The 66,152-nt window shown below is 34.3% G+C and overlaps 1 protein-coding gene and 1 non-coding gene across 2 annotated transcripts; both read right to left on the bottom strand.

The window, feature by feature from the left end:
- Nucleotides 1–13,876: 13,876 nt before the first annotated feature.
- On the bottom strand, nucleotides 13,877–14,422 carry LOC149231399 (uncharacterized). Its single transcript, XM_089381618.1, has one exon. The coding sequence runs from the start codon at nucleotides 14,420–14,422 to the stop codon at nucleotides 13,877–13,879; it is 546 nt and encodes a 181-aa protein (XP_089237744.1).
- Nucleotides 14,423–26,805: 12,383 nt separating this feature from the next.
- On the bottom strand, nucleotides 26,806–26,877 carry TRNAC-GCA (transfer RNA cysteine (anticodon GCA)). Its single transcript has one exon. It is a non-coding gene; the product is annotated as a tRNA-Cys (tRNA).
- Between the last annotated feature and the right edge of the window lie 39,275 nt (nucleotides 26,878–66,152).

Below are 66,152 nucleotides of genomic sequence, written 5' to 3'. Positions count from 1 at the left end.
GATTAGCTACCATTCTGTGACGATGCTTACCTCATAACGAAGATAGGTTACAAGTCGTTTCATTCCATTCCACCTCTAATGAGTGTCTCCTATACATATTAAAACCTGAAGGTTGTACAATCCTCTTTTCGGGATTAATATCTCTAAGAATATTGATGATAGTATATAACTATCATATTTCTTATTTATTGTTGGATTTTTTTTATAAAATGGGCCTTATTTTAATTATAGATTTGATGATTGTTTGAAAATGTATGTGATATGTAATTATTTCTTTAAAGTTCATCTTAAATTTTTGTTTTGTCATAAATATTTATTTAAGTAATATGAATAGTTATCTATGGGTGAAAGCATGAAGATGGATAACACTTTTAGGTCAAATGTGGCGATCAAATTTAAGTTTTTCTTCTTTTATTGAATTACACTCCTCAAAATTCATATAAGAATTACGGATTTTGATTCAGAGTAAAAAGACAATATGTGGAGAAATATGTTGTGCTCTTAATGTTATTTTTGAAAAAAAACATAGTTCGTATAATCTCTCAATTTTCCATTAAATGCAATATATGTCCTTGCAAATTTTCGCAAAACTTAAGAGATTTGTGTGTGGTCACATAGCATAACTTAATCTAAATAGTGTAATATATATATATATATATATATATATATATATATATATATATATATATATATAGATAGAGAGAGAGAGAGAGAGAGAGAGAGAGAGAGAGAGAGATACGAGCATGATTTATATGGAGAGAACTACGTTTTTCATATTAGAAATCTATTTTTTTATGCAAAATTGTGTTTTTAATTATTTTTCGAAGTTGGCGAAGTAATATTTCAATTTCATTTTGGAGACAAGCGTAACATTTTTTTCAAGTCTTTAAATAAATTGAAAAACCATGATACCCTTTTGAAGATGACTCATAAACAAAGATAGCGGTATTTTTTGAAATTTTTTCGTTATGTATATTTATGTTATAGATTTTTTATTCAGCCCCTTTCAAACTGTCCAAAAAAATTTCAAGTCTTATGTTTAAAAAAATTAAATGAAAAATATCATATGAATTTGAAAGTGTCAAATTCATATTCCATTGGATAGAGGATTTTTTCACGAATCCAATGTGATCATCTCCACCACTTAAAGACAATTTCTTCCCTAAATCTGATAGGGTGCAAAATGGGGTTGCAGAGAAATCCGCAGAAGAGGTGCTAAAACTATAATTTTTAGGACTTCAAGAGCTCAATCGAGCATTTTAAATACTCGATCAAGTGCTTAAATTCAAAATTCAAATTGCTCAATCGAGCGTTAAAGAAGCCCTCAATTGAGTGGCATACATGGTAATCCAGCAGCTCAATCGAGCCATTAAAAAACTAACCCACTTGCAGTCTTACGAATTTTTTGTTAATGGTATTAATGGTGTATCATACAGTTCAAGGGCTTGATCGTGCTATTGACTTGGGTTAGAAAACAACTCGATTGAGGGTTTGTTTAAGCGCTAGATCAAGCTATTTTTAAGTGCCTCAATAGCTTGATTGAGCGCTTAAAAATTGTTCGATCGAGTGCTTAACATTACTCGATTAATCATTTGTTTTTCAGCAAAGCGCGCCCTCATTTTTCCAAAATGTGTAACCCATCTTCATGCTTTCACCCCATTTATTTTATGCAATGCGGAGTGCGAAGGTTTACATAGGTAAGACATGTTTTTTATGCAATGTAAAGGTATTTCTAATCATACTTCTACGCAGGTACGCACCCTGAATAATTGCAATTTACTGCGAAAAGAAAGTATTATCTATGACCATTGATCATGAAGTTGATTAAAATGGTTAAAAATATTTACATGAGTGTGCAATTAGCAAATCAATAATTAAATAGTAAATATTAAAACCCATAAAGAAATGAATCAAACTTGCAAATCAATAAATTCTACTATCTAATGCAATTGAGCTTGCATAACAATGAATTGGTAACACAATTATATTGTGTAATGCATTCAAACGTGTGTATTGGTGCAATTATACCATATAAAGTAAGCACCCAAGCTTGCAAAGAAGCATTCAACAAGTAATTGGTTGTGTAATGCAAGGGAAAGAACAACCCACAGTAAATTGGCCAACTTTATTTAGTTATTCTCTCTTCTAATAGTAGAAGTTGCTTGCAAATTGTCATTAGGCAACAAAATTATGAAGAATATTTGTCATGATGATCACGTGCTTTGTTGGCCATATCAGAAGGTAACTTTTCAATCAAACTTATTCAGTTATTTGCAATTTTTATGATATTCCTTGAAGGCATAATTATTTGCATTGTTTTCCAAATTCAAAATGTATTTTTTTTCTTTTTTCATTTTATGGATCACGGATCACAAAGTTAGACTGTGAAATTGCAACTCCAAAACAAAGTTTTGCCGAACATATGGAACAAAATTGACTGAAGAAGCAAAATCGTGCTTAGTAGTATGCGGGTGAAACACCCGAATCAAATTGATTTGAACAAGTATTTTCCAATCCCCTAAGCATTTATTTCACAAGAATTTATAAACATCAATGAATAAGAATAATATTTTTTATTTACAATTTGTGTGGAGCGGAGAATGTGTGCATGATGGAGAAGGGAAATCACATTTCGACACCTTCTGCATGATGTATAAATTAAGATATTTGTTATAGTTTCGTAGGTAAAAGATTTAAAAATATATACCTTGTGGATGACATGCACAACCCTCATGTGATCCTTTCATCGAACCCATGCAAATTCGCAACACTTCTTGGAAAATGAGAAAATGGCGGAACGACACAGGGAAATGACACTAAGGTGGAAACATAAGCATATGCTAGAATAACTTGACTAGGAACATATGCTAATGTAGGAACACCTATAGGCACCGGAATTAACTTTGTTTGTGTTGTCTTTGCATCATCCCTAGGAGAAATAGGCCATGTTGAAACATCATTCATAGTGACATCATTAAACCGAAAGAAGAGCTTTTATAAAAAAACTGCAAAACTAAAACTAGCTATGCTACAATTGGAACATGCTATAGCCCTAGGACTATAATAAGATCCAGATCTAGAGGCTTTGCAGCAAACTTTCAACTTGGAAGGGATGCCAGGTGAAATGTTGGTGGAAGAGTGGGAGATGGTGCCTCTGCGTCTAACTATGATGCCTTTTCCTATTCCTTTGTGGGTTCTCGATTTAGGTCATAAGGTAAGTGAATCTATGATATTAAAGTAAAGGTTGTCTCATGTTTTGATTCATTGATTGGGCTATTGAGACCCAAAGGTATTTGTTTACTCAAAAGCCATTGTAGTAGTTGTATATTTGGAGACATCGTAGTATGTGTTAGGGTCCCACCCTAACCCCCTTGTTTATGTAGTGGGATCAAGTCATAGTAAAGAGTCAATAAAGCCCATATTAATAATTGTAAGTGGTTAACCCGCAATTAATGATGAGACCACAGTTAGTTACAAATGGGTCATGGTATTAGATAGATGGTATTAATAAAACCCATGGTATTGCATGTATGAGTCATATATAAAGGATAGAGACTCCCTGCGAGGAGCATCGTGTCTTATTTCTGTATCGAGCTCTGCTCTATTGGAGGTTGCCCCCTCAAAGAGGCCAGTGAACATTTCTTTCCGAATAATAAAATATTTGTTGTTGTCTCTCACTATTCTATGTTCTGGGTATCTTTATTCGCATATTTTGTATCTGGATATCTTTTGCAGGTTAAGAGCATAACAAGTGGTATCAGAGCACTTTCCAGGGCCGATGGGATCTCCATTTCTTAGTAATTTTTATTTTTTTTTGCTAGAGACGTGTTTCAACGTCTTTAAACCACGGGATCTGTCATTGAGCGCATAAACCTGCGGATTTGGGGAGGCATGCACGCAGGAAATACAAAAGGTGGTCATGCTTGTTGGACTCCCTTGTAACCCCTGTGGGTACCCCTTCGAGTAGTAGCGCATTAGACAGAACTGCGTACGGATTGTCTTCCAAGTACCTTCTGGGTATATATGGAAGCCCCTTAGCTCCTCTGCAACCTCCCCATAGATAAACCGTCAGTCGTCTTGCTGCTACAGTACATCGAGAACAATACTCGGAGAGATTACTCGCCCGTACGATAAGGTAGTCGGGTTATACGGTTAAGGGTACAGTTGATCCTCCTTAGTTAGAGCCCTGAAACATTGGGCTGAGTACTACTGTCAGATCCTTATGTATATTGTGATCTGTAGCACCTGACACTCCTCGAGACCATAGTTCCCTTTTCTATCTGGGGATGACGCATCATCTCTGCCAGATCAGCGTGCAAAGGGGTGCAGCAGCAACAGACATCAATCTCGCAGTTCCGAGTTAGCATACCAGTCATTCCGATCTATTAGATCCATCAGATCCACAACAACAATCTGTTCCACCGCTCAGAGCTATCCGATCCGCCATTCAGATCTCCCAGATCCACCTGATCTGAGTAGCTGTGTGGGGTTCCTATACCGGGGCATGATTTTCGTAGGACTTTTGGTAGCATTGACATTTTGAGGATTCAGCTACTGTAGTATTCCTAAGGAAGGAGTAAAACTCCATTAGGAGTTTTCAGATAAAAAAAAAAAAGTCTAAGATCTCCCGGGGTGCTTATTGGTGATCTAGCTCATCAGAATCAGGACGACGAGCTGAGCATGGTGGTACCATTCAATTCTTAGTGAAAAAAAAAAATTGGGGTGGTCCCAATTTTCAAGAACATTAGGTCGGTGCATGGTAGAAACTAGAGCTCAAGCTATGGCCAATGAAAGGATGGACAAACTTGAAGAATCCTTGCAATCCCTCCAAATTCAGCTTGACCGACTAAATAGCATGATCCCGAGCATAATCCCGACAGGCAAGGAGGAAGCTCATGAGGAGGCGTATATTGGCAATGGACATAGTCAGGGTGAGTCTAGCCACTCTCTTCACCTCGAGGGCCCCCACCAACAACCCTGTCCACGACCTCCCAAGTTGGATATGCATAAATTTGATGGTTCTCGCCCGACAGCATGGATAGCACAAATGGAGCAGTATTTCAATCTGAATAACATCTTAGATAATGATACTGAGCTTATGGTGGGGAGCATGTACTTGGACAATGGAAGGCGGCAATGATGGGAACGACATCAACGTTGCAATGGACCTTTTAGGACTTGGAACTCCTTCAAAAAGGCTCTTACAGAACATTTTGACTAGGAATCTTCTTTTTTGCGTCGTCTTACTAAGCTCTGACATAATGGCACAGTGGATGAATATATTACAACCTTTGAAGCCTTAGCCTTCTGCACTAGGGGTCTCTCAGATGTGTTCTACACGGAATGTTTTATCAATGGTCTTAAAGAAGCCATAAAAGCCCGCGTCTTACTGCACCACCCTCCCACATGGATGGAGGCTTGTAAGGTAGCTCGTAACGTGGAACGTGCATTAGCAGCCCAGTACAGTCACCCAAATTTCACCGCTAAGGGTCGCCCCCCACAGGCTCACAGCACGACTCAAACACTTAAGGTTCAAAAGGTGTCACCTACAGAAATAGACGAAAGAAGAAAGCAAGGATTATGTTACTACTGTGATGAAAAATACTCCCAGGTCATAAATGCAAGGAGCCCAATTTTTTTCAAATTGATGCCACTGATTACAGCTCGTCGGAGGAAGATCCACCACTGGAGGAACATGAGGCGGTAGAAGAGGACAACTAAAAGGACAATGTCCTCGACGAACCAGTTATTTCGCTGCATGCTTTAGCAGGGATTTCCTCACCTCAAACTCTCAAAATCAAAGGTTTTATTAAACATTGCCCAGTAGTAGTCTTGATTGATAGTGGAAGTACACATAATTTCATCCATCAAAAAGTCGCGGAAGCAGTGCATTATTTTGTACGAGCAGTTTCTAACTTCCAAGTCCAAATTGCGGATGGGGGCATAGTGAAATGTGAAGGTCGCTGTGAAAATGTCAAACTTCAAATGGGGTATTATCAGTTGAAGATCCACATGTTTGCCATACACATGGGAGGGTGCGACATTATCCTCGGTGCTGAATGGCTTCGCACTCTTGGGCCAATCACAATGGATTTCCAGGAGTTATATATGAGTTTTAAGCAGAACAACTCAACACATACCCTCCGTGGACTCCAGGCGGGAGCTCCCTCTATCAATAGATCGCATAGGATGGAAAAATTGCTAAAAAAGGGCCATCATGGAGTTATAGCTCAATTCAATGTCATCTAGGCAGTCGAAACCAAGTCTCTGCTGATTCATCCTGAGATGCAACAGATTTTAAATAACCATCTGTTGGTCTTTGACAAGCCTCATGAGATTCCACCCTCGAGAGGGGAACATGATCATAGCATCACCATTGTTCCAGGGGCCCAACCCCCAAATGTGCACCCATACAGATATCCGTTCACCCAAAAGAATGAAATAGAAAAAATAATCAAGGAACTTTTGGAAGTAGGTGTCATTCGTCCCAACATTAGTCCTTATTCATCACTGGTGTTCATGGTGCTAAAGAAATATGGGGAGTGGTGGATGTGTCCAGACTTCAGGGCCCTCAATAAGTTGACAGTCAAAGATAAATTTCCCATCCCGGTGGTTTTTGCTAGATGAACTCAATGGGGCTCAATTCTTCACTAAGTTGGATCTTCGCTCGAGCTACCACCAAATTCGCATGAAGGAAGTCGACATTCCAAAGACTGCTTTCAGAACTCATGAAGGCCATTATGAGTTCCTGGTCATGCCATTCGGTCTTTGTAATGCCCCCTCTACTTTTCAGAGCCTTATGAACCACCTTCTCAAACCATATCTCAGGAAATTTGTCCTTGTCTTCTTCAATGACATCCTCATCTATAGTTGCACTTGGGCTGCACATCTTCAACATGTAGATCTACTCTTGCAACTGCTCTGCAAGCATAAATTATTTGTCAAGATGTCCAAGTGTTCGTTTGGCATGGAAGAAGTTGAGTATTTGAGCCACATTCCTCAACCTAAGACCTTGAAGAGATTGAGAGGATTTTTTGGTTTCGCAGGCTATTATCATAAATTTGTCCACAATTATGGTCACATAGCGAAGCCCCTCACTAAACTGCTGAAGAAAAAATCATTCTTCTGGAATGAGGACGCACAACAGGCATTTACAGCTCTCAAAAATGCCATGTGTTCCACTCCAGTCTTAGCACTACCTGACTTCACCAAATATTTTGTCATTGAACGTGATGCTTTGTGTATGAGTATTGGGGCAGTCTTAATGCAGGAAGGGTGACCTTTGGCCTTCACAAGCCAACAACTAAGTGGGACGAATCTGGGCCAATCTACCTATGAGAAGGAAATGATGGCCATTTTACATGCAATAGAGACTTGGTGACCTTACTTATTGGGGCGACATTTCCAAATCTGCACAGACCATCACAGTCTTAAATATTTTTTGGAGCAACGCCTATCCTCCCCACAACAAAATAAATGGCTCACCAAAATGCTAGGATATGATTATGAGATCATTTACAAGAAAGGGCAAGAAAATAATGTAGCAGATGCATTATCTCACCAATTTGAGGAGGGAAGTACCCTGCTAGCAATTTCCCTTCCCATTCCAGAATGGATTGAAGAAGCTTGTAGGGAATGGTTCTCACATCCAAGGCTCTCCCAACTCATTTCTCAATTGCAAGCGGATCCAAATTCCACCAAGGGCTACTCGTGGCAGGATGAGATTCTTCGCTACAGGGACAGAGTCATAATATCACCAACATCCACCCTCAAAAGTTGCATTTTGGCAGAATTGCACTCATCCCCCATTGCAGGACATTCAAGCTTGTAGAAGACGTATGCTCGCACCAGAAGATCATTTTTTGGACAGGCATGAAAAAGGACGTCCTCACCTTTGTAGCAGAATGCGATGTCTGTCAACACCATAAAGGGGAGACTGTCAAAGCACCAGGCACATTACAACCGTTGCCCATCCCGACAACAATATGGACGGAGGTTTCTATGGATTTCATTATAGGTCTTCCAAAGTCAGGAAACAAGTCAGTCATCATGGTGGTTGTGGACAAAATTTCGAAGTATGCTCATTTCTTCGCCCTACCCCACACGTTTACACCGAACTTTGGTTGCTCAATCTTTCATGGATCAGATCTTCAAATTGCATGGCATGCCCACTTCTATTGTGTCTGATCATGACCCAATCTTCACCAGTAATTTTTGGCAGGAACTCTTCAGGCTACAAGGCACCCAGCTAAAACTCAGTACTTCTTATCATCCACAAATGGATGGTCAAACGGAAGCTATCAACAAATGTCTGGAAACCTGCCTTAGGTGTTTCACTTTAGAAAAGCAACATCTTTGGGTACAATGGTTACCTCTGGCTGAATGGTGGTATAACACCAACTATCATGCCACCACCAAAATGACTCCCTATGAAGCAGTATATGGTCAACTCCCTCCTTCCCCTACTTCTTATATCAAAGGGGGCTCAAAGGTACAAGCAGTGGATAACCTCCTACAAAACCGCAACCATGCTCGCCCATCTTAGAGAGAATCTTCATCAAGCTCAAAACCACATGAAGCAACAGGTAGACCAGCATCACTCAGAGCGCCAACTTCAAGAATAGGATCAGGTCTTTTTGAGGCTGCAACCATATAAGCAAACATCACTCAAAGACAAGGGTTGTCAGAAATTATCTCCAAAATTCTACAGACCATATCAAGTACTTCAACACATTGGAGAAGTCGCCTACAAGCTGGCTTTGCCGCCTACTGCAAAAATCCATCCAGTTTTCCATGTCTCATGCCTCAAGAAAGTGATTGGGAACAATTGCAAAATTGAAACCAGTCTACCTGAATTGGATGAGAAAGGATCAATTTGGCTCCAACCTAAACAGGTCTTAGACACACGAGAAAGGCATCTGCGTGGCCGCATGATTTGGGAAGTTCTCGTCAAGTGGAAAGACACCTCGCCGGAAGATGCAACTTGGGAACCAGCCACTATTCTTCAGCAGTTTCCGCAGCTTCAGCCTTGAGGACAAGGCTATTCTTAAGGGGGAGGGCATGTTAGGGTCCCACCCTAACCCCCTTATTTATGTAGTGGGATCGAGTCATAGTAAAGAGTCAATAAAGCCCATATTAATAATTGTAAGTGGTTAACCCACAATTAATGAGAGGACCACAGTTAGTTGCAAATGGGCCATGGTATTAGATAGATAGTATTAATAAAACCCATGGTATTGATCCACGGTATTGCATGTATGAGTCATATATAAAGGATAGAGACTCCCTGCGAGGAGCATTGTGTCTTATTTCTGTATCGAGCTCTGCTCTATTGGAGGTTGCCCCCTCGAAGAGGCCAGTGAACATTGCTTTCTGAATAATAAAATATTTGTTGTTGTCTCTCACTATTCTATGTTCTGGGTATCTTTCTTCGCATATTCTGTATTTGGGTATCTTTTGCAGGTTAAGAGCATAACAGTATGTATAGGTAGAGTAAAGTGCCTTTGCAACAGAGTATGGCTCTAGATCTATATCAATTGGAACATATTCTTTGATTAGACCCTCTACTAGTGGATATACAAGTTCTGCGCATAGTTCCCAACTACCTTGGATCAAGGTCAATTCGTTCAAGTTTGTAACATTATCTAATATACTAGAAATTTTGCAAAAACATAGAAATAAGTAAACTTTTATCACAAATTACATATAAATACCCTTTGTATCCCTCACAAGTAGTGGTATTTCACATACTTGATTTAATGGTTATATTTTTTTTAAATAATTATTAAGTGTGTAGGTGCAAAGGTATCACAGTGAAAGCTTCCTCTGCACCTCCGGACTCCACACAATGGTTATAGTTTAATGGCATACATAGTTGAATGTTGATTTTATATTTTATATCTCAAACATAACCGTAATCATTGAGCTAAAGACTGAATTAAGTGGTTCAATCACCCAATTAAATTGGAACTTGTAGGACCATAAATAATAGGTGGTTTTTTGAAACACCAAAATTGACAGTGCCATCCACGTTTGAGACATGTGTGGAGTGCGGAGGTGCTGAGGAAGAAAGCTTCCTCTGCACCTCTGCATTTTCCATAATGTATCAATGTTATGGCAAGTAAGAAAAACACCATTCACGTGTGTTCTTACCCCTTTTCTTCTTGGCACTTGCAAAGTGAAAGGTTACAATTGGAAATTAAAGTGTAGGCATAGATTTGGAAATTGCCAATCATTGCAACTATGATCTAAACTTGCAATAATACATGCATTAACTAGATATACTAATATATGTGATTCTAGTATCAATGAATATACCTTTTCTTCCATTTTCTTAGCTATGATGTTATGCAACTACAACCCTGTTTTAAAATATACCTAAGTAGAAAATAAATCAATTATACCTCTTATACAATGAATCAAATCTAAAACATTCCTTTCATATTATTTAATACATTTACCAATTAAATGTATTTACTTATGATATTGCAACAATGGACAATAGTATATATTATATGCTTTTTTCTTGTGGTGCTTAATGAGATCAATAGAATCATCATAGATTTTGTCATTTGAATAAAAGGATAAGACTTTATCTATGCATGGTGTATGAATAACTATATCATTCTAGAATATTAATTATGATTATAAATTATAAATTATGGTATCATCAAGATTACTCATGAAGTGCAATTTATGGAGAAAGGAAGGGGAACTAGAGATCAAGCTCAGGGTGCTCTTGTTTAGGATCACACCGAGGAGAAAAGGAAAGGCAAGATGACCAAGCCAAAGATGTCAAACCTCAATGTAGAACCTATTTATGTTTGAAGATCAAAGAAGAGCCAAGTGGAGACCATAATTTAGATTTCCTCTCTCATGGAACTAGATATCTTTCTTAGTCCACAATTATAGCTTTGTATTCCATAGAAACACAAGATACATTTGTTTCATAACCCTTTTTCAAGTCATCAACTCCAATTTTTTCCACCCCAATAGCACAAAAATAGTTGAAAAATTATATGTCGATCCACTCTAGATTAGGTGTCATGTAACGAAACATGTGTTAATCCCAATAAACTAAAGCATAATGAATTTCACATAAAATAGGAAGGAGAAAAAAAGGCTTGCATAGATCTCTATTATAGTACCTAGAACTTTTAACCATAGGTTTGCATGTGGAGTTTTTATCTTTCAATGTTGTCTGATAAATCATCAAAGGTTGAGATAGATATATGCGAGAATACTTTACAAGAATATTTAAAATTTCAATGACCTCATTATCCTCCTCATGTGGTCTTGTGTGACAAACATTAATCATCGTGTAGGGTCCTAACCATGAAACAAATGAAACTTTGGATGAGAAGGATGGAACCATGATGTTATGATTCCATAAATGGAATTGCATAGAAGCACAATAGGCAAGTTGTGAGGTTGAGTTTCCCTACTAGAAATGGTTTATATGATGAATAAATATGGTACAAAGTTGTGGTTGGTGAAAAAGGTTATGCTTGTTATCTTTCTTACTGGTATTTTCTTTGATGAAAAGTGAAGTGTTCACTTGAAACACGTCGCTTAAAAATCTTCTATGCATGTCAAACCAAAACCATGAGAAAAGTTTTGAATTCTTACTTGGTAATGGAGAAAACTATGAATAGTTCATGGTTTCACCCATTCTTAAGTATAGAATCACAAGCTTGTGCCTTGGTGATAAATGGTTTTGCTCATACTTGACTCACATGTTTAGGTTTTCACACATTTTTGTGTAGGATATCATAACCTTGTAACTAGCCCATTCATCATTTCAACATTTTTAAGCACAATCATGATTGAATGTATTTCTAGGGAAAAAAGCCTTAAGAGTTTGTAAGGTGGATAATGGTTGCAACCTTGAACAAGGTGAGAATGGGGTTGCACTTGTTTAATATTGTACATAAAATCTAGGATAACATAATTATTTTCATTATATACTTCTAAATATACCTTGATGAATATGATTATTTATTAATAATAACTATGACAAAGGTTTAAATTTTATTACACAGAAATGTGTGGAACCATGGACATGAATAAGAAAATTACAAAGTCATGATTTCTCGTTCATAAATAAGAAAAACCATAAATAAGTAAGTTAAATGAGAAAAGTATTGAAAAAAATTATTATTACCTACTGAAAAATAATAAAATAATATAAATAACAATGTTATGATCAGCTGCTTATAAATGAAAAAACCACTATATTAACAGTAACAAAACAACCCTAGGAATATAATTGTGATAACTTATCTCAAAATAAATAAAATCTTAAAAAAATTATATTTCGTCCCATTTTCAAATAAATGATCATAACCTTTTATCCTTAAGATTTCACTTATTTCTTATCAAAGAATCATAAACTTTGAAAAGAACACCCATTTATATATTCATGATTTTGCGATTTTAGAACTTTACCCCTGCCCACAACCATACTTGAGAGTCGAGTAGTGAGTAGGGTCGAGCAGGTTATTGAACATGGAATCCAATACAACATAATTATTTTCATTATATAATTTAATCAATATCCGGAGGACAATAACTGTTAGTAACGGTAACGAAACAAAATTCGACCGTTATGCGAACAGAGGGCTCTAATAGAGAGTGAAAACGACAGACAACAGCCCAAAAGCGTCTCTACAAAGACCTGGAAACTTGCAAATTGGATAGATGTGAAATCCTCATGCCCTCATGTATTTCTGCAAACAATAATCCGGAGCGGCTTCGACGGTCAACTATCACTGCCCATTTGCGGCATGGCTTTTGAGTCTTTCGAAGGCGCTGCAGAAGACTTCCGCAGGGTTTCTCTATTGAGGAAACTATGCTTAGTTACATAATTTGATGTTCAGAAGAGGTTTCTCCTGATTTTTAAATTTCAAAATATTCTCAAATTCTAAACTAGCATTTGCACCAGATGTTGCAAAGAAAACGCCGTAAGGCAATAGGAAAGGAACTAGTACCTTGAAGTGTCTTGTAAAATCGATGCAATCTCTACACATCATTATAATGTTTCAAAATTATATATTTACAATGTCCAAGATCATTCAATCAACTTTTATTACCATGACAAAGAACAATATAAAGCCCTGGAAAATAGGCTAATGATCACCCTATGAGGACACAAACGAGAATGTTGAAGGTACTTTCCTTGGAAACAACTTTTGAAAGGTGCTAGATAATATCTACAATAAACATATGATAGATATTGTATAAAAATAAATATTGGAAACAAGTTACAATTCTAATCAAAATCAATGTATCTATCCATGTTTTTTTTTATATAACGACTAAAGTCACGATAAGTCAAGTTGACTGTTAGGCATGGATCTCTTGATCTTGCACAAAAGTTTGTATAAAATACCATAGATGTTGTAAGCCATTGTTGAGGGAGGGGACAGATGGCAAGAGGCACAAAAAATCTGATGGCTTCTTCAATGTCCCAAGCATTCTTGTAGGAAGCTGCATTGTGATGATCTCCATTATCCAATGATGTCCATGTGCTTCGACTACAAGAAAGTTAGAAGTGACCATCTTGACTATTGTGATAGCAGTAAGAATCCTCCAAATAAATATCCCACCAAAACTAATTACAAGGTCATCCCATCATAAAGAAATATATACATAATAACATATATTAAACAAGAGGGCATGGGTCCCAGCATCACACCATACATAAATAGGAAGCAAAGTACCAGAGTACATTCAAGCAGCCTGAAAATTTTCACCACATATCTTGGTCCTTTGCCTTCTCTAGAAGGTATGATCTTGAAAGGTCTTATTCATCTCTAATACATAACCAAAATCCACGCACTGGAGTTAGAAATAAGAACATGGTCACAATTCCCCCTCACCACCAACATTGATCTGTTTCCCAATTCCTTCCTCTCCAATGCTCAAATGAGGATGGGGATGCTGCAACCCTGACAGTGTCAAAGTTGGGTATGAGGTGCAGATCATCATATGCTTTTCTCTTTTGTGGATCAGACACAGTGTCATAAACCTGATTTATCTCAGAATAAAGGTCAGTGGTTGTCTCAAGCTGTTGTAGAGGCATGACATCAGGGTGGTATTTCAGTGCCAGTCTTTTGTATGCAACCCTGATATCATTGCAGGAGGCATGACAAGAGACACCCAAAAGAGCATAGTGATCATTTTTCCTCCTGAAAGTAATATCCCTCTTTTCTTTTGTTGCAAAACTGGCGCTGATGGTTCTGCCATTGAAGCTGTGAGAAGCCCTTAATACCACATTGCCAAGACTCAATTGATTACTTGAAAATGGGCTGCTTGTTGTACTTGTTGGGAATATCAATTCCCCGGTAATCAAAGGGGATTTGCCTTTGGGAGATGAGAGTGGGGAATTGATTGTGAGAGACCCAAGTATGGAAATCTTCATGATTAATTTCTGGTTTGGAAAATATGGAGACAAGGCTAATTGTATGTATGTTCTGATATCCAAACTTTTCTGCTTCCAGAATGAAAGGATTGGCTACCGTTTTTATGTAAAATCCATAATTCAACATTTTCCTACATCTAAAAGTTTTTCAAACTGAAGCTCATGCACGTGCCTCATATGGGCATCTTTGCATTCATGCACCTATAATTCAATTCCATACCAGAAGAACTGATACAGAAAAGCTCATGGATATACTTGTTTGTATGCATACGACCATTGTTTGCATTCATACGCCTATAGTTCATTCCCAAACTTGAAGAACTGAAAAAGAAAACGTGCAACAACAAGTACTGAAACTTAGAATCAGTGTTGCGAACATCTCGATAACATCCTATTTTATCTCGAATTATGTATATGAGAAAAGTTTCAAGGTCTTGTGAATAAGGTAAGAAATTGTAATGGACAGAAATGCAAAAGCAATATTTATGGCCAAGCAAGTAAAATATGTGAAGCTATGCTTTTTTGGTCTCCCTGGAGAGTTGCTTTTGACATGTTACTATCAGTGCAGAGATTGCTATGACATTCTTGATAAATTTTTAAGGTCTCTTAGCTTGAAGTAGATCGATGTTTGCTAAATAGCTCATTCAATGATATAATAGAAGTGTATATGATTCACTCCAAGTTATCTAGCAATCCTTGATCTATTCTTCAAGCAAAGAGACCTCAAAGAAATACCAAGAATGTCCTAGCAATCTCTGCACTGTTAGTAACTCGACAAAGGAAAAAGTACAAAGGTAGATCTCTGGATAGACCAAAGATGCATAGATTCAATTCTTTTAAATGCTTGTGCAAGAATGTATTGCTCATGGAGTAGATCAATTCACTATCTAGCTTGCCGATTGACATCTCGACATCTCTATGTCTAATTTACAAAACTTCCATTTATTTTAAAAATTGCAAGAATGAAGAGCAGAGTTGTCTAGCAATATCTGCACTGCAGTATCACATCCAAGAAGGAAAAACAAGGGAACTCTCTATACTAAAGAAGCATGGATTCAATTCTTTTGCATGCATGTGGAAGAAAATATTGCTTATTGTGTAGATTAATTCAATTTATCTAGCAAATCAAGATCTCAATCTCAACCTCTCTTTGCCAAATTCAGCAAAGTTGTGCTGCTATACATTTTATTGGTTGTCATCGGTTAAACTCCTCTTCTAAAACACTTATTATTTCAGGGATTCTTTTCCTCCAACAATCAGCACACAAAAATGTGTTGAATTATTATACTCGAGATAATTACAAAGACAAAATGAGGCATCTTGCAAATTTAATTTCATCTCGAGGGCATAGATAATAAACAATATTAAAAATCCTTGAAATATGGAAGCTTTTTTAACTCGCCAAATAGTTTTACTTAAATCTTTAAGTGGTGGCAGCTTTTCCATGATGGAGACCACATGTTTGAATTGAATACACATTGCATGCGTGGAATGCGAACATGTTGCTTCTTCTCATCTTTAGGCATGGACTTAACTAAATCCTTCAATGCATCATTGTCGCCACTTTTACAATGGCCAAATGGAAGAATAAAACTGGTCTGTTTCCACCACAAATCCAAAAATCGCATGCTCCACTCAGAATTACGGAAAAAGAACATCCCTGTGCACATATTCAAGAAGAAAGTTACTAAGCATTTAGCAAAACAAAAAATCATATCACTACCAAAAAAAAAAAGTAAAACTGTAATAACCAAGAAGATATCAGATGTTGACGCTTACGTCTATATGTTCAAAAATATGTCTTTTTACATGAAAGAAAACAATAACTCAATAAATCTGGCATCAATTTATATAATGTTAATTTTCTCAACTATAAATTAGATCTCATGGAACTCTTAAGAGTTCTCAGAAAGAAAGAAAGCAGACAATAAGAAAACGCCTACCTGCATTGACACTTGTAACTTCCTCCGTCACAATGAAATCAGGCATGTCCTCGTAGTCCATGAAACCAGTAATTCAGTAATTTAATATAAAACATCTTCCTAAAGATCAAATAATCCATGGTGAGATTCTGCATGATTTCAGAAAGTGCTGGGAAAGAACTGACTAAACATTAACTTGAGATGCATCCGGACTTATCAATCTTTAATTAACCAAAATACAAATGCATAAGAAATATAAGAATATAAATGGAAGTTTGAAAACTTACCAAGTCAATGTTTGGATTCGTCACCAGCGAACCCTGCATCCAAACATGTATATTTATTATTATTATTACCAATTTTGAAAGGACCTTATAAAAGCAAGAGATGAACAAAATTTGATGAATGTTAAGGCAATTGTTCATATTATAATACCAACCGTTTACCCGTTCCCAACTGATTTTCACAAGGAGGGTTTCTAGATGATTTTGGAAAAATCTTGCTCCTCATCTTCAAAAATAAATTTACCAACCTAAATGCCAAAACATTTATGCTGTGCGTTTCTATTTTGGAAATATTATGCATAATGCTTGGGCCCAAGAATAGGGTTCTAATGGCACATCTGAATGTCCCAACAATGATCAACCCTCTTACCACAATCCTTATTGCGAAAAAACTCAGGGTTGTGAGTCTGTTAAGCCAGTCAACTCCAGTGATTGGGGTGGGAATTCAAGTTTGACCCCTACATTGAAGGTATCTAAGGAAGCGAAGACAAGATTTAACATGAATCAAGCTGCAGAACCTGAAGATGCGCATGGAGATTCTGTTTCTGTTCTGGATGAGGAACGGAAAATGGCTGAAATGGGCATGGGAAATGGTTCACTTGCTCAAGTAGAATCACAAAGGGATTCAACAAATTCAAGTGATAATAATCAGACAATGGGTCTGCCTAAAATTTATCATGAAAATCATTCTAAAGCTACATTGTTAGAGGAAGCAACCAATAATAATGAATTCGGCACGCCCACTCAAAATGAGGTGGAAGTTGTACCTTTTGATTGTTCACATCCTGTAGTTCCTATCAGCATGTGAAAAGGGGATGATACAGGGGTTGGAACTTTGAGAAACTCTCATGCAAAGCCTAATGTCAACTCTGAAAACTGAGCTGTGAACCAATCAAGGAAGTCCTAGTTGGTGAACCACAAATTGGTGGGTCAAGGAAGAGAGTTTTAAGCAGACATGGTGTACATGATTGTGATAGGAATGTGCCTAATGGTGTTCAGCTGTCCTCACCAGATTTAACTGGTTCTTTGGAGAATAATTACGAGTATTGTGTTAAGTTCATTCGTTGGTTGGAACGGGACTGTCATATTCAGAAAGATTTCCATAAAAAATTCCTGACATGGTTCAGCTTGCGAGCAACATCTCAAGAGTGGAGAATTGTCAGGGTTTTTGTTGACACCCTGTCAGATGATCTAGCTACCTTGGTTGGTTCTCAAAACGTATCTACATAACTACAGCAAAGAGGGCACCAAATTAAAAAAGAAACATAAAATTACACATTCCATCATAAATAATTCTTGAAAAAAAATTCTTGAAATTGAAAAAAGAAAAAAAAAACAGACAGGCAAACTATACCTAAACATGCCTCATTTTTCAATGTTATTAGAAACCTATTCGCACATTCCATTGCTACTAGACATTCAAGATTTCCTTGTAAGACTAAGCAAACTATTTCCTTATCATAAAATGTGTCCAATTGACGCAAAAAATGAAACATACACAGTCGTTAAGCAAATAGTAAATGTAATATTCAACCACTGATCTATGCACAGTAATGAACCAGAGTTCATGAGACAAAAATTAACAGGTATTGCACATAGCAACAGTTTCAAACACCCATTCTGTCCACGAGCAAGATATCCAGAGGTATCTCTCACATGAGACAATGAAGTAACAGGTATTTGAGATAACAGTAGTTTCAAAAATCGATTATGCACATGAGCAAAATATCCAGAAGAACCTCTCACATGAGATAAGAATAATGCATACCCGAAAAATCAATTCAAAACACCCATTTATCGATACCAAAATAGTACTTTAGAAAATACTAAATCTAAAACCTTTATAACAAAAAAAAAAACCTTTATAGGTATCTTGTCATGAAACAAGATTTTCCAGTTATTTAACAAGTGAAATGACTTACAACTTCTTTTGGTTGTAAATATAAATAATAAATATCTTATAATAATATAATAAGCTAAAGGCTACAGAGTGAGTGGCCTCGACATCCACTAAATCTATCAGAAACCATAAATCACACAAGTTTACTTCTCTTATTTTCAGTTTATAAGATTAATAGTTTCTATGTATGTTTATCTTTCAAAATTAATCTTTGTTGTTTTAATCCGATGTATAGTGTGAGAGCAAGTATACTATGTTATTTATCATCTCTTGATAAGGTCTTTGTGTTCATTTGAGTATCTTTCATTATTCAGAATCATAAATGCTACATTATACATGTTTTGAAATTACTTGCACTTTATTTTGGAAATGTTGATATCAATCTAAAAGAAAAAAAGAATTATTGCTAAGATTTCACTGGTGAATGGCAGCAAATAAGCTTTTGGGAACATCTTGAGACCGGAAGCATGGATAAACCCAACAATTTATTCCTATGACTACATAAATAAACATTTGGGAGCACGTTCAGACCAGAAATATGGAAAGCCAACTAGTTATTCATATGACTACACATGTTAGGGACGTGAAGCTCGCATTCCTCGGGCAGATGCTAAGCAGAAGGTTTCAGGTTGCTACATATGGATATAGCAAGACATAAAGAAAAACCCTAAGATGACAATATATTTATAAATTGTTTGATAACTAACCAGTTGCAGAGGAACATAGCACCAATTCCTCTAAGAAAAGTTTATATCCATTCAACATCATACCATATAAAAAGGAGGAGGCGGTGGTTGCATTATGCTCAGAAGAACAGAACACTGCAGCAATTCCTCCAAGTAAAATCGCATACCCATTCAACAATAAAAATATAAAGGAGCCTCGAAATGCCAAAAAGAAGGGTTATTATAACCACTAGTTCATCCCGAGTCGTACTATGTAGTTTGATGTTGATATTTCTTTACACCATGAACAAAGATAATTTATGAGAAATTTTGATAACTTCTTTGTGGACTAAATAAATAAAGTAAAATCTCTAGTTTAAGAGATAGTAAGTCAAATTTCTTTCCAAGGAAACCTTTGTGGGATCCTTCCCCGTCAACTTTGAATATCCGTATGAGGATGGCTCAACTGCCACAGTAGTGGCTGACAAACCCGAGGGGATTGGCTGGATTTGAACCTGTAGCTTATAAATTCCCTGTCAACAACATGTCTTATCGGTTGCAAGATGATTCAACCAGTTGAGCTAATGCTCAGGGCTGACATAGTAGATCAAATTTATTGGTGACACCCCAATCTTCATTGGAAATTAATTATGATGCATCTGTGCCATATATCTAGCATTGAAGTCAGCTGAATTTTGCTTATTCATCTCTTTGGTCTGGATTTGACTATGCACAGTTGTGTATGAGCTCACTGATTGGCTTGATCTATCAATTTCAAATGTATTGCAATTTTTCTTTTTTCCAAAGAATACCATGAGAGATTCCCCTATTCCTTGGAATATTTGGATGGAGGGCAGCTGATCTGCTAGCCACAATAGAGGCTGGTAACCCAGAGCGATTTCAGAAAGTGATGGGAAAGAACTGACTAAACATTAACTTGAGATGCATCCGGACTTATCAATCTTTAATTAACCAAAATACAAATGCATAAGAAATATAAGAATATAAATGGAAGTTTGAAAACTTACCAAGTCAATGTTTGGATTCGTCACCAGTGAACCCTGCATCCAAACATGTATATTTATTATTATTATTACCAATTTTGAAAGGACCTCATAAAAGCAAGAGATGAACAAAATTAGATGAATGTTAAGGCAATTGTTCATATTATAATATGAACCGTTTACCCGTTCCCAACTGATTTGCACAAGGAGGGGTTCTAGATGATTTTGGAATAATGTTGCTCCTCATCTTCAAAAATAAATTGACCAACCTGAATGCCAAAACATTTATGCTCTGTGTTTCTATTTTGGAAATATTATGCATAATGCTTGGGCCCAAGAATAGGGTTCTAATGGCACATCTTAATGTCCCAACAATGATCAACCCTCTTACCACAATCCTTATTGCGAAAAAACTCAGGGTTGTGAGTCTGCTAAGCCAGTCAACTCCAGTGATTGGGGTGTAAATTCAAGTTTGACCCCTAAATTGAAGGCATCTAAGGAAGCGAAGACAAGATTTAACATGAATCAAGCTACAGAACCTGAAGATGTGCATGGAGATTCTGTTTCTGTTCTGGATGAGGAACGGAAAATGGCTGAAATGGGCATGGGAAATGGTTTACTTGCTCAAGTAGAATCACAAAGGGATTCAACAAATTCAAGTGAGAATAATCAGACAATGGGTCTGCCTAAAATTTATCATGAAAATCATTCTAAAGCTACATTGTTAGAGGAAGCAACCAATAATAATGAATTCGGCACGCCCACTCGAAATGAGGTGGAAGTTGTACCTTTTGATTGTTCACATCCTGTAGTTCCTGTCAGCATGTGAAAAGGGGATGATACAGGGGTTGGAACTTTGAGAAACTCTCATGCAAAGCCTAATGTTAACTCTGAAAACTGAGCTGTGAACCAATCAAGGAAGTCCCAGTTGGTGAACCACAAATTGGCGGGTCAAGGAAGAGAGTTTTAAGCAGACATGGTGTACATGATTGTGATAGGAATGTGCCTAATGGTGTTCAGCTGTCCCCACCAGATTTCACTGGTTCTTTGGAGAATAACTACGAGTATTGTGTTAAGATCATTCGTTGGTTGGAACGGGACTGTCATATTCAGAAAGATTTCCATCAAAAATTCCTAACATGGTTCAGCTTGCGAGCAACATTTCAAGAGTGGAGAATTGTCAGGGTTTTTGTTGACACCATGTCAGATGATCTAGCTAGCTTGGTTGGACAATTGGATGATACTTTCTCAGAACGTATCTACATATCTACAGCAAAGAGGGCACCAAATTAAAAAAGAAACATAAAATTACACATTCCATCATAAATAATTCTTGAAAAAAAATTCTTGAAATTGAAAAAAAAAAAAAAAGAGAGGCAAACTATACCTAAACATGCCTCATTTTTCAATGTTACTAGAAACCTATTCGCACATTCCATTGATACTAGACATTCAAGATTTCCTTGTAAGACTAAGCAAACTATTTCCTTATCATAAAATGTGTCCAATTGACGCAAAAAATGAAACATACACAGTCGTTAAGCAAATAGTAAATGTAATATTCAACCACTGATCTATGCACAGTAATGAACCAGAGTTCATGAGACAAAAATTAACAGGTATTGCACATAGCAACAGTTTCAAACACCCATTCTGTCCACGAGCAAGATATCCAGAGGTATCTCTCACATGAGACAATGAAGTAACAGGTATTTGAGATAACAGTAGTTTCAAAAATCGATTATGCACATGAGCAAAATATCCAGAGGAACCTCTCACATGAGATAAGAATAATGCATACCCGAAAAATCAATTCAAAACACCCATTGATCGATACCAAAATAGTACTTTAGAAAATACTAAATCTAAAACCTGAGAAGAAGAAGAAAAAAAAAAAAAAAACCAACCAAAACAAAACCTTTATAGGTATCTTGTCACGAAACAAGATTTTCCAGTTATTTAACAAGTGAAATGACTTACAACTTCTTTTGGTTGTAAATATAAATAATAAATATATTATAATATAATAAGCTAAAGGCTATGTGGTTCAATAAGCTAAAGGCCACAGAGTGAGTGGCCTCGACATCCACTAAATCTATCAGAAACCAGAAACCACACAAGTTTACTTCTCTTATTTTCAGTTTATAAGATTAATAGTTTCTGTGTATGTTTATCTTTCAAAATTCATCTTTGTTGTTTTAATCCGAAGTATTGTGTGAGAGCATGTATACTATGTTCTTTATCATCTCTTGATAAGGTCTCTGTGTTCATTTGAGTATCTTTCATTATTCAGAATCATAAATGCTACATTATACGTGTTTTGAAATTACTTGCACTTTATTTTGGAAATGTTGATATCAATCTAAAAGAAAAAAAGAATTATTGCTAAGATTTCACTGGTGAATGGCAGCAAATAAGCTTTTGGGAACATCTTGAGACCGGAAGCATGGATAAACCCAACAAGTTATTCCTATGACTACATAAATAAACATTTGGGAGCACGTTCAGACCAGAAATATGGAAAGCCAACTAGTTATTCATATGACTACACATGTTAGGGACGTGAAGCTCACATTCCTCGGGCAGATGCTAAGCAGAAGGTTTCAGGTTGCTACATATGGATATAGCAAGACATAATGAAAAACCCTAAGATGACAATATATTTATAACTTGTTTGATAACTAACTAGTTGCAGAGGAACATAGCACCAATTCCTCTAAGAAAAGTTTATATCCATTCAACATCATACCATATAAAAAGGAGAAGGCGGTGGTTGCATTATGCTCAGAAGAACAGAACACTGCAGCAATTCCTCCAAGTAAAATCGCATACCCATTCAACAATATAAAATATAAAGGAGCCTCGAAATGCCAAAAAGAAGGGTTATTATAACCACTAGTTCATCCCGAGTCGTACTATGTAGTTTGATGTTGATATTTCTTTACACCATGAACAAAGATACTGTAGCATATAAATTCCCTGTCAACAACATGTCTTATCGGTTGCAAGATGATTCAACCAGTTGAGCTAATGCTCAGGGCTGACATAGTAGATCAAATTTATTGGTGACACCCCAATCTTCATTGGAAATTAATTACGATGCCTCTGTGCCATATATCTAGCATTGAAGTCAGCTGAATTTTGCTTATTCATCTCTTTGGTCTGGATTTAACTATGCACAGTTGTGTATGAGCTCACTGATTGGCTTGATCTATCAATTTCAAATGTATTGCAATTTTTCTTTTTTCCAAAGAATACCATGAGAGATTCCCCCATTCCTTGGAATATTTGGATGGAGGGCAGCTGATCTGCTAGCCACAATAGAGGCTGGTAACCCAGAGGAACTTGACTGGAATTGAACTTGTGACCCATAAATCTGGTATTTTTAAGCACAGTTGTGCAACTTAAATATCCACTATTTTTTGGGTTTTTCGTGCTAAAATTGGCATATACAATACATATAGTTGCATATTGGGGATTTCAGCAGCATTGATAAAAAATTGGCAAGAGTCCAGAAAACATGTTTTTGGAATTATTCTTGAAAAAATCCACAAGCATTAAAAAATAAAAAATATTGTTTTGGCATTTCCGGATTTACGTTGGATTTCAATGCTCTTGCTTTGAAACCTCCCTTAAGGTTAGGAAAGAGCTCATGATAGATTTGAATTCAACAATAATTCCCTCAATTTATTGCAACCAAATTCATTATTGAAGTACAATAAGGTAACCATGCAGTCAACAATTTATTCACATGAAACCAATTCCACAATACATAGAGAGCTTAGGACCAGTCCTCTCAATGTTTCGTTACAATCCAAAAACACAGTGATTTCTATCACAAATCCTACTGGGCTACTTAATTTGACCTTACCTCTATCTTTGGTACTTTGTACCTCCTACTGCTCCAGACTGCGTGAGATTATCTCAAAGTTGTTGTTGATACCAATCTGGGCTTCCATTGCTTCCAAACGCTCTCCACCATACCTCGCTACCAAGAGGAATTTAGCACACCTTCTTTGTTGTCACAGGATTAGGCCGCTATCGAACAGGGCCTTTGGAAATAGGTTGCAGCCTACCTCAATGCCCTAAAATCTGTCTGCTGCTACAGTTGGACTCCTGAAATCCTTGTTGCCACAAAGGGATGATATGTTGCGGGTGATATGCTGCCCAAATTTATCTTCAAATCCCTGCGCTGTCCCACGTCAATGCCTGGAAAAGTGTTGTTGTCTCAGATGGTGGACATAAGATTCTTTCTTTGCCCCCAATCCCCAAATTTTGTCTTGTTTCAATGCAGTTGTGTAGCTTCCTTGTACTTCAGTGCTTCTAACTGAATCCAATGCTAAAATCAATGGGTTCAGACCCAATTTTGAACCAGTGAGGACTCTCAAACCAACAGGTTGTCCAATTTTACATGCCGCTACCAAACAAAGCCAACCACAGGCACCTCTGTGCTTCCCTGAAGAGATTTTGTTCTCTGTCACCAACATGGGTGTCTGTGTATTAATCCATTGATCGTTCTTCCAACAAATTGCCATTTAGGTCAACCTGTCAAGAGCCGAGTCCATTCATAGGTTGCAGAGACCCACCCTCGAGTTATAAACTAGCCATATTCTAAATACTTTTTTCCCACCCACCATATTCAAAGATCACCAGTAGGCTTGCAGATAATCCAAGACTCATTTCAAGGCCAGTCACAGTGGCCAGTAGATTCAAGCACCCAGTAAACAGCTCCAAGTCCTGAGTAAAGAAGGTCTCAGAATGTGTTGCCCGATAGTCTCCACCTCTCACAGAAAAAAACATACCAAACAGATGAAAATGGAAAAGACAACCACATAGATAATGAAGAAATAGATTGAATTCGGCGGGAGGATGAGTACAATGTTGGATTTTTTGATGCCAAGGCCGGTTAACCAGCGGCAAGTGACTTTACGCTCTACCATAGTTGGGGAAATGTGGTGGTTTCCCCAGTGGCAGAGTCGATGAGGGCTATGCGGCCATTGTGGCGAAGCGAGGAGACGTAGGTGGGGAGATCCAGGAATTCGTCTTGGGAAAATCCACTGGTTTTCGATTGCTGTAATAAGTTTGGTTGGAGCTGCAATATCCGCTGCGGACATCGATCTGGACCTTCGCTTCAGCTTCCCGTTATAACCATTCAACTCCCTTCCTTTAATCCAACGATTGACAATACTATAATCGTCTAACACATGATCTAACGGCACAGACGGATGACAGGTAGATTTTAGGGAAGTTCATTTCAGAGGGGAACGCCTTACGGCGTAAATATTCTCAAAATCAAAATCGACATAAGAATGACGGTATCCGTCTACCTAAAGTAAATTTGTATATGACAAAGGTGGTATTTATCTCAGATGATAAAATTTAACTGTGAAGTCAAACCTTATCCAAAAATTGTTCGGCAAAGTAAATTGGGGTTACTCAATTTATTTACCTATAGGTATCATGTCAATACGACCTGCATACAAAAATATATTTTTTATTTTCTTAAACATATCTTTTTACATATATTAATGGATAAGTGTTAAAATAAGATATAAATATTATATTAATTATATAATTAATTAATTAGTTAAAAAAATATCTTAATAAATTAGTTAATTTAGTTGGATTAAATTTCTCAAATCTAATAACTCACATAACAATTAGAGATATCATTCAATATAACCCAGCCAAGTCTCTTTACCATTGTTAAATAGAGTACTTGTCTCTGATGTTCTTCATTAGCAAATTCTTCATGAGTTTTTGTAATCATTCTGAAAATCATGTAGATTAAACTCCATCAAACTATCTCATAACTTTTATAATCTTAAACTCCTAAATCACAAGTCTCCCAACTTCAATTACCAAACCGTCTCCATAATTATCTCCTTCTACTCAGTTATATAAATGTTAACCGAAGTAAATAAATGTATAAAATTATCATCTTTTATCATTCTCAAAATCATGTAGATTAAACTCCATCGGTTTATCTCATATCCTTTATAATCCTGAACTCCTAAATCACAAATCTCCCAACTTCAATTACTAAACAGTCTCCAGACGCTTATATTATCTCCTCCTCCTGCTCCCAGCAGCTATATAAGTGTTAACAGGGGTAAATAAATGCATGAAGCAACTGAAATGTGATAATTTCATCTGACATAGGCTGAAGATCCCATGACCGAATCCCTACTGTGTACCGATCATCTTCACAGATAGAAAACGGGCCTTTGTACCGATCATCTTCACAGATAGAAAACGAGCCTTTGAAGCAAACTTTTTGGTGCTACCACGATACTTTATGAGACCAATAATCAGGCATAATTTGAACTTTATTTCCCTGCAAACAGACGCCCTTCTCCTATTTTTCGGAACAACATAATTGAACAGTCAGTTTGAAATTAAACAGTAATGCATACCGTGAAATTAAACAGTAATGCATATCGTTTATTGACTGCAATTAGCGTCGCTCTGGTCTCTCACATTTATATTGTTTACTTAGTAATATATCCGGGCATTTCTTTGCTTTTAGTCCGAAAACCAGGCGTTGGGTCCGACAGGGCTCGAACGATCTTGCTCTTAAACGAGAAAAAGAGCTACGAGAAAGACACAGGGCCTGACCAGGTTCGAACCGGTGACCTCTTGATCTGCAGTCAAATGCTCTACCACTGAGCTACAGGCCCAATAGATGCTGGCTTTATGCCGTTTTCTTTACTTTTGTCTACACTGTTTTTCTCATTGTATTTGTTTATTTTCCAGATTAGGATGCTTATTGGGTTCATATATTTTTGATATTTTTGGTTTATTTTTTGGATGGCTTTATGGCTGAATGTATTACTCTCTCCATTCTTGTTTTTTGAACAATTGTTATTATTACGTGGACCTGGACTATGTGCAGACACTGGACCAATCTTATTTCCCGCTATACACTGTGCAGACACTCGAGCAACCCTATTTGTCAGTGTACACTCTACTATGTTGGTTTGCGTGGCAATATGCAAATTTAATAACGTATCAAGAATGATCATAATGTACTGATTTTACTATATATAATAAAATCAACATTTTTTTACTTTTTTTGGAAAAAAGTCTTACACTTTCTTATTATTTAGCTTAATTTTTGAAAATAATATAGTTATAAAAATTAATTAGTTAATCCATTTATAATAATCATCAAAACATTTACTTTATAATATCAAATTATTAAAATTTAAAAACCATAAATCTAATTAAATTATTATTATTATAAAAATTAATTAAGTGATAAAAGTTTCGGCAAATTTACTTCACATATCACTCCATCCATGTCTGCACCATTATTTGCAATGAGATTCATTATTAGACAATTGAACAATAATGTATCATGAAATAAATAATTATTAATTATTGGACACAAACCTGAAAAACAATGGTTCATTAATAAAACAATTATAATATTTAACACAACAATGCCCTCATTAAATCTTTGAATTTGAGATCATTCATTTGGGTTTTGTGGTGGCCAGGAGGCCTTGCTGCATCATGTACGACCACATGATTGATATTTCCCTGTGCATACCATAGTTTCAAAGATTATGTGTTGCTGGTGGTTTCTTTGTGTTCTTTCATTTCCATGCTAAACCTCAACTCGACGAGTATGAAATCTCCATTAAAAGGAACTTCCCTTTAGCCATATTTCTGCTTTAAAAACCACTAGTTTAAAGACCTTGTTCATGGAAGATGATCGATAATTTATTAGTAAGATTTCGCGATGCTATGCACTCTAGTCAGAAAATTATGTGAAATGATGGTTACATATGGTTTCTTTTCTTCTGCAAATCAGGAAGTATGAAAAAGGGTATTGTGTGCTTTTCAATATAAACTTCACTTGAAAACTAAAATAAGATCAAACAAGCCCCTTTTAAAAATTACAAATAACATGACCTCATTATATCCCCTTTTTATTAGATGCCTTTATATTAGATACAAAATTATTTAGTAAGTCGTAAATCTGGAGTTCGATCTGCAATTGATTAGGAGTTTAATTATTATGTAAATATGGTTTAATTATTAGATGCTTTTATATTTATATTAAATATAAAATTATTTAGATGGTTGCGTTTGAATTTGTTTCAATCTGCAATTAATTGATAGTTTAATTATTAAATGTGTATGCTTTTCCAAGGTAATTTTTTTCCAGTAAAGTAAAAATTAATATTTTTTAAGATTATAAATTAAAATTATATCACAAATAAAATTTAAAATATAATTAGATTTATATATTCAAAAATTTATTTAAAATTATCTAATAAAAAATATAAATTTTAATAATTTATAGTTAAATCGTATCTTGAATGTGACCATCTGCACAATCCAATTAAATATAACTATTTCACAATACAATATTACATGTTAGATAAAATTGTATATGTAAACTTTAAATGTGATATAAAATTATATATGTTAGTTGAATCGATATTGATCGTCCTGATTGAATTTGAATTAAACATCTTGAATTAAACATCTTTTATTCTTCTATAGTGGGATAATTACGTTGTTAAATCTATTGTTAGATAATTTAACAATGGTCTGCTTTAGATTAAATAATTAATTATTAAATATAAATATTAAAATATTAAAAAAATATCATTTATTATCTAACAATGGTCTGTTTTAGATTAAATAATTAATTATTAAATATAAATATCAAAATATTAAAAAAATATTATTTCTTAATTAAAATAGTAGTTAATTTTAGTGATTCTAATGTGTTAATGAAATGTCAATGAAATTATGTTTTTGTTGTTGTTTAAAATATATTTTAGAAAATGAAAATATAAATGAATTTAGCCCCACAAATTTTTTTTTGAACACTCAAATTCTATAAATTAAACAACTTAAAATAAAATTAAAATTAAACAAACAAAATATACCTTGAAAAATATCATTTAATCTATTAATTAAATTACCAAAACAAATCAATATTAAAGAGTGAATTTATCCACTCATACACTAATTTAATTGATAACACTTTCCAATTTAATATCCCACTTAACTGTTGTCAAATTAAAATTATATTATTATTATTATAAAATTGTGGTTAGCGATTCATGGCCTACAACTGCTGTCAACGTGTTTATGACTCGTGGGTTTTTTCTATGTATGCATGCATTGCCCCAAACATGATGAGGTTGGCAATTGTCGATTGCTTACAGAAAATTGGAATCGTTTCAAGAATTAAAGGTACTTCATGCCGAAGGCTTCTTCATTTCTCGGACTGGAATTTGATCGAAAGGTAAGTGAGTGGTTTGTGAAAGTTGATGTAAGTGAGCCGTTTCGTTTCGTTTTGTTTCTTAGTTAAGAGATTTTCTTTTTTATATGTAATGAAACAGGTTAATGGTTTAAAATTTGGAGATTCAGAGATCTGTCACAATGAGCCAAGGCTTGCTGCTTGCTTCTTTATGGATCAATTTTAAGTGGCATGATTTTCTTTAAATTTGTGGATTGTAACCAATAATAACAATATCCATTCTTAAATTTCACAACTAAATTATGATAAATTTTCTCACTATTTAAAAAAAATATTCTATTAATTTAAAAAACCATTATAAAATTAACTAAAAAATGATCAATTAATTTACAAAATTAGTAGTGATAGCTCAAGTAAAAATGTTTGCTATAATTATTTTTTATATATAATTATAATTATATTTGAAATATAATTAAGAATTGTTAGATTTTTTTTCTCAAGTAGTTTTAAAGGTCTTTGAAGTATTTTAAAAATCTGATAGAATTTCTCATTTAATGCAGAGGTCTTGGAAGGATCTAACAAACCTATTTAAAAACATTTTATATAATAAGATAGTCTTCCAGACTAATACATTTTACATTTAAAATTATATAATATTTGTTTTTTTAATCTGTAATTATATTTTTATTTGAAATATAATTAAGAAAATGTGGGAATTTCTCATTTTAAAAGAGGTCTCTTAATTATTTAAGAAAATGAAAACTTTTTTAACATTTTATATAAGTGGTACATATATAATATATAAAATATATTTTTTAAATTGTAATTATATTTGTATTTGGAATGTAGACATGGCTCATAACCTTCCTATTATCTTATAATTTTCAAGAATATTACTATTTAGTTTAAAGCTATACAGTATATTAAATTTATGAAAATTTTGTTTAATTATATTTTTATTTCAAATATATTTAATGAAAAAATGGAATTTCTTACTCCAAGTTGGGGTATTTGAAGTGCTTAAAAGAATACTTTAAAAATATTTTTAGGTTGCGGGGTGGTTTTGAAGATTAACCTATTTTATATTAAAGATATATAATATATAAAAAAATATTCTCTAAAAGCTTTAATTATATTAAAAATATATTTTTTTATTAAAAATATATTTTTTTATTAATATTTATTTTTATAGAAAGTAAGTAAGAGAAATAAACTAAGTTTTTTAGAATTGATATATAAAATTTAAAATAATATTATTTATATTATAAAATAGGTAAAATAGTTATTTTATATTTAGTTGATATGTAATATTAAAAAAAAATATTAATAACAAAAAAATTATTGTGAGTTACAAATAAAATATTTTAATATCTATATTAAATAACATAAGCTCATATCAATATTATATAGAGAAAGAAAAATTAATTTATAATAAGATTATCATATTTTCACTTTTCATTATGAGAGAAGTGTATAATTTATTCCATTTTTAATATGAAGTTTATATATAATAATTTAAAAATTAATAAAAATAAAATAAAATATTGTAGGTCATAAATCAAAAGAGAGTTCATATTCCATTAAGAGGTTCTTTCTAATTCAAGGTATGCGGGAAATTTGTTCAATGTTTAATATGGAGTTGACATATATCATTTTAAAAAAATATTAATAATATAATAATTCGATGTGTATAGGTAGATAGATAGATAGATAAAATTTTAAAATTCGTCTTAATTTTGGATCTACCAAACGTAGAGAGGGGCCAAATCTCTCAAGATGCAAACTTCAATGTGAGTCAAAGCTTGAGGAAAGGTTTGCACCTCGAGAGATTTGATTCCTTTCAATAGATCTATGTTGATAAAATACTAATAAAATGTCTTAACTCATTTTTTGATATACTTCTTTTATATAATTATATTGTAAGGCGTTCCCCTTTGAGAAGAACTCCCCCAACTATCACTCTACACCGATCTACATCATCAGATCGAATGTAAGATTATTGAAGAATAACGTGACGTCAAATTGTTACATTTTCAATTGAATGAAAAAACATGGCATATAACCCTCATGATATTGAGCTTGGCCTTATCATTTGCATTTTCATTTTGTAGAGGAAAACTCTTCTCCTATGGTTTTTGATACAATTGGATCTCACTAACATGCTCACAAAAGGATCGACAAATTTTCTACCTTATGATAGAGGGGTTTACATGAATTATCGTTGTTGGCCACTTGGCACATGGAAGAATTTGTCATGGAGATCTAGCACAAGCTTGGATAATCCAAATAACTAAGAGAATGTGTTTGACATATGACAACCAAATGTTTTTATAGTTGCACAACTTTTTCTAGAATTTCAAAGTTAAACTCTTAAAAGTTGTTGGAAACATATTTTTCTTTCTTTGCCCTTGTATTTTTTGGAGGCCAAATGTGAATCCCTTGTAGATTGAGTTTTGATCAATTCGTTCACCCTTAGCTAATAAAAAATGCAACTACAACTTAGCATACAAATTATTTTGCTTCTTGATCTTATCAAATGATGTAACTATGGTTTAGCCTGTAGAAAAATTTACTTTTGTACATAGAGGAAACGTTTGTTCCCAACCTATGTTCATTTGTTTTCCTGACTGTCGCTAAATTTTTTTGAATAGGTGCTTGGACAAGCCTCAAAAAATGATTTACTTATTCTTTACAATTTCATCTATATTTTCCTTTGTATTTCTTTATATTCTGAGCTTCTCCCAAGTGAGAGTGTCTCTTATACTTGGCTTTTCAATTTGTTGATAATTTTCAAACTTTGAGTCATGTTACATATTTCAAATAATAGTTTTGGTGATAAGTTTGGGATTGGGTTACTTGGTGAGTGTTGTAGTCTTTCGGCTATTGTGTATCATTGGTCATTAGTGGTTTTATTAATCTTTAAATATGCACCATTAGGAGTTGTTTTTTTGGTTTGGACAAGATTCCTTTTCCAACAGATGGAAATGATTCCACCTTTGATGGAAACAAATCCATTGATAGGAAATAGTGAGTGCAAATCTCTGCTCATTTGACAGGAAATGGTTTTCATCTTGGAATTGCCAAAATTTTGATATTTGGGTGTGGATCCTTGACTGTTGAATATGACCTAAACTGTTTACCTTACACTAATTGTTATGTCCCTCTTATGCATGTGCTTATACTAATTAAGAAAGGGATTTTCTTCATTAGAGATGTATACTATGGACTCATGTGGAAATATTGTACTTGTAGGTCAACTAATTAGTAGGTCAACTTTTTTTATTTAGTTGTCTGAGAGGATTCCTCATAGTTATATTACATGTCTCTCTGATTCATGTGTGTTATAATTATTTTATTACTTATCTAGTTTGTTTTCATTTTCTTTTAACATTCTTACTATTTTTGGTTTGCAGATGTTTACTCTAAAGGGGACTTCATGATTCATTTAGCTAGATTGAAGGACAGAAAAAGGTGGGCCAAAAATGATTCTACATGAACTCGAGGAAGAGAAGGGAACATTTAACGACAAAATTGTCAATGGTTTAAGCATGTTTCATTTTTTAAGGCACATGTTTTTGTTTTCGAAACTAAACTATTTAGCAGCAAAAAATTACCCTATTCTGATTTTTGCATATAAGAGTAAAAACTAAATAATTGTACTACATTATGACAAATGTGAAATATGACAGTTTGAAAACTCATTAAAACAAAATTATATCACCACTTCATGGGAATTTTGAAATTTAACAGTTCAAATCACTGATAAAAGGATGAAATCATTAATTACTTTTTTTTGGAAGACATGGGGTCTAGAAAAACATCGATGGCGTAAGAAGGAAACCAATAACTATTATAACAATTTTTTGACCTCAATTGGCTAAGAATCCCCAAGCTTGTGCTGGAGAGTACCATTTTGAGGTTTATTTTTGAAACTATGATGCATCAAACTCACTTTTAAACAATTATTTTTCAATAGTTGGATAACATACCATTATGAATTAGAAGAATATATCATGAGAAATCTCAAAATTAACAGTTCTAAAAACTATTTAAAATAGAATTTTGTATATTGTATTCTCAAAAATCTGAAATTTTACATTTCAAAAAACCGCAAATAAGTGAAAATGTGGAAGCTTTAAATTTTGATTTGCAGAAAATGGGCCTCAAACAGTGCTAGACAATCTTGTTTTCAGGTTCATTTGAAAATGTAAATTCAGAAATGTAATGCAAGCATGAAGTTAATAAGCCATTGTAGGGGTTAAAATAGAATTGTAGAAACAACATTATGAGAAATTTGGAATTCGACAGTTTAAATTTTTCTTTAAGAAAGAATTATAGATATATACTGTATATGATGAGAGTTATGATATTGGAGTCGAATTAAGACAAGATTTTTTTGTATTTACCTATTTTTTTGAACGTACATGGATGAAATATACAAAGTGCATAAGTAAGGGGAAATTGTTAATTTTCATATTGTAGTTGGCTTCAAACAAAGTTAGAGAGTCCTATTTTATGATCTCTTTTGGAGAATCTAAATCTATGAAAGAAATTTAAGCCATTCATGTATATTTCAATTTGATTTTACATGTTAGGGTACAACTTAATACAATTTAAACTTTCTAAAATTATGATCATTGATATTAAATTTCCTTGCTAGGGATGTTGAACATTCAAGAGTGTAACTTTGTGTTTCTTTGTAGCTAGTCATCTAATGAATTTTGAATCAATAATTTAGTAATCAATTCTTAAGGTGAAATTAAATTAAAACAAAGGGATGTGGACACTGCAGAGGTATTGATGGGCTTAAAGTTTTATATTTTTATTTTTTTAATTTGTATTGTAATCTGTCTTCTTTGCATAAAATGTTGATTATTTTACATTCTCATCTAGGCAGGATATGAGTTTCACTCATTTGTTTGTTAAGATATAAGTTTCAAAAGTAAGGTGCCCTATCTCCCATCTCCCGATAGAGTGTGTTTTACTCGTTTTTTTGTTAAGATATGAGTTTCAAAAGTAAGGTGCCCTATCTCCCATCTTCCTGTAGATTACTATGATCACATCTTCTTTCATCTATGTTACTGGTTCCTATGCTACTGCCTTATGACATTTCTTTTAGAACATTTGGTGCAATTGCTAGTATATAATTATTATGTTGTAAGGAATTCCCTTTAAGAAATACTACTCTAGGTGTCACTTTGCACTACTCTACACCTTTAAATTTAAAATTAGATGATTGAACAATGTTCAGCTGTCAGCTTAATAATCAATTAATAATTAATAATAATTTTAGATGAATAATCAATTAATAATTATTTCAGATTAATAATAAGTTAATAGTTAATTAATAATAATTAACAAAAAATAATTAATAATATTTAATAATAGTCAAAAACACACATCACTCATGCAATGCAATTAATCACTACAAACTCCTAAATAAGGCATAGTAACACTAAATGAATAGATGTAATATTGCAGATATTGTTAGATACCAGCCTAGGTGGTGTCTACAAACTAAGCATAAATGTTACAATTCCTTTATATTTGATGCATTTATTAGATTTCACATCAATCTTAAAAACCCTAGTTCAAATACCTTTTCATCATTCTGTAAAAACCCAAGTTCAAATAATTTTTCATCATCCTCTTAAATTATTTAGTTCAAGTACTTTTGTCCTGCTACTGTATTTTTTTTTAACATGTGAAGTTGTAAGAATCCTTTTGTATGTCAAGTTATAAGAATCTAGGGGCTAATATTTGCAGGTGGGTTAATTTTCTATAATTTTTCTACAATTTAGATTTGCTAATTTCCATTTTTTATAAAAATTATTCACTCAAATTTTACAATATAAAATTATTTACTTTAAAAATTGCTAACATTATATAGAAACTATATATAAAATAATTATAAATTTTAATAATTTTACAAATATATCAATAACTATTTTATAATTTGCATATCAAAGACTAGTGAGATTCGCAATTTTTCTTAAACTTTAATTTTCCCTCCTTAAAGTTTTCTACAAATCTAATGAGATTCAATGTTTGCCTTGGAGAGTTTGGAATTCGTTACCTTGACTACTTAATAACTGAAGTTTGTTTCCTACATAAATTTGGGAAGTTGAAGCAAAAGAATTGGAATTTGCCACTTCCTTCACCCCGCAGAGAAAAGTCCATAATATTTTTTAATGATACAAGGTTAAGGTTTATTTGATTTTGTATTTGTGTTTTTAGAAACAGTATTTCGCTGGCTTATTTCTTTCTTTTTTCCTCCATGTTTTTTTTAATATTAGTATATTTAAGATTTCTATGAATTTTAAATTTCAAATGGAAATCATCTTATTTTTTAGTGTGTTTAATTATGGCAAACGATTTTATTTTATTTTTTTCTTAATTTTATTATATTTCATTTTTCAATTTATTTTTTCTTTAATTTTAATTTTATTACAAATTGCTTTTCAAAAATTTAAACGATGTATCGTATTCCAGTTTATGCAGTATTAGTAATATAACTTTTTTTTTTAATGTATTTACATGGAATTGGAGAATAAAGTTGATTCAAAAATACAACATGAAATTATTATTTTTAGGTGTAAACTATATCATTATTTGTAAACACTCAAATGATCATAAATTTTTGGAAAAAAACATTATTTAATATATTTAAAAAAATATATTGCAAAATTCTCATCATAAATGGAAAGAAACATATGTTTTGGAAATTAACTAGTCAAGTTTATATTTTATGATATAATTTTAAATAATTATATATTTTTTTAAATGTGTTTGTATAGACAATATTATCTGCAACAATTACATTTAAATAAGTTGAATACCGTATTTTAAAATTTTTACATTCAATTTAATAATTTATTATTATTATTATTTTAAACATTATTAATCAACATATATTTTAGAAATGCAATATACATTTTAGAAATACAAATATGGAGCTGAATATTTTTATTTTATTCTAGTTTAATGTTAAATTTAATAAAATTAATGTTTGTAAGCATATATTCATTTTTTAAATGTATAAGTACAATTGATTATTTATATTTTAATTTATCAGAAGATTTTTCGGCGTAATGTTCCCTCATCCTTTAGACCTCTTAACACCCTTCGTAACTCCCTCTGATCAGGGAATGATCCGATCGACCCTAAGGACATGAAATGTGTCTATATTATTCCCTGTTCTTGTGGGACACCCTACGTTGGAGAGATTTGTTGCTCTATTGATCAGAGTACTAATGATCACTCAACAGACTTAAAACATGGGAGAACCCAATCTTCCGCTCTTGCAAACCATGCCAAGAAGACCATGCATCATGTTTGTATTGAGGAGGACCGAGTTATTGTTTTGAGGCTTCTACGATTAGTCTCTTGTGTAGTGTTTTCTTCTTCTTGGATTATCACATCCATGATTATTTAAATCGACGTTTCAAACCATCCACTATGGCTCATCATCAGGATAGATCAAAAAGATGTATAAGCTAAGGTTCCACAGTTTCACCACCGGAAATTTAGAGAAGCCATTGAGATTGAAAAAAGGCCAAGTAATCTCAATACAGATGACAGCTGGAAGATCAACATTTGTTGGATCATTTCCCTCTCTTCCTAGTTGGTTTATTCCACCTTGTCTTCTGACCCGTCTTCTAAATTTATTAAAATGATTATCTACGCATTAGATATCTTTAAGTTTATATTTAATTAATAAGCCCTATTAATAAATTATACGATCCATTAAAATTAATATCAGTAAGAATAATACTACTATAAGAATACTATAATAATTAAATTTATAATATCAATATTAGCGTTATAGGAATAGCAAAAGTAATAAGTCCATAATTTTTTGTTTTTTTGTCTGTTTTAGGAATTTTCCATCATATTATTTCCCTTAAAGCTACTAGATGATCTCTTATATAGCTAATCTAGAATTTATTAGATAGTTTAAATATACATATTTAATTATTGGACTCTACTTATAAGATATACACACCATTAATAACTTAGGATTATTAATTATTAGGTATAATATCATTTTAAAGTAATAATTAAATCTATAATATTAATATTATAGTTATAGGGATATTAAAGGTTATCTATATATATATATATATATATATATATATATATATATATATATATATATATATATTATTAATATTAATCACTATTAAACATTTTAACATAAATATAGTTACTTTTTTCTTAATTATTAATACTACAAGTTTAGTTAAGCATTATAATATTCATAAAATTATTATTTTAACATTCAAGAACCCAGAATATATTATATAAATAGGTATTAATTTATTGAATAAATTTATCTAATAAAATTATTATAATTAAAATAGTATTAAATAGAATTTTGGTCCATGTCCTTATTCCTGGATGGGGACGAGACTTTGGGGGTAACCCAAAATTCCATTTCCCCCATAAATCGTTCTTGAGGCCTATGGGTTATGGGCCCATGAAGCCTATTACAAATGCTACTCATGGTCTCACTTTCCTTATGGGCCAATGAGTCGTTCATCTTTTCAAGAATTGTGCTTTGTTCTTGGAATACTGAAGGCTTTCGCCAGAACAAACTAGGTGATAATGCATGCTGACATTCTCGTTGTTCTTCATCCACACACGTGCTTTCTTTTCGGCATCCTTTGCTGCAGTTGATTCCACGGATTCTTGTTGCTGCTACTTCTCTATCTCAGGTCTATTTACTTCGCGATGCTCCAGCTCAAAATCCATTTTGCGTCAATCCTTTCCCTTCTATTCTAGCAAAACTTCGTGTGGTTTTGCATCTCCAAAGGGATTAACCTTAGGACGAGCCTAAGAGGGTGCAGCATCAGTGAAAGGAATTTGCGGGTGGCTCAAGTGTGAGCTGATGGGACGACTAGAGGTTCTGCTCTCAATCTCCAAGTCCACTTTCTTCCAATCATCACCCCTTTCAGCCAAAACCTCCTCCCGGGGGTGAGCACCTCCGAACAGACTTGAATTCGGCTTCTTCTTTGGCGCATTGACCTTTGGAGGGTCTGATAAAGATGATGTCGAGAATGGATCATTCCTCGATCAACTAGGCAGATCTAATACAAGCTGAGGCCTTCCCCTGTCACTGTCCTTGTCTCAATCTGAAAACCCAAATCCCTAGCAAACAATTCGAACAAAAGATACACAAACATAAATTCACAAAGACGCATTTCCATTATCTACAAACTCGGTTACAATTTAAGGCATCTCAGCCTTAATCACAAATTCTCTCGTAACTACATTGTATCCTCTTCCTTACACTCTTTCACATGCACAGGTTCTCTGTTTCTTCATGCACGAACAAATTCTTAATATCTCGCTAAACATACATGGTAGTTTTAACTGAATTTTTAACTCAGATTTGTTCGCTAAATGAATTTTATTCATGGTTGGCCTGGTTGTCCATGTGTCTTCTTTCACTAGTTATTTTTTCACTAAGGTACTCGGATGCTCCTGCATCAGACTCCCGAGGTACAAAAATTTATGACCTCCTGGTCATATGCTTTTCCTTGTCCTTAGCAATTCTACCCACTGTTTCACTTCTTCAATGGAACTGCCTTCATGGTCTTCTATGAGCTGTAACCAACCCTCTGCAATAGCAAGTACTTTCTGCTATCAGATACCTTACCAAGCTTCTCTCCCGAGATTAGTCTTTCGGCATCTCTCTGGTTCTCTCCTCTTGAAACAATTGAGCACTCCTGCCCTAGGTTTGCTGCAATCTTCTCACCTTCACAAAATGAAATAAAAAATTTACAAGCTTACAAATCTTCAACAAAAGTGTACCTCTTCTTTATTCACATTCAAAAGCTCCTTTCCGCAGCAAATATTTTCCCGCTCTGGTACCACTTGATGGGGATGAGAATTTGGGGGTGACCCAAAATCCCATTTCCCCAATAAATCATTCTTGAGGCCTGTGGGTTATGGGCCCATGAAGCCTATCAGAAATTCTACTCACGGTCTCACTTGCCTTATGGGCCAATGAGTCATTCATCTTTTCAAGAATTGTGCTTTGTTCTTAGAATACTGACGGTTTTCACCAGAACAAACTAGGTGACAATGCATGCTGATGTTCTCATCGTTCTTCATCCGCACGCGTGCTTTCTTTTCGGCGTTCTTTACTGCGGTTGATTCTACGAATGCTTGTTGCCGCTCCTTCTCTGTCTCAGGTCTGTTTACTCCGCGATGCTCCAGCTCAAAATCAATTTTGCGCCAATCCTTTCCCTTCTGTTCCAGAAAAATGTTGCGTGGTTTCGCATCTCCAAAGGTATTAACCTGAGGATGAGCCTGAGGGGGTGCACCATTGGTGAGAGGACTTTGCGAGTGGCTCAAGTGTGAGCTGATGGGATGACTGGAGGTTCTGCTCTTAATCTCTGAGTCCACTTTATTCTAATCATCAACCCTTTTAGCCAAAACCTCCTCCTGGGGGTGAGCATCTATGAATGGACTTGACTCTGGCTTCGTCTTTGGCACATCAACCTCTGGAGGGTCTGATAAAGATGATGCCGACATCACAAGTAACTATGAACATGGATTTTTTTGTAAGTTCCATAATTAAATATAAATTTAGAAATCACAGCTTTTCATGCTTGTCTTTAATTAATATTATTTCAATAAGACAAATAATAATAACATCACAATTGAATACAATCACCAATTTTTTTGTAAGTACAATTATTTTATATATATATATATATATATATATAATATTTTATGATAAATTACAAACAAGACAAATATAGAATTGATTATTAGTTACAAATTAATGTTTTATGACAATAAAATTTATAAATAAAGATATTTTTTTAGATTTATTTGTAAATTATAAGATTATTTTGTAAATGTATGTATTAATAAATTTAATAATTGTTTTTAGGGGGTTGGGCTATTCTCTTAAGTGCTCAAGATACCTATATGTCCGTAACATGCTTTACCAAAAAAATAAATTCTATTCTATATATTTTTAACTATACACAGAACATCCTAGCTATCTATGTCATCTTAATATTTAAGGTTTTATACCAAATGATCCCAAATGAGTTTTCTCATATATAATTACACAAGTATTAAAGCCTGAAAAGAAATAAATCAAGTTGAAAAAAATATGGTCATGTTTGCTGAGATTACAATATGGTTATCATTCATGTTCCTTTTGAGTTACAAGCAAAGCTTCCCAATGGTTTGAATGGGCTAGATAGATGGATGAGTTGAATGCCAACTAGAGTTAGATTTATTACTCAGCTAATACAGAACCTCAGATTCCTCCCAACCCTAGGTGGGTATGGTTGGAGCCCCCTCCTCCTTAGATATTATGAGTTCATGATCTGACGGTCTAGTGCATTCCTATATGTTTTTAGTAAACACCGTCTTTTCCGTGTCAGGCTTATCGTCATTCACTCTCTGGTGAATGCGGGAAAGAGGGATCTAATAAAAACTCTCACAGCTTTGGATTCTCTACCAGGCAACCGTCAAACCCTTCTTTATTTCATTCACATTTGATTTCCCTATAGTCAAGGGGTTAAATTTCTTCTTGAAGTCTCTTCTCTTATTGTTTTTCTAACACAATACTCCACCCATGGTTCTCAAATAAGTTTAACTCGAACCCAAAAAGGTTGTTTGTAGGTTTTGTGGTCAATTATGTTGCACCTCAAGAAAAAGAACATGTATTAGTTGTTTTTTTCTTGAATTGTTTCCTTTTTATTTTTACACACACAGAGGACCATTGTACAAACTTACGATAGCTAATGCTTTGCCTCTTTTTGGAAAGTCAATCCATATACTTCCAGATCATCACAGGTAAGAAAGTTGTTTTCTTGTCATGATTAAGCTCCTTTTCGAGTTTGCTAACCCCCAGTTCCTCCTAGGTTGACATGGGTATTTCTTGATTTGGTAATTGTGTAGGTGGGTCTTCGACCCTTTCTAAAATATTCTTTAATCTCTCAATCACTATTGAGGACGAGAACTAAAGCCAACAACTGACTTATGTGTTCTTCTACTTTCCAGGTTATTGATTCTTGGTCAATCTTGTAAACGGTTTTTCCTTTTGGTTTCTCATTGTATTTACCTTAGGTTTTCAATGTTTGATGGGGGTGTGTTGAATCAGCGAGCCTTCATTTGTGCTATTGATGGATAGACTGCAACTAGCAGTATGGCTCTAGGTGTTGTTGCAAGATGTAATAGTCCATCTGAGTGGACACGACAGTATCATTTTGTTTTTCGGACATTTTCTTGGAACTATTTAATATTTGTATAAACATGGGTATTGTTTTATTGGTGTTTCTGAATGAGGGTTTCATAATTCATCATGTTCATTTTTTTTATATATTGGGATTATGTGGTTACTTTATAATGGTTTCTTCCTTATTGCAACCTTTCATTAATATTCTATGAGCGTTGTTCCTTCTGTTATTTAATCTTCTCGTACAATTTTGAAATGTTAACAGAACCTTCCAGGTCTTATTACTTCATGTTTTGATCAATATTTTTGTTTACCTCTTAATATTCCATAGCAAGGTTTTGTGGGTTTCCAGATCGGATCCCTAGTTACTGGTATGCCCAGCTCGACTAGGGAACTAAACTGGTTTCCCCAGCCAGTCAGTTTAAGAATTTTTGAAGGTTTTTTTTTTTTAATATCTTATGTACAATAGTATAGACAAATTTTAATTGCAACTTTGTGTTTTCTCATCATATAGAAAAATAAACTTATATCTCCATTGGCACCTAGTACCCAAAAAAATTAATTAGGGAATAATCTTGAAATTCCTTTTCTCTATATATATAAATAAATCATGAAATTTTTATATTATGAATTCCATAGTAATTTTTTAAGCCTTCCCAACTACTGTGAATATGGGTACCGAGTTTGTTAAGTAAATAATTTAGCATTGATTTCTTTTTCTAGACAGTCATAATAATAACAATAGGTTTCAAACAAATTACTTATATGATATTCAACTAATTGAAAATTCCACCACAAAAGACCGCACCACCCAACCTTGAGATTCGCAGTTATGTTCAATCTGACCCTTGTGCCTTTTCACCTTCAAAACAACAATGTAAACAGTGTTTTTTTATTAGCTTTCTCATACATCAAGACCACCTAGTCCAGTTTGGAACTCACATCCTCAATTAGGCTTAGGGCTTCCATTGGCTCTTAGTCCAGCTCAAGAACACCCTACATGCAGTGCCATGCCATACCTTTTCTTTCTCTCAGATACCTCTATCTTCCTTCTTCTTTCTTCCTTGGTCTTTTCCCACTGAGATTTTTATCTCTAGGGAGAGAGAGAAATAGGTAATTGTATATTGTTGTCTGTTAGTTGAAAAACTGCATCGACGGTCTTTTCCATGAAATTTCCAAACTTATTTAAAATATTTATATTCGACACACAATTAAAATTTAAGATTAACTTAATCACTTAAAAATCAATTTATTTTTTCACTAGTTCATAAATCACGCAACCTAGAGAGGTAAAATAAAATGCTAAAAAGAAAATAATTACAAATCCTGGGGCATTACCTTTTCTCCCCCTTGAGCGAAACATCATCCTTGGTGTTTATCCTTGCCTTTGGAATAAATTTGGGTATGCCTCCTTCATGAAATCCTCATCCTCTTAGGTGGCTTCTTCCGAGCTAAAGTGCTTCCATTGCACTTTAACCTAGGTGATAACTCGCCTCCATAACATTGTTTCTGTCTGATTGAGGATGAGTAGGGACTCTACTAGAAACTCTCTGTCTAGTTCGACCTGATAACACAATCATAGAGCTTCATTAGTTTTCTATTTTTTTTAATTGAACAATAAATTATTGTACTCACATATTTGCATTACCATTAATTCTTACTTGTACTTCCTACCAATTTATAAAATGTCTAGAGTCATACACATATTTTTTAACAACGAAACATGAAACATGTTATGAAATAGTATGTGACTTGGAAAAGCATGTCGGTACACTACAGGTCTAATTCTTTCCAGAATTTGAAACCATAGTAGCGGGGGGTAATTTTGTGCAGCCTCCCCATCTCAAAGTACTCTTCGTAGGTTTGATTCTCACAAAAATATGGTCCCAAATCTAAAATTCCCTATAAGTTCTTCGCTTGTTCGCATAAGCTTTTTGTTTGTCTTGGGCAGCTTTTAGACTCTGTCCCACTTTTCTTATTGTTTTCTCCATATCATCTATGTTGGGTCCTAAGATTAGCTTATCCTCTGGGTTTTTTAGTTAGTAGGTGTCTTGCATATTCTTCCATATAGCACTTCAAAAGGGCTCATTTTCAATGCATCATGACAACTATTATTGTATGAAAATTCAACCAGATGGAGGTATTATTCCTACTTGGTTGGTTGTTGCATAACATATATTCTTAACATATCTTCCAGTACTTGGTTGACCCATTTAGTCTTCATATCCATCCGTGGATGATAGGAAGTACTAAATCAAACTTGGGTACCCAGTCCCGCAAAAAGATCCTTCAAAAAAGAAGAATTAAATTTTACATCTTTATCGAAGATGACTACTTTAGGTATGCCATGTAACCGAAATATTTTCTTCATAAAAATGTCAGTAATTTAGACAATCTTTTATGTAGATTGTACTGGAATGAAATCAGAGGTTTTACTCAGTTTATCCACCACTACCATTATTGAGTTATTTTGTCTCTTTATTTTAGGAAGCCCTGTAATGAAATCTAATGTGTTAACATCCCACTTCCATTCCGGAATAAGTAATGGATGAAACAATCCCACTGGGTGTTGATGTTAAACCTTGACTTGTGGACACTCCAAGCGTTTGGTTAAACAGTCTACAATATCCCTCCTCATCCCAAGTCAGAAATATTTTTTCTTTTTCGCAGAAAATAACTTTTGATACCCGGATGGGCAATGTAAGGACTTCTATGAAATTCATCCAAAATTAAGTATTTGATAGCAAGCTCGTCGGAAACATAAAACCTTACTTTAAAAGTTAACAAGATTTCCTTATTTATACCATACTCAGTTTGAGTTCTACATTTGTTTGTTTGATGAGTTTGCTGCCATAGAAACTTTTGTTCAGGATCTCTTAAGGTGACTTTTTTTTATCTAATAAAAAAAAAAACAATTTCAATATGATTGTAAGAGAGTTCATACACACAATGCAACCTCCTATTTAATGCATCTACTACCTGATTCTCTTTCCCTTTAAGATGCTTAATTTTAAACTCAAACTCACTCAAAAAGGTGGTCCATCTGGCTTCAAATACATTAAGATTAGGATGCATAAATAAACTCGTGAGACTGCTATGGTCAGTCATTAATATAATTTATTTTCCTAACAAATAGTTTCGACATAATTTTAAGCATGTATTACCACGGTCAATTCCAAATCTTATGTCAAGTATATTTGTTCATGTTCCTTCAACTTTTGTGATTCGTAGGCTATTACTCTTCCCTCCTGCATCAAGGCTCCTCCAAATCCTTCTTGTTACGCATCTATACAGACTACAAACTCTTTTTTGGGGTCATCCACTTTCAGCATCGGGGTTGTGGTCAATGAATATTTCAGTTGCTCCAAATTGTGTTGGAATTTTGTTGTCCACTTAAATACCCTTCCCTTTTTCTATAAGGAGGTGATATGATAGGAAATTTTTGAGAACCCCCTATAAATCGATGGTAGTATCCAGCTAATCCCATGAAGGATTCGACATTTGCCACATTTTTAGGGACATGACATTCCATAATGGTTCTAATCTTCTCAGGATCCATAATTATTCCTTTAGAAGAGATTATATGTCCCAAATATTGAATCATTTCTTTTTAGAACTCACATTTACTAAACTTTGCATAAAATTATGGTATTTTAAGGTCTGCAATACTAGCTCCTCTAAATTCCTTGAGTAAATAAGAATATTATCAATAAAGATAAAAACAAATTTGTCTAGGTAGGGATGAAAAATATTATTCATTAAACTCACAAATGTTGTTGGAGCATTAGTAAGCCCAAGAGGCAAGATAGTAAATTCATAATGACCATATCGAGTTCTAAATGTTTTCTTGTAACTATTTCTCTCCTTTATTTTGATCTGATGATATCCCAAGTGCAAATCTATCTTGGAGAATAGGTTGGAACCCCTATCTTGATCAAACAAGTCGGAAATTCTCGGCAACATGTACTTATTTTTAATGGTTAATTTATTTAGCTGCCTATAGTCAATATATAACCACATGGTGCCATCCTTTTCCCTAGCAAATATCACAGGGGCTCCCCAATATGACATTCCTGGGAGGACATATCCTTTGTCAAGCAATTCTTGTAGTTGAATCTTGAGTTTTGTTAGCTCTAGAATATTCATTCGGTAAGGGGTTCTCGATATGGGATTTTCACTCGGGACTAACTCTATAGTGAAGTTGATTTCTCACTTAGTTGGAAGCCCCAGAATCTCCTCCGAGAATATATTAGGAAAATATTGAATGACTGGTATGTTTTCTATAGTGACTTTTTTATTTTTAACATTGGAATATCCAAACTATACAGTGAAAAATATTGAGCTTATAGAAAATGATGTGACATCAAAGACTGAATATTTGTCACTGCATGTCCCACTTAGAGACCATGTGTCTATCATGGAGAAGGATGCTACGATTTTGGATGGGACAGATCATTCTGAAAGTATTCTCCTCACATTAAATCCTATAGAATCTGGAGAAGTAGCTGAGGGTTCTACTATTTTGGATGATATGAATGTTCCTAGTAAAGGGGATTCAAAAAGCACCAAACTTATAGACAGAATACTGAATTTGAGCAATATATTACAAAATTTGCAATTGGACTTACAAGGACAAATGCCAAAGTCATTCCATGCTACGCCTTCCAAAAGGCGATGAATTCAAAACGTAATGGAAGCACAGAGAAAACCAGAGATACCATTTCAGTTTACAGGCCAAGGCAATCTATAGAAAGTGATGAGGCTATGCACAATTCATTAAAGGAGAGTAGTGTTGAGCTGGTGGGACAACTTAGTTTATGGAAGGTACAGAATCTACACAAAGAAAATGAAATAGCAGCAAAGGATTCTGAAAGGGTATGCTAAATTATGTATGAACTTCATATTTTTCCATCTTCTTTATCAGATTCATCTTAAGGAACATAGTACACAGTTGGTGCACTATATGTATGACATTTTTTTATTTTTTCTTTTCTGGAGATAAGTAAACAATTTGTTTCATAGAATTTGTCATCACCTGCACTGGAACAGAGGATGGAATCCTTGGACACACCACTGAAGATGCTTGGACATACTGAGGGCCATGATATATCTCATTTCTTGTACACATTATTTGGACCAAAATGTAGTACTCCATTGACAAATCGTGAGCTTACAGAAGATAATGATAAGGTTGTTACTGGCACACCATTTGAGAATTCTCTGTATCCGCCATTAGTGACTGAATCAGGGGGAGTTGACAATTTTGGCAATGAATTTCCATGGTTATTTTATGTATCCCATGAAAAGAGACCTAGTTTCCAACACCACAAGAAAGCCGATGCAATGAATGCATTGGTATATTCCTAGCTATGTACACATCTCTTTTTTTCTACTGATTTCCTCATATGAAATTCATTAATTATTATGCTGATGCTAATGATTGTTATCCATTGCTCCACTTAGGTCCGAGTGTCTGTTGTCCTCGGAAATGGCCTATTTGGGTTGAACCTTGGCTGTGATAATTATATAAACAACAGCAAATCTATTCATGAGGCAATATGTTTTCTAATGGATCCAGTTCTTAGGAAGAAAAATTGCTATGTACAGTTTTCTTAGAGATCAACACGATCGATATGCTAATCATAACACTATGTTCTTTGATGTAAGCATTGATCAACACCCAAAATGTTTTCTTATATTCAATTATGAAATTTTCATATAATTTCAGCCTATCATATTAATTATGAAATCTTTGTAGATCACCTTGAGAGGTTTTGATGGTATCCAAGGGCCTATTTATGTGGGTACAGGGTGTTGTTTTAATACGCAAGCACTCTATGATTATGATCATGTTCTCACTAAGAAGGATCTTGAAACAACATGTTTTTTGAGATGTTGCTGGGGATCTAGAAAGAAGAACAAAAAATCAAACAAAAGGTATGATGACAATAAGAAGAGAACCAAGCGAACTGAATCTACTATACCCATCTTTAGTTTGGAAGACATAGAAGAGGGTGTTGAAGGTGAGTCCATGTCCAAACTAGTGATTTGTATTTTTTGACAACTCATTTACCCTTAAACATTGTTCACCCTCCCCCTTCTATGAAATTGTGTATTGCAGGATTTGATGATGAGAAATCATTGCTCATGTCCGAAAGAAGCTTATAGAAAAGATTTGGTCAATCACTAGTGTTTATTCAATCTACCCTCATGGAAAATGGTGGTCTTCCACAATTTGCAAATCTTGTTTCTTTATTGAAAGAAGCCTTCCATGATATCAACTATGGATATGAAGACAAAGTCAGAATGGGGAAAAGAGGTATGAGTAGAGGTGGATATGCATCTATTTGATGATACTGTGGATTTTTTTTAGTTCATTGAATTAGTTTCTCTATAGTGAAGTTGTATAAAAAAATTTCCTGAATGTGCATAAATTCTCTTCAGAATAAGGCAACATTTTGTTTAGGAAACCAAGCACCATGCAACTGTTCTTGAAACAAAGATCTAATATGAGTGGGTTCAGATATTTTGTGCATATTGGGTCGATTTATGGTTCTATCACAGAATATATTTTCACCTGGTTTAAAATGTATGCTCGACACTGGATTTCAATATACTGCATGCTTGCACGTCCTACATTCAAGGGATATGCACCAATCAATCTTTCAGATCATTTGAATCAAGTGATCCAATGGGTCCTTAGTTCTGTTGAAATTTTACTGAGTGGGCATTGTCCAATTTGGTATGGCTACACCAATTGCAGAGGCTGACATACATCAATACCATAGTTTATCCTCTCACATCCCTTCCACTAGTTGCATATTATACCTTGCCAACTGTTTGTCTTCTTACGAGGAAGCTTGTCATTCTTGAGGTAAGATTTTCAACCCTTACTAACCTTAATCTTGTCAAGCTTTACTCACCTCTAATGCAACTTGTCTTTTAGATTTTTTTTGGATTTTTTTCTCATACAATGCTTCACATTTTTCCCCTGATTTTTATATTTAATTTGATCTGCAGATTAGAAACTTTGCAAGTGTGTTCTTCATATTATATTTTATTTCCATTTTTACAATTGCTATTCTAGAGCTACGTTGGAGTACAATTGGAATTGATGAATGGTGGAGGAATGAGAAATTTTGGGTTATTGGAGGTGTATGAGCACATATGTTTGTTGTCTTTCAAGGGTTACTGAAAGTCCTAGTGAGGATTGACATAAAATTTATTATCACATCAAAGTCTTCAGATGAATATGGTGAATTTGATGATATTTATGTTTTTAAGTGGACGAGTCTTCTCATCCCTCCAACTACTTTTCTTGTGGTAAATATTGTTGGTGTAGTAGCAGGTGTTTCCCAAGATATTAATAGTGGTTATCAATCTTTGGGTCCATTGTTTGGAAAACTGTTTTTCTCTCTATGGGTGATTGTTCATATTTATCCATTCCTCAAGGGATTAATGGGTCACCAGAACTGGACACTCACAATACTTACTGTTTGGTAAATTCTTCTTTCATCCATATTCTCCCTTCTTTGGGTGAGGATAGATCCTTTCACAACAAACACAAGATCATCATCAAACACACAACAATATGGTGTAAATTGCTAAAACCACTATTATTGTTCGTTAGCAGCAAATAAGGAGGAACTAAAAACACATCCAAGGGCCAAGAATGTCTCAAATTAATTTGTATCATCTGTAGATAATAATATTCAAGAGGGAGAGGCTTTAAGCATATTTCTTTCTAGCTAGTTCCAGCATAGGGACTAAACCTTGTACTTTGTCTTTTATTGATAGCTAAGATTGTATGGTGTAGTTGGTTCTCTATTTCAACTAAGATAGCTGAGGTTTACTTGAAGTGATGCCTGTCCTAGAACTAATCTGATGCCAAAGAACAATGGGCAATGGATTATATGGTTTGATATTGAAGAATGTATTTTACAAAATATTTATTCATTTTTAAGTGGCATTCTTGTCATGGACAAAATTATGGCATGTCTTAATTGAATATCACATTTTTTAAAATGTGAAGTGGTCAATATCAAATAACTGTGTCATTAGGAGCAATGGTAGTTATTAAGATTTGCGGCATACACAAGTGCCTATGGAAATGGTAAATGTATGTAGTTTGTTCATTTCATAAAATGCAAGTATAAGTGCCCAGGAAAATAGTAAATATACGTTGTTCGTTTGTTTCATAAATTAATAACTATGTTCAGAATCATTGACCCTATCTTTGATGACTCCATTGATCCAAAATGTTAGTTCTGCAGTTCTTTAAATAAGATGTGTGTTTTGACCTAACCCTGAATCATCTAAATTTGAGAGTTTTTTATAAGTCTTTGTTCTAGGTTTCTATTTAAATTTCAGTGAATGGTAGTTTTAACTCTGTTAAACTTTTTTATTAGAGAACTTTCTTAGCACACGATTCTTCATCTTGATTTTCATACATTTAGCTGTCCTATAATATTTCTCTGATTGTATAAAGAGAACATTACTGCTGGATGCCCAAGCTCTTCTTCTCAGACAATGTTGCGGGCTAAAGAGACAATGTTCTGGCCCCTTGTTTCAAAAGTTTCATTGGAAAGGCATTTTGATTGTTACAAGGTGTCATCTATCTCACCAAAAGAAGAATTTGTTTTGTGTGATATTTCTAGATTTCCAGAATCTACTCGATCAAACACGATTTGTGTTTACAATTACTACTGGGTAATCTAGCTATTCCTTCCTCTATTTTTTTTTAATCTCTCTATTTACTGCAGCAATGTTGTTACATTGGATTATTGTGGGTATCTTAAAATTTTCATGTCAACATTATATTGCAGGTAGCAGCTCACCAATATTAGTATGGTATTGTAGGGGATTATTTTGGAGAATGGTATTGTCAGCCATGTAAAGCTTTAAACTGGAAATACCAACTCCAAGGCATGAGGCATCCAAATGTAGTTATTCGTGGTATGAATAGTTTTGGTATGAATTGTTCTCTATGTGGTGGTTTGTCTGGTGGTTTTAAGAGGAATATTGATGGCTAGTGGGTTCATGTATTTTTCCCCGAGGTAAAAATCTCTAATTGAATGGTGTTCACTTCAGAAGAATACAAGAAGTCAATTATGCAAAATTGTATTCTTGATTTTAGCTTGTGTGTTAATGATTTGGTGAGGAGCAATATATTTTCTCCCTTACGGTATCTTCATTTCTTTTTTGAACCTGTAGTGGTTGTTGGAGAATACATTCATGAGGGGTCAAATGAAGCTTGTTAAAGGGATGGTATATAATTGAGATGTTGCTTCACTACCAGTAATACATATAAGTTTGAGCATGTTGAACTATTTTGTTTTATTTGTTTTGTGTATGATTGTTGCATCTAGATTCTATCTAGAGAGATGTTGTTAAAGACCTCTATTAGCATCCCCAAATCCCAACCAGTCTTTCTAAGAAGACACGGGTAATGTCAACTTGTATTTACTTGGTAGTGCCAACCTTGGTGTTGGCAAGCTTTATTGTGATCTAGTTTCATGCCCCACTATTCTCTTTTATTTGTAGTATCTTGTTACCTGGAGATGGAGGACACAATTACCATTATAGAATATAGTTTTTTCTAAATTTTGTTTCTTTGCTTCTCTTTGTCGAACACAAAAGAAAAGAGCAACAAGATTTGTTGTATCTAGATACAATCTTAGGAAGGTATTTAGATTTTGCAAGATTGGATACTTGCTTGAAGAAAGATCACAAAATGGTCCTAGATGTTGACGGAATGCAGGGAATGGATTGAGTGTTGGGTCAAGCCCTTCACACCCTTATAAGATCACTGGGCTAGTTCAAGAATTTTTCCACCAAAAAGAGCTCCTAAAAGCTGGCCACTTTTACTATGTACAAAACATGCATTGATATATAGAGCATTTTCGTTGCTAGAATGAGTGTTGAATGCAATTTTAAAGATAAATTTCAATCTCCACCTCATTATTTGAATTTTAGATATTCTTTGGAGAAAATATCGAAGTATTATTACCTCTAATAAAGGTGTTGGAGAATTGACATTTAGCGTCAGAAACAACACTTGTAAAATATTTTCATTATTTCCCTTACGTAAGTTATCCATATGATATCAAATTTCACGATATGTATTGAAACATACCCAAATTTCCACTTTACATATGGTTCAAACTTAACACATTCGTTGATTCAATAGTTTATGGAAGGTAATAATTTTTACTGGGACATTTTTGCAAAAGAAGCAAGAGTAGTTGTTAGAAAGGAAAAATCAAGGTTTCGTTTTGGCCAAGATGAATCCCTTACTTGGCTGAATCATTCCCCAACTTGGCTGAATCATAAATGAAAGCTTATAAATCTTGGGGAGACTATTTCTAATTTGGGCAGGTCCTTCAGTAAATAGTGTTTCAGTTGTAGTTTTTCAGCATTTGGTTGTTGGAGATGGATAATATCCAAGTTTTAAAAAAGAAAATTTCAAGCTTGGAGCAATATTGACCTACTGCCTTCCAAGAAGATTGCAATTGTTGATAAATTTCTAGCTGCAGGTCACAGTGGCTTCTGTGTCTCTTTCTTTTTTTCTTTTCAAGTAGCCTATAAAATGCTAGAATAAGTACTCCAAAACTTTTATTGGGCAAGCAAGGTGGGGTAAAATCGATTGATATGGTGTCTTTGAATTTTATGTAATTTCACTTTCCATATATTTCACTTGCTTGTTGGCTTCCACATTTCCACTTCTATCGGCGTTCCTTTGCACCTTCAGTGCAATTGCTAGTTTTAAAATCAATGCCTATATATGCAATTTCACATTCCCACTTTTATCAGTGTTCCTTTGCACTTCTTGGTGCAACTGCTAGTTTTAAAATCAATGCCTATATATGCAATTTCAAGGACTACCATAATTCTCACATAATTCTTTAAATGGTTCAACTCAATGGTAGAGCACCTGCTTTATAGGCAACACGTTGGTGGTTCGATTCCACCATGTCCTAATATGAATTAATCAATGATATTATAGTTTATTTTTAATTAAATACTTTTAATATTGGTTCATTTCAATGGTGAGATATTTTTCTAGATTCATTACTTTATATTGTCTCTAAAGAGACAAAAGTGATCATGTATTATCTTTGAATGTAATTTCTTATTGTCTCTTGAGGGACAATAGTTAAGATCAAAAGCATTGTCTTTTTAAAGACAATATGTCTTTAATTCTAACTATTGTCTCTAGAGAGATAAAAATGAAATTGTCTTTGGAGAGACAAAAATGAAATTGTCTCTAGAGAGACAAAAATTCTTATGTTATATATTCTCTTTATAGAGACAATATTTTAAGGCAATTTAATTTGAGACACCCGCTTAAAGACAATATTTAAGACAATAGACAAGTTTTCTTTTGTCTCATGTTAAGACAATTTACCCAAATATTGTCTTAACTATAACAACTATCAATGACAAGGCAAGAACAATAATTTTCACATGAACTTCCTTTGCACACTGTGTTGAAAGTATGGTCACTATACTCACTGTTACCCATAAGCTACATATTTTAAATGATTGAAGGAATCAATGTCCAGCCAAAGCCCCCTTCCCCCTTCGCCCCCGCCACCACCCACCCCTCAAGGCATGTAATCTCCCTAGTATAATTTCCCTCAAGCACCACAACCTTCCTTTTTGCACAACCATTTTTCATAACAAGGAGTTGTGGTTACGTACATAGTAGGAAATTGGACCATAAAGCCAATCTTTCAATTAGTTCCCACTACTAGGTCAAACTCAATGAGAAACTCGAACATGTTTATCAGCCCAACATATATTCGTCTACAAACATGTAATCACTAATACAATATTCCCCTTAACATCTCTTTGAACACTTTGGATACCATCCAATTGTTGGCTAGCATGCTTTTGATGATCTCGTGTTGTACTAGTGATCCTACTCCCAAAATACCAAAGGAAGCTCTATGACACACTACTATTGGTAGCAAAGGGATGATCCAAAAAAATAGAGTTGACAACTCAACTAGGGAGACAATTTTCAAAATTTTATATCTTTGGTGTGTTTCTTTAGCTCTTTAGTTGTTTGATTATATATATATATATATATATATATATATATATAGCCCTAAGGATTATCTCAATTGGTCAAGTTCTCCTCATTAAAGCATCTTGCTAATGGGAGGTCATGGGATGAATTCCCCCTTATGCTATTGGGGTTAGGATCAGCTCATGAGTCAACCAAATGTAATACCCTTGGATGTATCTGCCCAAAGTTTCCGTGGATGTAAGCGACCACCCATTGTTTCCATAAATGTAAGCTACCACTAATCTCCAATAAATGGTAAACCCCACATACACATAAACAAATATCAAAATTTCATACACACTTTTAAAAAAAGTGAAATTGTATTGCTATAAATTAAAAATCATATTATAAAGTATAAATCCTAAATGCAAAAATAATCTCCTTTTCTTTTCCTATATAAATCTTATATTTTTTTCATATTTGTTTTAAAAAAAATTAAAACAATAAAAAAAAATCATATTTAAAGAGTCAATTTTTTTCATATCTAATTTCATGAGAAGAACCCAATTAATTACCAAATATAGTTAAAAAAATATATAATTTGATTACATTAAAGCATCTTGCTAATGGGTGGTCATGGGATGAATTCCCCCTTATGCTATTGGGGTTAGGATCAACTCATGAGTCAACCAGATGTAATACCCTTGGATGTATCTACCCAAAGTTCCGTGGATGTAAGCTACCACCAATTGTTTCCCTAAATGTAAGCTGCCACTAATCTCCAATACATGGTAAACCCCACATACACATAAACATATATCAAAATTTCATACATACTTTTAAACCCCACATACACATAAACATATATCAAAATTTCATACATACTTTTAAAGAAAGTGAAATTGTATTGCTATAAATTAAAAATCATACTATAAACTATAAATCCTAAATGCAAAAATAATCTCCTTTTCTTTTCCTATATAAATCTTATATATTTCTCATATTTGTTTTAAAAAAAATTTAAACAATTAAAAAAACATATTTAAAGAGTCAATTTTTTTCATATTTAATTTCATGAGAAGAACCCAATTAATCACCAAATATAATTAAAAAAATATATAATTTGATTAATATCTTTTAATTAATTCAAACGTAAAAAATAAAAGTAATTTAAAAAATATAAAATTTAATTAATTTTAATTTATGTGAAAGTGTAAACCATGTATTTTTTTTTCCAATTAATTTATAATAAAAAAAGGTGGATCTTTGCCGCACAAAATATCAGCATTATCGAATTGAGAATGAATATGGAAATAAACCCCCCACCATCACCACCGCACGAGTGGCAATACCTTTTTATTGAGTCTAATATAAAATTGAGTCTTACCTCCATCAATTCCTCCACGCTCACGGGGCCGATTTTCACATTGAATCCAGGATTTATCTCATCTCGGTCGCTTTTCTTACTACCTACGCAATCATTTTTTGTATTTCCCTTGTGCCCGGAATTTGTTTTTAAATTGTCACGTCGGTTTCCCGCTTGAGAAATCATATATATTTCCTCTAAGGGTTTTCCAATCTGTTCATTCGGAGCTCAAAGAAATTGATTTTGTTGTTACAGGCTTGCCCGCATACAGAACACGAATCTGAATTTGCCGCAGCTAGAAGCTTCTGTTTTTCATTTTGCAGAGGCTCCACAATCAGGAGTTTCCATGGAAAAAAACGAAGAAATTGCACATTCGCGTTGGAATCCCACGAGAAGACAGAAAGAGATTTTGAAACAGTTGTTCAGAGAGGGTGACCATAATCCTACTCGCGCTCGCATAAATGAAATTACAGAGTCACTCAAAGTTCACGGCAACGTAGAAGCAAAGAATGTGTTCTACTGGTTTCAGAATTCTCACTCGCGCAACAAGAGGAAACAACAAAGAAAATTGGCGCGTGACGCAACAAGAGGAAACAACAAAGAAAATGAAATTAGCGGGAGCTCTCGGACTCCAATCTGCTCCTCCCCATCCAGAGGTAGACTCTAATTTATTTTGCTTGGATTTTGAATATTCTGAGTAGTTTCATAATATTGATTTCTTATTTTGTACCTTTGTCTATGTTCAACTTCTGGTGTCATTTTGGAACCCTCACTAGGTTTTGCATCGTTTTCGTTACAGATACTTCTGGTGTCATTTTGGAACCCTCACTAGGTTTTGAACCGTTTTCGTTACGGGTAAGATAAATTTCATTTCCAGTTTATTTCATCATCTCTATTCATAATATCGCATCACAAACTAAGATTATAGAGTGTTTTTTTCTTTTAAATAGATTATTTCACATAAATATCATGGTTCGATATTATGGATTCTCATAAATCTGTTTAGAGACTTTCTCCCTTTAAATAGATTATTTCAAATCAATATTATCTAGACTAAAAACCACTAACAACTTGATTCAGTCAAATTACCTAAACCTTCGAAACAACTCGTGTGACTGCAAATAAATTTATTTTGATTATTTGATTAGTTACAATATACCTATATACCTTTGTTAACCGGGAATTTAAAAAAAAAACATTTGTAAACTGCATTTACAAGATCCATTGCTCAGATGGATTTTGTCTTTCCTGCTGTTAAATTGTTTTTTGTGGAGAACTTTATATATTAAATGTTTATAAATTTGAACTTACGATTATGGACTTTCAAAATCACCAAAAATCTGCGTCGAAAACAAAGACCATATTGTAAACCATATTGTCAATTGATTGGTTAATCAAACAAATTTGCATTTCAGAATAATGGTGGTCTCAACCAGCAGGAGCAACAAAAAAAGGCGACGCAAGATTACTCCTTCGATCAAATAAATATTGCAGGAAGATCCAAGGGCCCACTCTGGCCCTCCCTGAACAATGGTAACTATATTTTATTTTGCACTGCCCTTGAATTCTCCTCTACGTACGTTTCCATCTTGGTTTCTTATTTGTCATTTTGTTTACGTTGTAACTTCGTCTATGTGCAGCGTCTAACATGATGTGGGAACCTGCAATTGGCATGGCCACTTTTCCGCTACAGGTAAGGAGAATTCAGTTGTCAAAGCATTATAATTTGAATAATGTTGGGTTCTTCACATATGAATGTTGTTTTTTTATTATTCTTTTATTTTTATTCCATTTATATGAATAACATAACAAGATAATCTTATTTCATTAAGTTTACGTTTTTCTTCAACGATAGAGTATCAAATGTATTTTAGAGTTTCTGATGTATTGTTCGCTTTCTAATTTACGTTGTATGTTACATTATGATCAGAGACACACAAGTTCACCAGTGCCAGCCTTCCCCAAAGAGATGGAGACCGCACGGCCAAATAATTTGCCACTGAAACAACGAAATGAAACTGTACGTGAAAGCATTTGTGGGATCACTCTCAAATGCAATATACACTCAAACCAATTCTTGATGTCATGTTTGAGTAAGTGAATACAAATGCAATATACGTATTATCTGGACTGTATTTCTGTGTATGAGTTATACAGGTTTGGATTGAGTGTTTTTACTGTGCATAACAGATTTGGATGGCATGGTTTGGATTGAGTGTTTTTACTGTGTATAACAGATTTGCATGACATGTTTCTGTAAATATTGGATATTAAGTTTTTGTAAATATTGGTTTGGTATCATGTTTATGTAAATATTGGTTTGGTATCATGTCTGGATATCATGTTTTTGTAAATATTGGTTTGGTATCATGTTTCTGTAAATATTGGATATCATGTTTCTGTAAATATTGGTGTGGTATCATGTTTCTGTAAATATTGGTTTAGTATCATGTTTATGTAAATATTGGTTTGGTGTGGTATCATGTTTCTGTAAATATTGGTTTAGTATCATGTTTATGTAAATATGGGTTTGGTATCATGTTTCTTTAAATATTGGATATCAATATCATGTTTATGTAAATATTGGTTTTGTATCATGTTTATGAAAATATTGATTTAGTATCATGTTTCTGTAAATATTGGATATCATGTTTTTGTAAATATTGGATATCATGTTTTGGTAAATATTGATTTGATATCATGTTTATGTAAATATTGGAAAAAAAAATTGGATATAATTATGGGAAAATTACCATCAAATTGTTTAGAGTCTAAGTTAGTTATATATTTGATAGTTTAAATGAGGTGGGATGAGCTATTACTATTAACATTTTAAAATCTTTTTAGAGAGGATATTTCCATAGATTGTGTTTATTTATTTTTAAATGTGGGATTGATTTAATTACTATTATATTGCTTACAATTTCTCGTAGTTTGGTAGTTTGTGTTGTGTGTAGCTTTTAAAGGTGGACTGGATCTAAGCTATTGGATCTAAGTTGGTTCCACTCTCAATTGTCTATCCAAAGAGGCGTGATCCAATGAATATTGGGTGAAGAAATGATCAGGTTTTAATGCTAAAGTCAGACCCGATAGATTATTAATTAGCAGTTTATATTTCCTATCGGGTCCGTATGGGAGTCAATGAAGCGTCGAAAAGGCGAACTCGATAAGGTTTAATTCAAATAGGTTTAAAGTCTCGTGAGTTCCGAAGGATCGAACTGTTGATTGAATGAATGATCGGATGGTTATTTGTTATTTATTGATCTCTCTCTCTCTCTCTCTCTCTCTCTCTCTCTCTCTCGCTCTCTTGTGTCCACTCTCTATTCCTTCTCCCTTTATCTCCCACCTCACTCTATCTCCCCCTCTCTCACTCTCTTTTCCCTCCAACTTTGTCACTTCTCCCTGCCTCTCTCCTTCTCTCTCCTCCTATCCCCCCTTCCATCAATCTCTCCTTCTTTGTATCTCTTTCTCACCCTCCAAAACTTACACACACTCTCTCTAACTCTCCCTTATCTCTCTCTCTCTCTCTCTCCACTTTTAAGATTAGGAACATTAACCATGGATGAACATGTAAAAAGATTCACCTCTCTACTATGCTATGTGCCTTACATGCAAGAGGAAAAGGCCAAAATTCAGCGTTTCAACAATAGTCTACCCAATTGTATGAAAGAAAAAATTGAATTTGATTACCCACGATCAATGGATGATGCAATGAAGAGATCCTGCATCTGCTACTAGCAAATGAAATAGAAAAATGAGGGACCTAAAGGAGGAGTGAACAGAAAAGGAAGGAACCTAATCCCAAGTAGGCAAGCAAAATTTTCTAACAACATAAATGTACAACAAAAACCTCTCAACAAATTCCCAATAAGAAAACAGCCTAAAGCTACATACTCTGAAAATAGACAATCAGAAGGATCTAATAAATCAAATAATGACCAGCAGTCCAAATTGTTGCTGCAATGTTGGGGATGCGGAGTGTTGTAGCTTCCATTGTTATTTTCATCTTATTTTTAGTTTTATCACAAAATGAAATAAAAATCAAAAGAAATGAAAAATCAAACCATTGTTTAAAGGCCATGCAGGTTTAAGAGGCGTGATCAAGCAATAGCTTGATTAGGATGATGAGGTGTGTTGCAGGGAAATAATAAGCATGAAGGTTAATTAAGGCTTAACCCCCGCAGTGGACCGTGACGTGAGCATGGTTGACCACAACGTGTCGCTTAGAATCATTGCGGGGGTTCAACCTCAATGTAGTTCCTTTATATTCTTTACCCCCGCAAAGTCTAAAAGAAATGAAGTATTTTGTTTGATTGACAGGATGGCTTTGAATGTAAACTTGCGAGAAAGATATGGGTTGTTTATCAACAAGCCACAAATCCAACAGTAATCACACAAGTTAACTATAATGGGATTGTTTCAAAGATCTAATGTGATGGTGTGCTTGTGAGAAGATCTGGGCTGTTTGATCAATAAGCCATAGATCCAATGGTAATTGGGTGGGTAATTAATCGGACGCAATGGCATATCAAATGCAATTTAAATTATTGAAGTTCGGGCCAATCTCAATTGTCTATCCAAAGAGGCGGGATCCAACGAATATTGGGTGAAGAAATGATCAGGTTTTAATGCTAAAGTCAGACCCGATAGATTATTAATTAGCAGTTTATATTTCCTATCGGGTCCGTATGGGAGTCAATGAAGCGTCGAAAAGGCGAACTCGATAAGGTTTAATTCAAATAGGTTTAAAGTCTCGTGAGTTCCGAAGGATCGAACTGTTGATTGAATGAATGATCGGATGGTTCACATACAGATAAGGTAGACCTGACGGGTTCATGAATCAAAATGTTATAAAGTCTTTTGATTTCCGTGGCAAATTAACGTTTCACATCAAAATTAGTGGTGGATGACTAAAACTCTAAAGAAAGGTGATTAGTCGGGTTTTCTTGTGTTTTGGCCAATCAAAACGCGCCCGATACATACGTGATACCATGTCCATGCACGAGGTTTGAGTCAAATTCATTTTATTATGATTAAATCAGCTTAATCATTATTAAAGAATCTACAGAGAAACTCAATAGCCAAACAATAGCCGAAAAATCCAACAATCATCATCATTTTCTAACTTCTGTCACTTCCAGTTATTCTATGTTTTTTAGAATGAGGTTTATTTTACCCTTTGTGTAATGTTTTGTAATAATTTTTACTCTAGATAGTAAGGAAAATAGTTAAGTAGTTTGACAGTTTGGTGATTACTAACTATATTATAATGTATAAAAAGATGGAAATTTATAGAAAAGGGGTTCAATTTTTGGAAAACTTGGAGACTAGACCACTAAATTCCTAATACAACTGTTAATTAATGAAGAATCAGAAGTTTTCCATACATTGTTGGGTATGATTTTGTGTCTTCTCTGTTATGTGTCATCTTATGTTTTCTTCCTTTAAGTATAGTAATTGAACCTGCAGGTTTTTGTTTTCTTGTGTAAATAAAGTTAAAATCCCTTAAAAGAGTGCTCCTATACTTGAAGTTCCCACCTCTCCAATTCTTCTAAGTTACAGATAGTAGATTCTGTGTAAAACAACATATTATCTATAACTTCTCCCAGTGTCACAGATAGTAGATCCTATGTAAAACAACATATTGTCTATGACTTATTCAATCTTCCTTCATTCATCATTTGTATTTAACACTCAAATGAAATTCTGATGTTTTCTTGTCACCTAAGTATTGAGAGTCAAGAACCAGATTTCCCAGGTCCTTCATTTGAGAATAATATATATAGTTAAGTGACAAACAAGTGAAAATCATTATAATCATTAATGTCTAAAGCACAATTTCTATACAACCATGAAATTGGTTTCTTAAGGCACAACACGGAGAATCCGACAATTACAAGAACTATCCACATAAAGCAAGAATAGAATAGTTCTCAAACATGCATGAAGCATCCACGGTCAGTAAAGTAGCAAGGAGCATGCCTAGAATTAATGATAAGTTGGATGATCATCAAATAGAGTACCAGCCTACCATGATCGAATGTGAACGTATGATTGCTAAGAAATCTGTTTTTGTATTTTCTGATCCCGGTGCCATTCTAAGCTATGTTAGTCCTAAGGTGGTAGAAAAATGCTCATTGCATAGCAATAAGTTTCCAAAACCATGGCTAGTCCAATTAGCCACTGGGACAAAGAGGAGTGGTTCCAAAAATAGAATGCTGCCCCATCACAATTTCATGGAAACCCATTTATGTTGATCTTAATATACTTCCTTTGGGATCTTATGATGTTCTGTTGAAGCCCCAAAATTCGGGTCGACAACAAGGGGGATACCCACCCAGTACGGACCTTGGTTGGCAGCTCCTTATCCGTTTGGTATAGCGGGTCCGACTGGGGATAATGAGACAAGTTTCCCAAACTAAGGGTATGTGTGTGTGCAGAGTTGGATGATGTTGATCTAAGAGTTCTAATCTAAGCTACTTTAATCTAATTCTATGCTATTGTAATCTAATAAAAACAGCACATCTAATCTATGCTAACCCGGGATGTATTTCTTCTATTATGCAATCTAAATAGATTTCAAATAATAATTGGTAATAAAGATCATTCAGCTATCATAAGAATGGAAATCAATTAAGATGAACCACTTTCCATAAAATGTTAGGAAAAACAGTTGTGAACAACATACCGCATAATAAGTTATTCATATATAAAACATAAATAAATGGCTCCACCGTACAAAAGTGCCAAATGGTAACTCAAAAATTCATGCAATAACATATAAACAACTAAAAACTGTATATCACTTTAAGAATATAAGCAGAAATGGTCAAGAGATAAAAGTACCATTTATGACTGGTCCTACTCATAAGCTTCAAGCAACAATGATTTATCTCTCCTTGTTCTAATATCTACCAAGAGTACATAAGTGCAACATCAGTAGCAGATATCAAATGCAAACATTAATAAACCTTGATCCATTCATTCATCAAAACCTTCTCTGAGGGTGCAAAAGTGCATGTTTTAAGGACAAGTTTTTGACAAATTTCTGGACCCTTCTCTAAATGCATGAGAAGGTTTTAAATACTGCTAACTAAATAACTTAATTACATAAATTTAGGATACGGTTTAAATGACCTCCCTTTATCTAAGCAAACTTATTTCTAAAAATTGAATCTTATTCCTAACTATTTCTGCATTTTCTCCTTAATGTTACGAGCATTCAACATTCGCCTGGGAAGAGTCGGCTGGTTGTTTTCTACTTTTGCTTGAGCTACGCAAATATAAATGGCAAGCATTGGCACCACTTTTTAGTAAACTAGAAGATGTTTTTGGGAATCATCCTCTGGCTAGGTGAATTTACTGCGTATATACTTGGTAACAACCCAAATTTCTCTCAAATTTCTTCTGCTTTTGCTATCTCAGTTTCCGGACTCGTGGATGACTAAGCAAGTTAGGGACTTTGCTTTCTGAACAATTTTCTTAGTGATGCGTAATTAGCGCTAGGTGCTAATCGCGCATCGAAAACTACCTCCATTCTTTGATCCGGGCCTTTCTGGTGCATTTTCCGCCTTTATCACTTTTTCCTTTATCGGGCATAAGCTTCAGAATTTTGTAAACATGCTGCTTTTGTGAGCTTTTGACCTTGAGTGTCGAATCGCCTATTGATATCAGCATCTGTTCAGTAATACTCTGAAATCCGCATTTCTGTTGCATGCGGTATTCGTTTTATGAGCACCTCTCTTCTCTATTCTCCGAGCATTGACGCTTTCCCTTTTTCCTTAGATGTTTCCTGCACATTGCTTCATGTTGTTTCCTATTTTTCATTCCTGCAGTTCACGCAAAGGAAAAGAGTAATGATAATAAATTTTGACACGAAAGCTCTAAGCTCTATGAATGTATAAAATCATGACACCCATAGTGAACTGACTCTTCGAAAAACACAAAATTGTCCTTCATGAATACTTTGGCGTACATTCATTAATTTCTTTTAAGGTGCGCGCCCAATTTTTTGGTTTAGGGACAACTTTTCTTGAATGCTGAGCCGAGGAAAATTTGCGATGGGTGATTTCTGGGACTCGCATCACAACATCGCAGATGGCATTATCAAGATGTGTCATCGCAGAGTTTCCTGATCAGTTTAGTGCAGAATCACGTTATCGCGTTGTCACAAGATCGCAACATCGCGTTTATCACAATATCACAGCATCGCGCTTATCGCAAGATTGCAACATCGCGCTTATCTCAAGATCGCAGGTCGTTGAAATTTGTTAAGTTATTGTGTGTTGTTTATGCGATGTTGCGATATGCGATGTCGCATATCAGCCATCGAAGATTTCTTTCATTTATGGGCACTTCTTAATGTATGCAATGCGATGAATTTCGTGTCGCTTCTTCGCAGTTTTTTATTGTGCTCATAAAGAAATGTTTTACTCTTCTCCGTGCGATGTATTTTTAAGGAGTATAATACAAAAAAAAAGTTATAATTGTTTTTTGAATTTTTTACTAAGGGTCCCCACTTCTTTAGTGTTATTGCTAATACTAAAGAAGGAGGGGGGTTTTTGGTGGCCACAACACGTTCTAATCAGGATGGATTGGTAGGAAAAATGTTGGTCCCTAGTGGATTGCAAATAGAAAACTGTCAGTTTTATTGCCTAGTCAGGCCAAAGGAAGGAACTCCAAGGAATTAAACCTATCACCAAATTATGCCTTATCACTGCTAATCAGTTAGGAAAATTCATCAGAAAGGGTTGTCAAATATATGTTGTCTAGGTGGGATTTACAAATGCTAAAAATAAAATGACCTCCTTGGAAAATATTCCGATCATTTATGAATTTACTGATGTATTTCCTTAATCCATTCTTGGGTTTCCACCCAAACGCGATATTGATTTCACTATTGAATTAATTCCAGGAGAAGCCTCATGTGCAGGGATCCTTATCGAATGAGCATACCTGAGTTAACAGAACTCAAAATGCAGCTTCAAGAGCTTTTGGATAAAAAGTATATATGTCCTAGCATGTCCCCTTGGGGAGCTCCCGTATTGTTTGTATGGAAAAAGGATGAAACCTTGATATTATGCATCGATTATCGTTAGTTGAACAAACTTATGATTAAGAACAAATACCCGTTACCACGTATCGATGATCTATTCGATCAAGTGCAAGGATCCAAAGTATTCTCAAAAATTGATTTAAGATCTGGCTACCACCAAATAAGGATAAAGGATGAGAACATCTGTAAGACTGCATTCAAAACTCGTTATGGTCATTACGAGTTTGTAGTGCTGCCTTTTGGTCTCACAAATGCCCCAGCTACTTTCATGAGTTTGATGCATGGTATTTTTCAGCCTTATCTTGATAAATTCATATTGATTTTTATCGATAACATTTTAATATACTCCAAGAATCAAGAAGATCATAAATATCATCTAAGGAATGTGTTGTAAACGCTATAGGAAAACCAGTTATATGCTAAGTACAACAAGTGTGACTTCTTTAAAGACTAGATTTAGTACTTAGGTCATGTTATATTAGCAGAAGGGATAGTCGTAGACCTGGAAAATATCAAAACCATTATGGAATGGACCGCACCAAACAATTTCGCAGATATCAGATCATTCTTAGGCTTTCCCGATTATTACCATAGGTTCATTGAAGGATTTTCAAAAATTGCTTTTCCCATGACCTCTTTATAGAAAAAGGGGTGTGCTTTCAAATGGACGTTCGAATGTCAACAAAGCTTTGAAAAATTAAAGCAGCTAATTACCACTACACCAGTGTTTTTTTTTTTCTAGGCTAAGACTAAACTAAGTACCCACGGGGAATTGAAGCAGTGACCTATCGCAAGGAGTGTCTTAACAATGCACCCATTCACCGTCAATCCAAAGCCCCGTGGGCACCACTACACCAGTGTTAAAGGTGGTTGATCTAGAGAAATCTTTCGTGGTTTGCACGGATGCTGGTAAAGAGGTGTTGGTGGAGTGTTAACACAAGAAGGGAAAGTCATTGCTTATGAATCAAAAAAATTGAAGGATTATGAGTAGCGATATTCAGCGTATTATCTTGAATTAACAGCAGTAGTGCATGCACTTAAAATGTGGCGACACTACCTGCTCGGGAAGAAATTTCTGTTATTAACAGATCATAGTAGCCTTACCAATTCCTTCAACGAATTTAGCTTAAATGCCCGGTGGGATAGGTGGACAACATTTTTAAGTGAATTTTATTTCGAGGTGAAACATCTCAAGGGGAAGGAAAATCGAGTGGCAGATGCTTTAAGCAGAAAAGTGCATTGTATTTATGAGGTCCAGATTAGTTAGGTACACTAAAACATCCCCAAAATCATAAAGGAAACCTCATGCAAGGATCTAGAATACACTTATCTTTTACAGCAAATAGAGGCATCTCTCTTAAGGGGGGCAAAGAAAATTTTGACATAAATCTTGATAACCTCCTTACCTTCAAAAACAGAATATATGTTCCTAACCAAAGCATGGTCAGACAAATGATATTGGATGAATTCCATAGAAAACCATGTGTGGGTCACTCAGGTTAGCAAAAGTTGTTTTCAGCCATTAAGAAAGCATATTTTAGCCCAGTTTAAGCAAGGACATAACTCAATGCTTGTCCAGATGTTTAGAATGCCAGTTGGTGAAGACAGAACATCAACGCCCTGTTGGTCTATTGCAGCCATTGCCCATTTCAGAATGGAAATGGGAGACCCTATCACTAGACTTCATCACCGGTTTACCTCACACCAAGAAGCAACACGAATTAATTATGGTGGTGGTGGAAAAATTGAGCAAAAAAGCTCACTTCATTCCTATGAAATCCACTTGTAAAACGGTGGATATTGCGGACATATTTATGAAGGAAATATTTTGTTTGCATGGAACACCCAGGGTGGTGATTTCTAATAGAGATGTAAAATTTACATCTACATTCTAGAAGACCCTCTTCTCAGGACTGGGCACCCAGATTCAATTTAGTACAGCTTATAATCCTCAAACAAACAGACAAACCAAACGAATGAATCAAGTGCTAGAGGACATGGTACATATGTTTGTGATGCAATAGCCACATAAGTGGGAAGACTATCTCAACTTAATGGAATTTTCTTATAACAACAGACACCATGAA

This window comes from Pinus tabuliformis, chromosome J (assembly GCF_031772625.1).
Source record: "Pinus tabuliformis cultivar Carrire ecotype Pingquan chromosome J, CPIR1, whole genome shotgun sequence".
Classification (NCBI taxonomy): domain Eukaryota; kingdom Viridiplantae; phylum Streptophyta; class Pinopsida; order Pinales; family Pinaceae; genus Pinus; species Pinus tabuliformis.
This window is presented reverse-complemented; position numbering and strand designations above follow the sequence as displayed.

Bases quoted from the DNA above. Each gene is read 5' to 3' on its own strand.
- LOC149231399 (XM_089381618.1), bottom strand. From the start codon at position 14,422: ATGAAGATTTCCATACTTGGGTCTCTCACAATCAATTCCCCACTCTCA.